This window comes from Pinus tabuliformis, chromosome 7, assembly GCF_031772625.1.
Source record: "Pinus tabuliformis cultivar Carrire ecotype Pingquan chromosome 7, CPIR1, whole genome shotgun sequence".
NCBI classification, from domain to species: domain Eukaryota; kingdom Viridiplantae; phylum Streptophyta; class Pinopsida; order Pinales; family Pinaceae; genus Pinus; species Pinus tabuliformis.
The window spans coordinates 469,984,591-470,056,679 of record NC_142293.1 but is presented as its reverse complement, the minus strand read 5'-3'; the positions used below and the strand labels follow the sequence as shown (position 1 = coordinate 470,056,679).

Below are 72,089 nucleotides of genomic sequence, written 5' to 3'. Positions count from 1 at the left end.
ATATTGCTGAGCCTCCATCAAATGCAACCACTGCTGCCAAGAACAAATGGAAAACCGGAGAAGTCAAAACAAACAAAATCATCCGGGACTCTATTGACAAGCGCTTGGTGGCCTACATCTCCGACCTGAACACCTCCAAGGAAATCTACGATAGACTGGTGAGTTTATTTAAAGTTAATGATGCAAATCAAGTTTTGTTTCTTAGAAATAAGCTGAAGGAAATTAAGAAGGGAAAAGATGAGAGTATGCAAGCATACTTCTTAAGAATCACCGAGATCAGGAATGATCTCCTATCTATTGGGGAGACTATTACTGATAGGGAAATGGCACTCACGACTCTTGGAGGATTACCATCCGAATGGTACGTGTTCAGGACTACTCTTCTGAACAATAATGTAATTCCTGGTTTCGAGGAATTAATGGCTAGATGCATTCAAGAAGAAACAAGGGTTGAAGAGCAAGAAATGCCCATGCCTAAAGGTCCTCCTACTGCTTTTTCTTCTCATGCTAAGAAAAAGAAAAATTCTGGGACTAAATCAAAAAGAAAGGTTGGACCTAAGGGTGGAAGAAAAGGACGATATTACATTTGCAATAAACCAGGTCACTATGCAAGGGAGTGCCCTGATAGAAAGGACTCACACCAGGACGATGATCAAAATCCATCTCATGGTAATCAAAGGAATGGAAAATTCAATAGCAAAGGAAAAAGAAGTGCTGGTAATCAAGGAAGAGGACAACCATTCAAGAAGGCTAGAAATTCCAGGATGTATTATATGTACCTCACCTCAAAAGGAACCTGGTGTCCATCTCGGCAATAGAAGACAAAGGCTACAAGGTGAACTTCAGTGATGGCAAGGTACTTATATGGAAAAACAATGTTAAAGATGCTTTCACTCTTGGGTTTCGAGTTGATTCATTATATCAAGTTGGTGGAAGTCCGCTAGGTGTCATGTCTTGTGACACATCTCTTCAGTCCAAACTTTGGCATCAGAGGTTTGCCCACCTTCATTATAAAGCTCTACCCGATGTAAGACAAATGGTAACAGGGATGCCCAAATTCCGAGTAGAGAAAGAAGGTGTATGTTCGGGATGTGCCAAAGGAAAGCTCAAAAGGGGACCATTCCCCTCAAGCCAAAGCAAGACCTCTGACATATTACAATTGGTTCACTCAGACATATCTGAGGTTGGCATCAAGAGGGAGACTACTACACCATATACTCCTGAACAGAATGGTGTGGCGAAAAGGAAGAACCGTACAATTGTGGAAGCTATCCGTGCCATGCTCCATGATCAAAGACTTCCGAAGTTTCTATGGGCCGAAGCTGCAAACACCGTTGTATATGTACAAAACCGATGCCCTCATCAAGCATTGGGATCCAAGACTCCTGAAGAAATGTTCACCGGTAAGAAACCTGACATATCTCATTTTAGAATCTTTGGGAGCCCTATATATTTTCATGTGCCGAAAGAGAAAATGAATAAATTGGGTGCATCTGGAAAGAAAGGAATCTTCATGGGCTATGGTGAAAATACTAAGGGTTATAGAATCTATGTTGCCGGTCAAAGGGAAGTCGTGATTAGTCATGATGTCACCTTTGACGAAGATATGGCTCTCAACAAGGTGGACAATCTTCCAACTTTGAGGAGCTCTCAAGAAGCCGGCACTAGGGAACCGAAAGAAAAGGATGATGAATCAATGCCTGATGTGGAAGAACCCATGGATTCTATTGATCCACCTGAGCCTTCCTCTTCTAGGAAGAGGCCCTCTTGGCTTAGGGGGCTACTCGATGATGCTGAAGGACACACTGCACCCCGAGGAACCTTCTGTGAAAGTAAGAAACCCAACAGGTATCAGGGATACCTGACCATCATGAGCACGATCATACAAAATGAGCCTTCATCATTCTCAGATGTCGTCAAGCATCAAGTATGGAAGGATGCTATGACTGAAGAATATGAATCTATTATGAAGAATGATGTCTGGGAAGTAGTTCCCAGACCCCAGGACAAGACAGTTGTCACTTCTAAATGGCTTTACAAGATAAAGCATGCAGCAAATGGAAGTACGGAAAAATATAAGGCTCGTTTTGTCGCTCATGGCTTCTCCCAGAAGGAAGGTATAGACTATGACGAGATATTTGCACCTGTTGCCAGATATACCACCATCCGCTCGATCATAGCCCTTGCGGCTTCACAAGGATGGAACCTACATCAAATGGATGTCAAGGCTGCGTTCTTGCATGGTTCGATCAAAGAAGAGGTCTACGTGGAGCAACCCAAAGGATTTTAGATTTATGATCGAGAATCTCATGTATGCAGGTTGAAGAAAGCCCTCTATGGTCTGAAGCAAGCACCCCAAGCATGGTATGAGAGGATCGATAGCTACTTGATGAAGCTGGGATTCACTAGGAGTGAAGCCGATCCTAACCTTTACTTTAAGGTTGAAGATGACAAACCTCTCATATTGGTGTTGTATGTGGATGACCTCTTTCTAATAGGCGCAGACCCTCTCATTCACAAATGTAAGAGGGAGTTGGCTTCTGAATTTGAAATGAAGGACCTAGGATTGATGCACTATTTCCTAGGACTTGAAGTTTGGCAGAAACCAGGGGAAATTTTCCTATCTCAACGAAAATATGTGGTGAAGATTCTGGAAAGATTCGATATGGTGGACTGCAAGCCTGTAACTACCCCAATGGAGCTTGACTTCAAAAAGTTAAGCGGTAGTGCTGCTGAACTTGTTTTACGAAATGCCACCGATTATCGTCAACTCGTCGGAGCATTAATGTTCTTGGTGAACTCCCGTCCAGACATATGTTTTGCAATCAACACATTGAGTCAACATATGGTTGAACCTCATCACATACATTGGATTGGTGCCAAGAATCTGTTGAGATATCTTCGTGGCAAATCACTTATGGGTTAAGATACACTACCGGAGATATGAGACTACTTGGATATACTGATGCTGATTGGGTAGGTAGTGTGGTGGACCTTAAGAGCACTTCCGGGTGCTGTTTCACCTTGGGATCTGCTTCAATATCCTGGATGAGTAGGAAGCAGGAATCGGTGGCTTTGAGCACCGCCGAGGCAGAGTATATTGCTGCTAGCATGGCCTCCTGTGAGGCAATCTGGTTGCGGAAACTCTTCAGTGCACTGTTTGGATTTACACTGTGTTGTCGCGCAGATTGACACGACAACCCTCAGACCGGGGGCTGTCACTCTGATCCCCGATCCCTCCGTTTAAGCCTGTCTCCCGCGGCTAAGGGGGGTAGTCCCTGTGAAATAATGAGACCACCTGTAGACCAGTTGGTTGGGAGACACGAGACACGATATATAAAAAAAAAAGCACTCGATGGATTTGATTAATTTGGCAGACCAGTGCCTTAAGAGATTGTTATTAAAACGATTACTTGTTAGATGATGTAGAAACATAAACCATGAACAGCAATCATATGTCATCAGCTAAATCACAATGCTCTTAGAATGACCAAAACGATATCCAGCAACTGAAAATTTTGAAAAGATGAAAGCCTTAAACCACCACGAGAATCATGAATTGTTAACTAGATATCATATTCGCATCTCGACTTGAAAATTTTAGATCTCAGCATGAAAGATGATAAATCCCGAAAATGACTGGATTTGGCAAAACTAATTTTCGACAAATTTTTTTTTTTATATTTTTCAAGATTTTAAAAGAAAACGAAATTTTAAAACTAAATCTAAACTAAAACCCTAAAATATTATAGAAAAACATAAATCTAAAAAAAAAAAAAAAAACTAAATAAAATCTATTTTAAATAAAAGCTAAAAAAAAAGAAATCTAGACATTAATCTATCACTAAACTATATAAAAAAAAATGAAACTAAGCCTAAACCATTTTTCATAAATAAATCCTTTTTCATTTTTTTTTTTTTATACTATATTTTTTTTTAAAGCTTAAAAAAAAAAACTAAAAACTATAAAAGTCTAAACTTAAATCTAAGGACTAATAAAATAAATCCTAAACTAAACCAAAAAAAAAAAAATTTAAAATCTAAGTTAAAACTGAACTAAATTAAACAAGATTAAATTGTAAATAAAAAGTTAATTTCTAAACCACAACGACTTACCATGTAAAAATTAAAATTAAATCTGAAATAAAAATGGAAACGTAACACCAAAAAAAATCGATGAAGCTCCTGGCTGTAAAAAGATTTCAAGCTGCCAGTTCGGACAAATAACATAACCTTGGCTCAACGAAATTACCGAACGCGATAGCTGCAAATAAGAACACGATTACCTGGCGTGATGGAAAATTTACCTGAGTGTGAGCGTGCTGAAAGATAGACGGAAGTGGAGCGATTTGATTGAGACTGTTTGGATCTCACCTGAGCCGCAGATCAAATCGAAACCAGCGGCCGGCGTGAGTGACATGAATGAGATCTGTGTATACTGGCCCTGGACGCGTTTTCCCCTGCTGCCGGCGTGTTTTTAAGAAAAAAAAATTCGAACTGCCTGTCCGTAACCCTATGCACAAACTCTGGCGTTTGGATCAACTGTCAGCGGACAATACTCAGAATGGCGGTTTTGAATCGATTGCAGATGGCATGTTGACAATGATAAAACTCAATATTACATTAAGACCACGAGCTGAAACACATAACCTTCCTGCTTACGCTAAAAAAGTGAGTCGAATTTCTCCAGGACGGCAGAGATTAAAACAATCACAACGTACATGTTTCCAAATGCGAAAATTACTGAATGTAGATTGGCGTAAGGGGTGAGGCTAGAGCACAGTTATTCGATTTAAACAAAGTCAATTGTTGCGTTGACTTCTTCCAAACACATAGATATATGGAAATTTTGATTCACGCAGGCCTTAACTAGGAATAGATTTGCACGCTGGGGCAGCTGTAATTTCAGGCAAACAAAGCCCTATACCTGCAAACACAAAGACAACCAAACCCTAATGAAAACTGCATAAAATAAATTTGAAACCCTAGAACAGCTAATTGATTAATGTATAGATTTGGCCCCTTAACAGCCAGATTCAGCAATAAGAACGGAAATATTTTAAAGAAACGAAAATTTCAGATTTGTCACTGTGAAGAACTTCAGAAAATTTCTCATGCAAATCAGAAAATAAGCCAAATGATAGACCCAAGATCAAATCCAACTGGGCTCAGCAAAAAATGCTTGCGGGAGTTGGCTGGTTCAGCCGAGAACTTCCCCTAACGTCCACAATATTTCTTCAGAAAATGTTTTCTGCACAGCTCAGAAACAACCATCAGTAAAGAGGGCAAAAATGCTGCTAGATCTTAGGAAGTAATGGAGATACCTGCCATTACTTCAGAAACCCTAACAACACCCAAACCCTAGCAAGTGAACAAGATACCTGTGCTCACAATACTCTACAAAAAAGCTATTATTAACGGCTGAAAATAACATATGCAGAAAATTAAACAATCTCACAGCATTTCAAGAGAGTAACACCAGCAAGATATAGACCCCAAAGTCTTCTTTTATTAACCAGAAACAGATTTACAAGAGAGCTTCTTCAGTATCAGACTCACAGATCCAATGATCTGAAAATGACCCCTAGCACCCTATTTAAAGGAAATGATCCCAACGGCTAGTTCGAATGATCCATGTAGAAATGATCTCGACCGTTGATGAGGATCAAGACATCTCTTGATCTCATCCGTCGATTTATTCACTTAAAATATTATTATTTTATTAGTTAGGGTTTTTGCTTTATTTTTTTAATTTTTTATTTATTTTTTTATTTATTTCATTTTTTAAATTTTTAAATTTCTTAATTTTTATTTATTTTATTATTTTATTTCATTTTTTAAATGGATCATCGAACTAAGCCTTCAGAAACATCACCTAGGACCTAGGACTTAGGACTCACGAGGGGATTTAAAACATTTTCAACCCTCAAGACACATTTCATGATGACTTTTTACAATTTACATCTCAAAGGGACAAACCCACTTAATACAGACCCTCACAAAACACCCAGTTCTGCGACACAACTATAATCTAGCAGATTAACACACTAGGATTCTCCTAAAGTTCTAATGACAAAATCCATCCCAGCTTTGGGGTCAGGTTTGAAGGAAAACTCTGCCGATCCATGGATCGGTGAGACGAAAAACCTTCCGGGACGTAGATTACCACTAGAAAGTTAGGTCCACCTAGCCAATACACATACACGACTCATATCTGCTAAGATTATTTACAATTCATACATGCAGACTGGGTTTACAATCAAAATGATCAAGCTGCTGATGACTGCAGGATGGCACGGAAACGCTGATCAGGTGCTGCCCCTTTTTGCAAAGAAAAGGGGGGTGTACTGCATGGGTAGTTGACCGGTAGAGGTCAACATCTGGCTCTACTTGGGGACACGTTGCTGCTTGCAGGAATGTGAGAATCCAGAATCTGCATCCATACAACACAAAAATAAGTAGCGTCCATCCAAAATCATCATATACATTAAGCACAATAAAGATAAAAGCTCTTCATTTATTAACTATCTAAAGCAGAAACGAAAATGCGGAAAAAACAAGGAGTAGGGTTAGAAATACGATACAAAGGATGCCCTACGGCATCAGATGTGTTCAATATAGTGCATACTGAGCATTTGCCTGCTTTCAGGCAAATCTGTCGGCTGCTTGTCGGATGTGCCATGTCCAATTTTGCATATGGTAGGACTCTTTCCTATCCGAAAATCAAGCTGCTCACGGCCGTCTGATGCATCAAATCTTCTTCTTATTTTCTTTCTCTTACGTTTTTTCTTTCTGGCAGGTTGAATTACTGATGACCTGGAACTTTCTGTTTCAAAACTATCAGATGAAGTATGCGTGATATGTCTTTCTTTAGCCCGCATCTGATCTTTATCATTCTTAAGTCTATCCGGATCACCTTCAATTAACCATCTTTCAATCGAATCAATAACCTCCTCATAATAAGATGGAGCTTGTTGCAGCAAATGAGAAGACTCCTGATCTGTTGATGTTACCTGGTTTCTTTCATCTTCCAATTGCTGAAACCTTTGAACCTGTATTCTAATGGCATCCATCTGTCTAGAGTGTTCAACCTTTATATCACCGATTTGTCTGGCATGATGTTCTTCCATGTCTTTTACCATTTTATTGTTTTTTTCCTTTATGTCCATCAAGTAATGCTGCATGAAATTTATTTCTTCTTTATGATTCGCTTGCATGTCAGCCAACTGATTATTATGATTGAACGTCATGATAGTCATTTCCTCTTCCATAGTTAGTAACTTGTTTTGCATAGAGTCAATTTCCCTATCATGATCAGCTTTCATGGTCACCATATTTTCCTCTAAGACTGACATCTTGCTATGCATGTTTCCAATTTCTGTTTCATATTTAGTTTTCATGGCCTCAATTTCTTTAGCATGCTGATTTTGCGTGACCTCAATCTCCCTATTACGTTTTTCCAGGTGGGTGCATAAAGTTTTCACATCATTGACATAATTAGTTTGATTGATTTCCATATTTCTCACCAGCATCATTAGATCTCGTAAAATTTGTTTTTGCTCTTCCCTTTCATTGTCATTTGTCCCTGATTTTTCACTATCATGAACTTGATCTGCAATATTTCCGGTGGATGACACATTCTGACATGATGAATCGTCTTGGGATCTTTCAGCTGGACCTCTTATCAAATTACTTTCATTCTGTTGCACAATTTTAGAGGTAGAAGGCAAGCTGTTTGGACTATCATATCTATCTTTAAAAGGATTGAGAATGTCTTGTAAAGAAGTGAAAAAATCATTAGGAAAATTATTAAACCAATTCAAGGCATCACCCTCTAAAGAATGGACAAATAAACGCATCTTGAAATCTTCATGATTATATTGAGGAAATCTACAATATAAGATCATTACACAAGTAAACATGTTTAAATGCTGTTTAACAGTGATCGAATCACCACCGGAGAACTTAAATAATTTAGAAATGGCCTCTTTCGGAAGATCATGGAGATTATCAGTAAAATGACATGGTTTACATGAATAATCCATGATGAACAGTAAGGGATCAAATGCATGATAGAAAGAGATTTCTGCTCAAGAAAATTAAGAGATGAAAGAAGTGGAGTCGCCACTTGAACAATGAATTTGATTCTAGGATCCAAAAAGTAATCACAAGCAGATATGAGGGAAGCTTCTTGCCTGGGAAAAATGAGAAAGTGGAGTCGCCACCCAAACAAGAAACACACCGAAGAGATGTTACTGATATGGCGAAAAATAAGGCAATAAAAGATCCAAATGATAACCCAAAAGGTTGAATTTGCCAGCTCAAAATGAGAGATGAGAAAGATGAAAAGGAAGATTGTCGTTGAAACGCCGAGAAAACAATTTCCCCGGCAACGGCGCCAAAAAATGTTGTCGCGCAGATTGACACGACAACCCTCAGACCGGGGGCTGTCACTTTGATCCCCGATCCCTCCGTTTAAGCCTGTCTCCCGCGGCTAAGGGGGGTAGTCCCTGTGAAATAATGAGACCACCTGTAGACCAGTTGGTTGGGAGACACGAGACACGATATATAAAAAAAAAGCACTCGATGGATTTGATTAATTTGGCAGACCAGTGCCTTAAGAGATTGTTATTAAAACGATTACTTGTTAGATGATGTAGAAACATAAACCATGAACAGCAATCATATGTCATCAGCTAAATCACAATGCTCTTAGAATGACCAAAACGATATCCAGCAACTGAAAATTTTGAAAAGATGAAAGCCTTAAACCACCACGAGAATCATGAATTGTTAACTAGATATCATATTCGCATCTCGACTTGAAAATTTTAGATCTCAGCATGAAAGATGATAAATCCCGAAAATGACTGGATCTGGCAAAACTAATTTTCGACAAATTTTTTTTTTTATATTTTTCAAGATTTTAAAAGAAAACGAAATTTAAAACTAAATCTAAACTAAAACCCTAAAATATTATACAAAAACATAAATCTAAAAAAAAAAAAAAAAACTAAATAAAATCTATTTTAAATAAAAGCTAAAAAAAAATGAAATCTAGACATTAATCTATCACTAAACTATATAAAAAAAAATGAAACTAAGCCTAAACCATTTTTCATAAATAAATCCTTTTTCATTTTTTTTTTTTATACTATATTTTTTTTTAAAGCTTAAAAAAAAAAAGAAAAAAAATAAACTAAAAACTATAAAAGTCTAAACTTAAATCTAAGGACTAATAAAATAAATCCTAAACTAAACCAAAAAAAAAAAAATTAAAATCTAAGTTAAAACTGAACTAAATTAAACAAGATTAAATTGTAAATAAAAAGTTAATTTCTAAACTACAACGACTTACCATGTAAAAATTAAAATTAAATCTGAAATAAAAATGGAAACGTAACACCAAAAAAAATCGATGAAGCTCCTGGCCGTAAAAAGATTTCAAGCTGCGAGTTCAGACAAATAACATAACCTTGGCTCAACGAAATTACCGAACGCGATAGCTGCAAATAAGAACACAATTACCTGGCGTGATGGAAAATTTACCTGAGTGTGAGCGTGCTGAAAGATAGACGGAAGCGGAGCGATTTGATTGAGACTGTTTGGATCTCACCTGAGCCGCAGATCAAATCGAAACCAGCTGCCGGCGTGAGTGACGTGAATGAGATCTGTGTATACTAGCCCTGGACGCGTTTTCCCCTGCTGCCAGCGTGTTTCTAAGAAAAAAAATTTCGAACTGCCTGTCCGTAACCCTATGCACAAACTCTGGCGTTTGGATCAACTGTCGGCGGACAATACTCAGAATGGCGGTTTTGAATCGATTGCAGATGGCATGTTGACAATGATAAAACTCAATATTACATTAAGACCACGAGCTAAAACACATAACCTTCCTGTCTACGCTAAAAAAGTGAGTCGAATTTCTCCAGGACGGCAGAGATTAAAACAATCACAGCGTACATGTTTCCAAATGCGAAAATTACTGAATGTAGATTGGCATAAGGGGTGAGGCTAGAGCACAGTTATTCGATTTAAACAAAGTCAATTGTTGCGTTGACTTCTTCCAAACACATAGATATATGGAAATTTTGATTCACGCAGGCCTTAACTAGGAATAGATTTGCACGCTGGGGCAGCTGTAATTTCAGGCAAACAAAGCCCTATACCTGCAAACACAAAGACAACCAAACCCTAATGAAAACTGCATAAAATAAATTTGAAACCCTAGAACAGCTAATTGATTAATGTACAGATTTGGCCCCTTAACAGCCAGATTCAGCAATAAGAACGGAAATATTTTAAAGAAACGAAAATTTCAGATTTGTCACTGTGAAGAACTTCAGAAACTTTCTCATGCAAATCAGAAAATAAGCCGAATGATAGACCCAGGATCAAATCCAACTGGGCTCAGCAAAAAATGCTTGCGGGAGTTGGCTGGTTCAGCCGAGAACTTCCCCTAACGCCCACAATATTTCTTCAGAAAATGTTTTCTGCACAGCTCAGAAACAACTATCAGTAAAGAGGGCAAAAATGCTGCTACATCTCAGGAAGTAATGGAGATACCTGCCATTACTTCAGAAACCCTAACAACACCCAAACCCTAGCAAGTGAACAAGATACCTGTGTTCACAATACTCTACAAAAAAGCTATTATTAACGGCTGAAAATAACATATGCAGAAAATTAAACAATCTCACAGCATTTCAAGAGAGTAACACCAGCAAGATATAGACCCCAAAGTCTTCTTTTATTAACCAGAAACAGATTTACAAGAGAGCTTCTTCAGTATCAGACTCACAGATCCAATGATCTGAAAATGACCCCTAGCACCCTATTTAAAGGAAATGATCCCAACGGCTAGTTCGAATGATCCATGTAGAAATGATCTCGACCGTTGATGAGGATCAAGACATCTCTTGATCTCATCCGTCGATTTATTCACTTAAAATATTATTATTTTATTAGTTAGGGTTTTTGCTTTATTTTTTTAATTTTTAATTTATTTCATTTTTTAAATTTTTAAATTTTTTATTATTTATTATTTTATTTCATTTTTTAAATTTTTTTTTAAATTTTTTATTTTTTTATTATTTATTATTTTATTTCATTTTTTAAATTTTTAAATTTTTTATTATTTTTTATTTATTTCATTTTTTAAATTTTTAAATTTCTTAATTTTTATTTATTTTATTATTTTATTTCATTTTTTAAATGGATCATCGAACTAAGCCTTCGGAAACATCACCTAGGACCTAGGACTTAGGACTCACGAGGGGATTTAAAACATTTTCAACCCTCAAGACACATTTCATGATGACTTTTTACAATTTACATCTCAAGGGGACAAACCCACTTAATACACACCCTCACAAAACACCCAGTTCTGCGACACAACTATAATCTAGCAGATCAACACACTAGGATTCTCCTAAAGTTCTAATGACAAAATCCATCCCGGCTTTGGGGTCAGGTTTGAAGGAAAACTCTGCCGATCCATGGATCGGTGAGACGAAAAACCTTCCGGGACGTAGATTACCACTAGAAAGTTAGGTCCACCTAGGCAATACACATACACGACTCATATCTGCTAAGATTATTTACAATTCATACATGCAGACTGGATTTACAATCAAAATGATCAAGCTGCTGATGACTGCAGGATGGCATGGAAACGCTGATCAGGTGCTGCCCCTTTTTGCAAAGAAAAGGGGGGTGTACTGCATGGGTAGTTGACCGGTAGAGGTCAACATCTGGCTCTACTTGGGGACACATTGCTGCTTGCAGGAATGTGAGAATCCAGAATCTGCATCCATACAACACAAAAATAAGTAGCGTCCATCCAAAATCATCATATACATTAAGCAGAAACGAAAATGCGGAAAAAACAAGGAGTAGGGTTAGAAATACGATACAAAGGATGCCCTACGGCATCAGATGTGTTCAATACAGTGCATACTGAGCATTTGCCTGCTTTCAGGCAAATCTGTCGGCTGCTTGTCGGATGTGCCATGTCCAATTTTGCATATGGTAGGACTCTTTCCTATCCGAAAATCAAGCTGCTCACAGCTGTCTGATGCATCAAATCTTCTTCTTATTTTCTTTCTCTTACATTTTTTCTTTCTGGCAGGTTGAATTACTGATGACCTGGAACTTTCTGTTTCAAAACTATCAGATGAAGTATGCGTGATATGTCTTTCTTTAGCCCGCATCTGATCTTTATCATTCTTAAGTCTATCCGGATCACCTTCAATTAACCATCTTTCAATCGAATCAATAACCTCCTCATAATAAGATGGAGCTTGTTGCAGCAAATGAGAAGACTCTTGATCTGTTGATGTTACCTGGTTTCTTTCATCTTCCAATTGCTGAAACCTTTGAACCTGTATTCTAATGGCATCCATCTGTCTAGAGTGTTCAACCTTTATATCACCGATTTGTCTGGCATGATGTTCTTCCATGTCTTTTATCATTTTATTGTTTTTTTCCTTTATGTCCATCAAGTAATGCTGCATGAAATTTATTTCTTTTTTATGATTCGCTTGCATGTCAGCCAACTGATTATTATGATTGAACGTCATGATATTCATTTCCTCTTCCATAGTTAGTAACTTGTTTTGCATAGAGTCAATTTCCCTATCATGATCAACTTTCATGGTCACCATATTTTCCTCTAAGACTGACATCTTGCTATGCATGTTTCCAATTTCTGTTTCATATTTAGTTTTCATGGCCTCAATTTCTTTAACATGCTGATTTTGCATGACCTCAATCTCCCTATTACGTTTTTCCAGGTGGGTGCATAAAGTTTTCACATCATTGACATAATTAGTTTGATTGATTTCCATATTTCTCACCAGCATCATTAGATCTCGTAAAATTTGTTTTTGCTCTTCCCTTTCATTGTCATTTGTCCCTGATTTTTCACTATCATGAACTTGATCTGCAATATTTCTGGTGGATGACACATTCTGACATGATGAATCGTCTTGGGATCTTTCAGCTGGACCTCTTATCAAATTACTTTCATTCTGTTGCACAATTTTAGAGGTAGAAGGCAAGCTGTTTGGACTATCATATCTATCTTTAAAAGCATTGAGAATGTCTTGTAAAGAAGTGAAAAAATCATTAGGAAAATTATTAAACCAATTCAAGGCATCACCCTCTAAAGAATGGACAAATAGACGCATCTTGAAATCTTCATGATTATATTGAGGAAATCTACAATATAAGATCATTACACAAGTAAACATGTTTAAATGCTGTTTAACAGTGACCGAATCACCACCCGAGAACTTAGATAATTTAGAAATGGCCTCTTTCGGAAGATCATGGAGATTATCAGTAAAATGACATGGTTTACATGAATAATCCATGATGAACAGTAAGGGATCAAATGGATGATAGAAAGAGATTTCTGCTCAAGAAAATTAAGAGATGAAAGAAGTGGAGTCGCCACTTGAACAATGAATCTGATTCTAGGATCCAAAAAGTAATCACAAGCAGATATGAGGGAAGCTTCTTGCCTGGGAAAAATGAGAAAGTGGAGTCGCCACCCAAACAAGAAACACACCGAAGAGATGTTACTGATATGGCGAAAAATAAGGCAATAAAAGATCCAAATGATAACCCAAAAGGTTGAATTTGCCAGCTCAAAATGAGAGATGAGAAAGATGAAAAGGAAGATTGTCGTTGAAACGCCGAGAAAACAATTTCCCCGGCAACGGCGCCAAAAAATGTTGTCGCGCAGATTGACACGACAACCCTCAGACCGGGGGCTGTCACTCTGATCCCCGATCCCTCCGTTTAAGCCTGTCTCCCGCGGCTAAGGGGGGTAGTCCCTGTGAAATAATGAGACCACCTGTAGACCAGTTGGTTGGGAGACACGAGACACGATATATAAAAAAAAAGCACTCGATGGATTTGATTAATTTGGCAGACCCAGTGCCTTAAGAGATTGTTATTAAAACGATTACTTGTTAGATGATGTAGAAACATAAACCATGAACAGCAATCATATGTCATCAGCTAAATCACAATGCTCTTAGAATGACCAAAACGATATCCAGCAACTGAAAATTTTGAAAAGATGAAAGCATTAAACCACCACGAGAATCATGAATTGTTAACTAGATATCATATTCACATCTCGACTTGAAAATTTTAGATCTCAGCATGAAAGATGATAAATCCCGAAAATGACTGGATCTGGCAAAACTAATTTTCGACAAAAATTTTTTTTTATATTTTTCAAGATTTTAAAAGAAAACGAAATTTTAAAACTAAATCTAAACTAAAACCCTAAAATATTATACAAAAACATAAATCTAAAACAAAAAAAAATAAATAAATAAAATCTATTTTAAATAAAAGCTAAAAAAAAATGAAATCTAGACATTAATCTATCACTAAACTATATAAAAAAAAATGAAACTAAGCCTAAACCATTTTTCATAAATAAATCCTTTTTCATTTTATTTTTTTTTATACTATATTTTTTTTTAAAGCTTAAAAAAAAAAAAAAAAAAAAACTAAAAAGTATAAAAGTCTAAACTTAAATCTAAGGACTAATAAAATAAATCCTAAACTAAACCAAAAAAAAATAAATTAAAATCTAAGTTAAAACTGAACTAAATTAAACAAGATTAAATTGTAAATAAAAAGTTAATTTCTAAACTACAACGACTTACCATGTAAAAATTAAAATTAAATCTTAAATAAAAATGGAAACGTAACACCAAAAAAAATCGATGAAGCTCCTGGCCGTAAAAAGATTTCAAGCTGCCAGTTCGGACAAATAACATAACCTTGGCTCAACGAAATTACCGAACGCGATAGCTGCAAATAAGAACACGATTACCTGGCGTGATGGAAAATTTACCTGAGTGTGAGCGTGCTGAAAGATAGACGGAAGCGGAGCGATTTGATTGAGACTGTTTGGATCTCACCTGAGCCGCAGATCAAATCGAAACCAGCTGCCGGCGTGAGTGACGTGAATGAGATCTGTGTATACTGGCCCTGGACGCGTTTTCCCCTGCTGCCGGCGTGTTTTTAAGAAAAAAAATTTCGAACTGCCTGTCCGTAACCCTATGCACAAACTCTGGCGTTTGGATCAACTGTCAGCGGACAATACTCAGAATGGCGGTTTTGAATCGATTGCAGATGGCATGTTGACAATGATAAAACTCAATATTACATTAAGACCACGAGCTGAAACACATAATCTTCCTGCTTACGCTAAAAAAGTGAGTCGAATTTCTCCAGGACGGCAGAGATTAAAACAATCACAGCGTACATGTTTCCAAATGCGAAAATTACTGAATGTAGATTGGCGTAAGGGGTGAGGCTAGAGCACAGTTATTCGATTTAAACAAAGTCAATTGTTGCGTTGACTTCTTCCAAACACATAGATATATGGAAATTTTGATTCACGCAGGCCTTAAATAGGAATAGATTTGCACGCTGGGGCAGCTGTAATTTCAGGCAAACAAAGCCCTATACCTGCAAACACAAAGACAACAAAACCCTAATGAAAACTGCATAAAATAAATTTGAAACCCTAGAACAGCGAATTGATTAATGTACATATTTGGCCCCTTAACAGCCAGATTCAGCAATAAGAACGGAAATATTTTAAAGAAACGAAAATTTCAGATTTGTCACTGTGAAGAACTTCAGAAAATTTCTCATGCAAATCAGAAAATAAGCCGAATGATAGACCCAGGATCAAATCCAACTGGGCTCAGCAAAAAATGCTTGCGGGAGTTGGCTGGTTCAGCCGAGAACTTCCCCTAACGCCCACAATATTTCTTCAGAAAATGTTTTCTGCACAGCTCAGAAACAACCATCAGTAAAGAGGGCAAAAATGCTGCTAGATCTCAGGAAATAATGGAGATACCTGCCATTACTTCAGAAACCCTAACAACACCCAAACCCTAGCAGGTGAACAAGATACCTGTGCTCACAATACTCTACAAAAAAGCTATTATTAACGGCTGAAAATAACATATGCAGAAAATTAAACAATCTCACAGCATTTCAAGAGAGTAACACCAGCAAGATATAGACCCCAAAGTCTTCTTTTATTAACCAGAAACATATTTACAAGAGAGCTTCTTCAGTATCAGACTCACAGATCCAATGATCTGAAAATGACCCCTAGCACCCTATTTAAAGGAAATGATCCCAACGGCTAGTTCGAATGATCCATGTAGAAATGATCTCGACCGTTGATGAGGATCAAGACATCTCTTGATCTCATCCGTCGATTTATTCACTTAAAATATTATTATTTTATTAGTTAGGGTTTTTGCTTTATTTTTTTAATTTTTTATTTATTTTTTTATTTATTTCATTTTTTAAATTTTTAAATTTTTTATTATTTATTATTTTATTTCATTTTTTAATTTTTTTTTAAATTTTTAAATTTTGTATTATTTATTATTTTATTTCATTTTTAAAATTTTTAAATTTTTTATTATTTTTTATTTATTTCATTTTTAAATTCCTCAATTTTTATTTATTTTATTATTTTATTTCATTTTTTAAATGGATCATCGAACTAAGCCTTCGGAAACATCACCTAGGACCTAGGACTTAGGACTCACGAGGGGATTTAAAACATTTTCAACCCTCAAGACACATTTCATGATGACTTTTTACAATTTACATCTCAAGGGGACAAACCCACTTAATAACACCCTCACAAAACACCCAGTTCTGCGACACAACTATAATCTAGCAGATCAACACACTAGGATTCTCCTAAAGTTCTAATGACAAAATCCATCCCAGCTTTGGGGTCAGGTTTGAAGGAAAACTCTGCCGATCCATGGATCGGTGAGACGAAAAACCTTCCGGGACGTAGATTACCACTAGAAAGTTAGGTCCACCTAGGCAATACACATACACGACTCATATCTGCTAAGATTATTTACAATTCATACATGCAGACAGGGTTTACAATCAAAATGATCAAGCTGCTGATGACTGCAGGATGGCACGGAAACGTTGATCAGGTGCTGCCCCTTTTTGCAAAGAAAAGGGGGGTGTACTGCATGGGTAGTTGACCGGTAGAGGTTAACACACTGGATACCACCGTGATCCTATGTGACAACCAGAGTGAGATTCGTTTGTTAGAGAATCCTGTATTTCATGATCACTCCAAGCATATCGATATTAGGTACCACTATATTCGAGATATGGTGCAGCAGGGAGCTATAAGGCTCCAACATATCGGTACAAATGAATAGGTCGCCGACATTCTAACAAAGCCCCTAGGGAAAGTCAAATTCCTAACTTTCCAAGAACAACTTGATGTTGTTCAAAAACCCTCTGATGAGGGTTCTGTATGATGCATTGAGCTCTGGGAGCTCCGAGGGGTGCGGGGTACTTCTTGGAGCAACATATGACCACAAGGTGATTCACTATCCCCTGGTGGTGTACATGTGCACCCCGTGGCGACTATGTAGCAGGATGATTAGTTCTCCTGTGAGGTCTGGATGATGTGTTCTCCATGACGATTATGTAGCAGGATGATTAGTTCTCCTGTGAGGTCTGGATGATGTGTTCTCCATGATGATCATGTAGCAGGATGATTAGTTCTCCTGTGAGGCCTGGATTGTGTAGCAAGATGATTAGTTCTCCTGTGAGGACGGGATTGATTAAGTTCTCCTGTCAAGGCATCCTACCCATGCAGTCTGGGACTCATGGGAAGTACCTCTCATCTGATTAATGAGCAGGGAAATGAATTTAGGGACCATAGCAGTACCGATGGATGCATCGTTGTATCTACCGTACTCCCTATACTAGGATGACCTTCATTGATCTGGGATCAATGATACTGGTCTAGGACCAGTGGTAGGAGTGGTACCTACTATGACACTGACTTCGGGTTGGTTGAGATTGGTCTGGGACCAGTGGTACGCACTCTGAAACCGACTTCGGGTCAGTGAAGGCTGGTCTGGGACTAGTGGTAGGAGTGGTACCTACTATGATGCTGACTTCAGGTCGGTTGAGACTGGTCTGGGACTAGTGGTACGCACTCTGAAACTGACTTCGAGTTAGTGGAGGATAATACTGGTCTGAGACCAGTGGTAGGAGTTGTACTCACTATGACGCTGACTTCGGGTTGGTTGAGACTGGTCTGGGACCAGTGGTACATACTCTGAGACTGACTTTGAGTCAGTATGATGCATCCTCGATCATTTCTTCTTCTTCATAATTCGGACAAAAGGAGAGCAGAATAGAACAAAGCAGAGCAAAGTAGAACAAAGCAGAGCCGTACAAATTAGTACAGGGCAGAAGAAGACAAAACAAAACAGGTAGAATAGAATAGAGCAAGGCAAGGGTCAAGCTGTACAGGACAATGCATTTGATGGATGAATAGTAGCGATCGACAGACAGATTGCATATGGAGTTCTCCCTAGTTGAGAGGGAGTGTTAAAATTGGCAACTAGGGCCAAACTCCATGTGGGTCATCTTATTCATGGTTGATAATATTTTTATTAGACTCCTCTCGTCAAGAGGTGTAGGATTGATCTAAAGATCATCTGATTCCGATAAGTATTTATGGAGATATGAATTTATTTTGATTATGGAATAATTATCAAGCCGACTAGCAACTCATGTAGGCTCAAAAGCCCAACAGTCGCATCTATTCAAACATCAACAGTTGTGTATAAATACAGGAGGTATTTTCCTCATTTGGACTCACTCAACTCATCACATCTCTCTCTCTCTCTCCAGCGCAGAAAAGAGTCTCTTCTCTCCTGCGCAGTTGGTGACTCTTCTCTCACACATGTTGAAGTAAGCTGCTAAACCTGAAGCTGCAATTGCAGATCCAAAGTTTGACCGGCGTTGACCATCAGACCTCCTCTTCTAAACTGCATTGTAGGTCCATCTGGACCTCCTCTGAAGGCCGCATTTTTTGGTGGTGGAATCAAGTCGATCCGACGATCGGTTTGCGAGATATCGACTGCCCTAGTTTTGATGATGAAGCCGCTAATGCTGATGTTGCTGATCTAGGGTTTGCTACTACTGATATAAATCAGATTTATTGTACTATTTTTCTCTATTGAATTATTGAAGATAAAAGAAGATTTGATCAAAGGGTTTCCCCACATTGTGGGGTTTGTCCCTGGCTAGCCGCCACATCTTGTGTCTCTTGTCTTGGCTTGTTTTCTGTTGATTGTTTAATGTTCTATTTGCACTTATGCACATGTGATTGCTAATCTGTGAATAATAATAAGAAAGAGAAGTAAATTTCTCTAAGCATAGAACATACCATAAATTAACAAATAAGCTAACATCAATGGCTGAAAGTAAATCTATGCAAGAAAATAAAACATCTTACAACATTTTTCCGAAGAGTAACACCAGCGGAGATTAACCCCAAAGTCTTTCTTTATTTGCACATGAAAAATGATTACAAGAGAGCTTTCACTCAGCGCACGACTCAAAGATCGAATCATCTCAATTGACAACTAATCTCCTATTTAAAGAAAAATTTCCCAACGGCTAGTTCGAATGATCCTTGTCAAAGCGATCTCGACCGTCGATGAAGATCAAAATAATTTTTAATCTCATTTGTCGAAATTAAAATATTGAAGAAATTCGAAATTATCATTTAAATGCATTTTAATTAATTCAAAAATTTAATCTTTGAATTAATTTCCTCAAAATTTTGACTTTGACTTAACCCCAGGGACCAAGGGCATAAAATTTAGCAAAATAATCATTTAAACCTAGTCCCTGGACCCTTTAAAATTTATTTTTTTTAAGGACCATCGAATTTAGCCTTTGGAAAATTTAAAAATACTTAGGACCTAGAACTTAGGAGGGAATAAATTATTTTTCTAACCTTCAAGACATTTTACATCATGATTTTTACATTTTTACATCTCAAGGGGGAAAACCCATTTGATATAGACCCTCACAGACTACTCAGTTCTACGACACAAATATAATCTAGAAGATCAAGCAATTTGTAATAAAATAACCTAACCAAATAGTTAGGATTATTCCCAAATCAATTTTACATAGACTCGATCTAGCACACTAGAACTCCCCTAAGATTCTAATGACAAAATCCATTCTGGCTTTAGGGTTAGTTTGAAGGAAAACTCTGTCGATCATGGATCGGTGAGACAAAAAACCTTCTGGAACGTAGATCATCACTAGAAAATTAGGTTTACCTAGGCAATTACATACATGACACGGATATGCTAAGATTATTTACAATTTACACATGTAGACTGTGTTTACAAAATAACATGATCGGGCTGATGATGGTAGTCGAATGGCAGAGACACGTTGATCAAGCAATATCCTTTTTGCGAAAAAAGGGGTGTACTGCTATGGGTTGTTGACACATAGTGGTCAACTGGTATTTTTGGCTTTAAGCAAATATGTGGGAAAACCTAGGAAAAGGGGGTCAATGTGCTTTTAGTGGATTGTGGGGGCCACTCACCCACCCAAAAATATGCACGCCATGAATGCAATTCAAATTTCCTAAGTGGGGATCGAAATATTTGATGGGACCCACATGGGGCCCAAGGGAGCAAGCATAAATAGGATGAAGTGAGCAGCATTTGGGGGTTTTGATCATTTGAAGAATTTCATTGTTGCTTTGGCTGTTTAGCTAAGCTACAAAGTGTTGTTCAGCACAAGAGCTTCCCAAGGAGTGAAGCTCATCCCTCTCTTCGGTGGACTTCAAGTGCCACCCTAGGAGGGCTTCCATTGCCCACATCGAATTGTCATCTTGTGGAGGAGAATTTGCAGCAGTATAGTCAGTCATACACCCAGTTCGAACTGCAGATTGGAGGGACTGCGTCATCCTCACTCAGGACTGCGCAGTCACTAGAGAGGGACTCTTGGTTGGAGGTTTAGCCAAAGGATTTGGGAGCTGGGTTGCGGAGAGATTGTTGGGAGCCTGATTTGGGGAGGTTTCCAGTCTTGTGGCAGCAAGTTACAGCAGTTTCAGCTGCAGGCAGTGAGAACCAACGTTGGAGGAGGGCCAATCCCCAAGGGGTCGAAATTGGCAAGTCAAAACCAAGCAAAACCCTTTCTGGGTTTTTTTGGGTTTTTGGAGAGGAGTACATCCCCAAAGTTGCAGAAATTTATGGGTTGTTTTGAGGGGGTAAATCAAAGCGGAAGTCAGCCAGCATAGTAGTTTTGAGGGAACAACGCAGTGTTTTGGAGGCAGCAAAGATTACAGCAGTTGGGCACTATTGTATCATCCACCTGAGGCTTGTAGCTTGCCTTGTGCAAGCCCAGGTGCACTCCTTCCATCTCATATTGTACTCCAACAATTATAATTAATGAAAATTGGCCAATTTGGTGTTCCGGGGAAAATTTATGTTTACATGTGTGTTTACTAAGTAAATTTCTGTGTTGTAATTGTTGCATGTCTTTGTTATCTCTGTAAATTTCTACTTTGGAACATTACAGTGGTATCAGAGCATGTTCTTGGCTAGAGTGGGGAACAAGAGCGGGTGATGCCACCAAGATACCAGGGACTAGTTTTCCAGAGAGGTCGTGGTAGAGGCAGAGGCAGGGGTCGAGGTAGAGAAGAGGGGCCAAACCCATTTTCAGACACCGAAGTGGATAACATCAGAGGCCAGATGGAGAACCAGGAAGAGAATGAGCAACCCAGACAAAGGAACACAGACCAGGTCTTAGAGGAGCTACTAAGGGCCAACCAACAGATGATGAGGCAAGGGCAGTTGATGATGGATATGATGCAGCAGGTGATGGGCTTGCAGATGGGTGGAAGGCCGGAGGGGGAACCTCAAGGTGAAGGGGGTTCCAAAGCGGGAGGAGGCAGTCGTACCTATCAACCTCCACACACCCCACAACATGGGCAAGCTGACTGCCCCACAGTGCCCATTTCATGGAGGATGCTGAGAGAGAGAGAGAGTTGGACCCAGTTGCGGATTTGGTACATTCTATCGCATCAGACATTGATGAGTACGAGGGGCTGCATGGTTGGATCAAGAAAGTGATGTATTTTAGAGAGTACATTCACCTCACAGAGGCGTGCTATTGGGGCTGGAGGCCACTATATAGGAGGAGCATCCAACAAAGATGTGCAGAAGCTATTAGGGAAGATCCCAATCCCAAATTTCGATGGGTCAGCAAAGAGCTTAGCTAGGGCATGGATCCAGAAACTTGATACATACTTTCACCTGAATCCCATGAGGGAAGTTGATGCCATACGCTTTGCCACCCTTCACTTGGAGGGTGATGCCCAGGTGTAATGTTCCTAAGTAGTAATGTGAGTGATATTAAGCAAATAAATAGTGCAGCACATATAAAAATAAAAACACACATTAGACATCCATGAAAATGCTGCCAATTAAGGACTGCTGAGCCATATTATTAAACATCAGAGGGCTAGATACAATATGAAATGGAATGGTGCACCTGGGCTTGTCCTAATGAACAAGCAAGACCAACCCCAGGTGGGAAAATAGCTGAGCTGAAGGTTGCCCAGCTATTGCACCACTCTGCACTGTGCTGCCCTAGTAAACTACTGCCCTGCTGATTTCGACCTAATGGAATGTGTCCAAAAACTTCCCAGAAAATTATACCCTTTTAGCCACGGACTCCTTGGACAAAACCCAAAAAAACCCAGAAGGGAATTTTGCTGGTTTTGAATTTGGATTTTCAGCCTCCTTGGAGCCTCTCCCTAGCTTCTGTAACCAAATATTACTTGCAGGAAACAGCCTACAAATCCCTCTGAAAACACCTCTGAAATGCTAGTTTTACCTGTGCTATCCAACTCCTTGCTCCCAGATGGCTCTTGGCCAAGATTAACTGCTCTCCCAAGCCCCACGAAATTGTGGCTACAGGCCTCTACGCAATCCCTATGCCCATAAATTCGTATAATTGTTGCATTGGCCAAGATGGTTGCAAATCCCAGCGAAAATTTCCTCAACAAGCAGCTTCCTCAACTCCCGAAACTCCCAGCAAGCAATGAACCTCCTTGTTGGCTTCCAACTCCTCCTGCGTGTTTCTGGCTGCCCAGGAAATACGCAGTTCCCTCTCTGCGTTGTTGGCTGAAGTGTGTGACTATGTTGAACTCCCTGAAACTCCTATGGAACGACGTCCCTAGGGCAAGCACGGAAGGTCCCCCAAAGAAGAGGTTGAATCTCCCGCGTGAGAGATTCGTAGCTAAACAACTGGTAGACTCGCTAAGCAGCAGAGCGTACAAAAGAGTGTTTGTTTGCAAATGTTCAAGATGAAAACAAAATGAGAGCTGATCTCTCTTTATAACTCCTTGGGCCCCCTTAGCCTCATGTGGGCCCCTCCATCCACCCATTCAATTTTCCCTCCAAGCATATCGAATGGCTAATTCGAACTCCTATGTGGGTGGCCCCCACATTCCACTAGCAGCTAAAAAAAGTCCATTTGGCCCCTATGTCCCTAAGTCGAAAGTGTGTGGCCCTCTTCCTTAGTAAAAAATGTGCAAAATTTTGTAGCAGCACCCTGTTACTAATGTGTTTGAGAAGGGGCATGACAGTCCTCCCCTCCCAAATGTTGTTTTCCCTCAAGCAACCTCAAAGCTCGGTGCTCCAAAATATGCTCACCCTTCCAGGTGGCATCCTCATCTGGCAAGTTCTTATAATGCGCCAAACATCGTTTGTTCTCAAGCAATGCCTAAACAAACACCCTCTCTGACTGTGGATTCCCACTATCACTGCAAACTTCACCAGGGTCCCAAATGCGCCATTGGATCGTCCCTGATCGTTTTACTATCCTATAGTGAAGGAGTCTGTTGATACCAGGATCCCAAGCCAACCTGATCAACGTGAAGCCCCCCTTGCTCCACTCACTATCCTACCAGATATGGGCATTAGAACCCCTATGTCTATCACCAATAAGTAGAGCATCCTGACGATGTAAAACTCTATCCAAATCCTCATGAAGCTACTCTACCGAATAGTCCACCCCATGCACTCTGATTGTGGGCCCTTGAAGATACAACTCAATCCCTATGTGAATGAAGCCTCTCCTGCATGAGCTCCTCCTGAAATCCTCTTGCTAGCCATCCTGCCATGTTGATGAAGTCTCCCACACCCTTAGCAAATCACTGAAACCCGATGGAGAATCTTGATGACCCTCCCCTATAGAAACCAGCTCACCCCTATGGGTATCTGAACTGCTAAGTACTATGATGCTAGGGTCCCATGCCCAACGCAGCAAGAAATTGTCCTGCTGACCCCGCGACACCCTGGTCATCACTAACTGTCTAACATGCTCGTACCAGAGCCTCCTCTCGCATAGGTCTCGACCACAATCTATGCAATGATCGAGGTTAGGCCCAACCTGCCAAAGCGACCCAATAGTGTCAGTGCCTATCCCTCCATGGCTGGCCCCAATCTTGAGCAACAATCTACCTCGCCCTATGGTGAGGGCTTCAGTGATTCCCCATGTGTCTACCTGTGAATGAATCAATTCGCATGTTATCCTACTCATGCTCATTGAGGAGTGGATTATCCCACCAATCCACTGGATCCCTGGATCCCATAACCATACTAGAGGTCCACAACCCCCAATCCTCTCTACCTGTCGTTGTGATATGCTGCTAGCTGTTGGGACTCCTCCGTGCCTTGTCTTTGACTCCTATAGGTATCCAATAGGTAGGCACCGAGCATCAAGAGCCCGTGTTGCGAATAACCAACTACTCTGCGCTTGCCAAATCACACAGCAAGATCTACTATCCCAACTCTTGATGATGTGCCCTGGTCCTGCTAGAAGCCTAAGCATCATCCTGCCAACAAGGGCTACCATCCCTCGCACCTCATGCTCACCTAATGTCTCAAGTTGTCGAGTTGGAAAAGCACCATACAACTCCCTCTCGGTCACCTCCCCAAGTGTGAGCCTAGGGGTGGAACATATGCTACCTCGACAATCAACCATGCTATCCTTGAGCCTGTATCTATCAACTCGTGAACCTACCAAGTGTCTCAACTGGAGAGTGTCCTCCCAGCCCATGACACGTTGTGTCTCATCCAACTGCCTAGGGTGAGCCTCCCATGCCCTGCTGCCTGAATGGAGAGTGTCAAGGGGCAACAACCAAACACTATGTGATTGTAAGCAACATTGGAGGAGGATGGGTGGGTATGTCCCAAAGGGTATGATCAAGAGTCTGCCAGAATGCTCAAGAGTAATCCTATGGATGTCCCTGTCTCTGCCTTGGATCTGCTGACAACCCCCTCGAGGCCCTATCTCTGCTAAACATGGTGTCACCAAATGCTCAACCATGTCCTCATCGATCCTAGGTGAGATGCATCCAATGGTACACCTACTGCCCCTGTCCATAAGTCTCCTTGGAGGTAACGCTCCAAGCACCCACTGCACTGCATCATCTGCCACTGCATACCACCCAGTATCACCGCACTCATCGACATGCCACTATATACCACAACCTATCTTTGTACACCATGGAATACCCCCGGCTACAACCATACCATCCTGTATCGTCCTGTGTCTTGCCTGTGTCACTGCACCTGTCACTCCCCGCACGTCCTCAATGCGATGCAAGTCACTCCTCCTACCCCACAATGTCAACTGACATGTTGTGGTATACCACCACGTATCTCCATGCTCCTCTATAGGCCACTGCTCCTCGTTGGATAGCCCTGCACAACACTAGGCGTTGTGGCCTAGAATTGGGTCTGTATGCATCAGGCCACATCCCTCTATATAAAACTAGAAGCTATGACCTTATTCTGTGCAGCCTTTTGTATGCCTACTATCATACCACCCTGTAACATATGGTATCCCGCATGTGCCAAAGTATCCACCACTCTGATAGTGACCCCACCATGACACGCATCATGTCCCCTCGTCCATCCTGGTAGACCTAAGCACCCTAACTCCACTCTTGCTAGGGGGGATATCTCTATTGTGCCGATCCTCTATGACCCTTGAGTCCTAAACCTCAATGGGAGAACATTGTCTCCATACAATATCCGGTTTGGTGGCATACCCATGCCACCTCTTCCAACCAGCTCGTGCCAGAGAATGCTAATCATCCTGCGTCCCCATGCGCAACCAACATGCCAAAAAAACCAATGGAGTATGCTCACAAACCACCTGGCCACTAGCATCAACTAGAACTCCCCTAAGGAATGCATGCGCTCAGGCACGGGGTTGACTACCTCATCAATGCCATAGCCATCCCGCATGTTTGATATCGGATAGGAAGCCCCACCTGGATCCCAATGCCAACCTGAGCCTCTAGCACCCTCAATGTCTGAGAGCTCCCACTGAGCTTCACTCCAGACTACGACCATCTCCATGAGTCTAGCCCACTCCACTAGGTACCAACTCAGAATCTCTTGCCATCCAACCCCAAGAGAGGGATCGAATGCACAAACTCTAGCACATAGAACAAGCCCTCCATCTTGTGAGTGTTTCACCCTGCGCAACTCATGTCGCCTCAACTCACCATCCTGGTCAACACATAAAATTTGTCAGGGAGTCTCTACATCTCTCTCTCCGTGGTGCAAAGGTAGTCTAGCAATGTTGCAAGCCCCATCTATATAAGCCCAAAGAGAGCTATTATCTGGAAGTACTGCAACTCTGTTGACGGTCTGTGCATCTAACAGCTCTAAGTCAGTGGTGGGCCCCAAAGAAGATTGCTCATCCTCCTCCACCATGGGCTCAACATGAGTCACGAATTGCCCCTCCATGACTAGCTCACGCCCCTCTATGTGCTCTCCATGTTGTTGTAGGTGGTTGTCATCCCGCAACTCTATCGTAGATCTGGGTATCTTTTACCTATCGGCTCCTCATCAAGGGTGGTGATGTCTCTCGGCACCTCATCATCCTGTCGTGCGCTGCTATCACCTGAAAACTCGGTCACGACCTCGGATATCTCAACAACGGATGTCACCTTCTCAACGATGGACATGTCTGTGTCTCCTAGCACCTCATCAATGGATGGTCCTATGGGTGTATGCTCTACTTTCTCCCCCAAGGTGTCAACTGGTGCTATCAAAGAGGCCTCCAACAATGGTGACTCTTGTGCCACACAAGGTATACCAATGTGATCCTCACACTCCCACGTGTCCTCTACCTCATGTTCAATCTTCCCCTCAGGTCCCTAGTGTCTAAGACTAGGTCTCCACCAGCAAAATCGTCTCCTTGACTCATCCTCTAACTGTCTCTGGCCTGCCTGCTCCTTTTCTGGAGATTTGGTGCCCTGATTCTATCGGCTTTCCCCACAGTGTAGATGTTTGTACTCCAACGGCTTGTGCACCTCTAGTGTCTATGTTGTAAGGACAAGGATGGATCTGGTCTGACACCTTCCTCAACTGAGCCAACCTCTCATTGATCCAACGGATTCCACCCCAAAATTCCTGCATACTGAATCTCCCTTGAGCCATGTGTAGTGTACGGTGTAACTCGTCACTATGCATACATGCCCAAATCTCCCATGATCTTACAGGTTACCCATAGCTGGGCCAAGATCATGCTTTGATACCACTGTAATGTTCCTAAGTAGGAATGTGAGTGATATTAAGCAAATAAATAATGCAGCAGCATATAAAAATAAAAACACACATTAGACATCCATGAAAACGCTGCCAATCAGGGACTGTTGAGCCATATTATTAAAAATCAGAGGGCAAGATACAATATGAAATGGAATGGTGCACCTGAGCTTGCCCTAAGGAACAAGCACTACAAACCCCAGGTGGGAAAATAGCTGAGTTGAAGACGACCCAGCTACTGCACCACTCTGCGCTGCGCTGCCCTAGTAAACTTCTGCCTTGCTGACTTCGACTTGCTAGAATGTGACCAAACACTGCTCAGAAAATTATATCCTTTTATCCACGAACTCCTTGGACAAAACCCAGAAGGGAATTTCACTAGTTTTGACTTTGGATTTTCGGCCTCCTTGGAGCCTCTCCCTAGCTTCTACTGCCAAATTCGACTTGCAGGAAACAGCCTGCAAATCCCTCTGAAAACACACCCAAGATTAACTGCTCTCCCAAGCCCCATGAAATTGCTACTACAGGCCTCTGTGCAATCCCTATGCTTAGAAATTCGTACAATTGTTGCATTGGCCTAGCTGCCTGCAAACCCCAACAAAAATGTCCTCAACAAGCAGCCTCCTCAGCTCCCGGAACTCCCAGCTAGCAGTGAACCTCCTTGCTGGCTTTCAACACCTCCTGCGTGATTTTGGCTTCCCAAGAGATACGCAGTTCCCTGTCTGCGCTGTTGGCTAAGTGTGTGACTGTGTTGAACTCCCTGAAACTCCTGTGGAACAACCTCCCTAGGGCGGGCACGGATGGTCCCCCGAAGAAGAGGTTGAATCTCCCGCGTGAGAGATTCGTGGCTAAACAGCCGGTAGACTCGCTAAGCAACAAAGCGTACAAAAGAGTGTTTGTTTGCAAATGTTCAAGATGAAAACAAAATGAGAGTTGATCTCTCTTTATAACTCCTTGGGCCCCCTTAGCCTCATGTGGGCCCCTCCATCCACCCATTCGATTTTCCCTCCAAGCATATCGAATGGCTAATTCGAACTCCTATGTGGGTGGCCCCCACATTCCACTAGCAGCTAAATAAAGTCCATTTGGCCCCTAAGTCCCTAAGTCAAAAGTGTGGGGCCCTCTTCCCTAGCCAAAAATGTGTAAAATTGTGTAGGAGCACCCTATTACTAATGTGTTTGAGAAGGGACATGACACCAAGAGTGGTGGTATCATGGGTTGATCACGTTGGGGCACATCACCATTTATATGGAGTTCACCAGGAGATTGTTGGAGAGGTTTGAAAGGAAGGACCCGGAGCTACACTTCCGGGAGCTCGCCCACTTGAGACAGACTGGCAGCGTAGAGGTCTACATTACAGAGTTCGAGAGACTTGCAGTGATGGTGATAGATATTTCGGAGGCACGGCTGATCATGCTATTTGTGGAAGGGCTTGTTGAGCTTCTGCGTCGTTGGGTGAGAGGTTACAAGCTCGCATCACTACATGATGCTATTTCTAGGACCCGGGACATGATTGACATAGTGCCCAAGAACTAGGCTTTTGTCCCCACAAGACCCACAGCTCCATCGGGGAACAGAGATGCGAGGCCACCACAGAGAGATGGAGGACGTAGCCAGCTGGACGATGACACTCGGAGGGACCTCGAGAGGAGGAGGTTGTGCTTCACATGCCAGTTGCCTTGGGCACCAGGGCACAATTGTACTGAGGGCAAAGCCCATTTCATCGAGGTGTTCCCGGATAGTGAGCTTGAGGAGGAGGAGGTCAAGGCAGGAGAGGAGTTGGGAGATGAGGGGGGGCCATCGACAGGAGGGCCACCACCACCACTGCCTAGAGGAGGGTCGTTTGCCCCAACCGGGGGAGTCCTCGCTTCACTTCGAGGTGTGCCGAAGTATTTGACACTCCGAATCAGGGGCATTGTGCAAGGGCAACGTGTGTCAGTCGTGGTTGACACTGGGGCCACACACAATTTTATTGATTCCCAGATGGTGGAGCGTAGGGGCATCCAGACAGCCACATATGAGGGGTTCTCAGTTTTGGTACCCGGAGACCGGACCATGCAATGTACCAAGTATGTTCCCGAGTTGACCGTGAAGATGGGGAACTACTCACTCACTGACCATTTCTTTGTGGTTGATGTCCTAGACATCAATGTGGTTTTGGGTGTCCAGTGGTTGTATGCGTTGGGGAAGGTCACCACTGAATGGCAGATGCTCGAGATGGAGTTCCAAGGTCCAGATGGGAAGCCGATAATACTGAGTAATACTGAGGGGCATGCACTCGTATCCCCCTCAAATAGTTTCAGCCCACTGGATGGAGGCAGATCTGCGCCATGGAGATGTGGAGTGGGCAGTTGAGCTATAGATTTCGGAGTTAGGGAAAAAGACGTAGGTCATACATCTAGATATACTAGCCCTGTTGGAGAAGCACCAGGGGGTTTTTGGGGATGTCCCACTAGGTAGACCACCAGACCATGGATTTGCACACATCATTGAGCTAGAGGAGGGGGTGAACACAGTCATCACCACCCCTTATAGGCAATTGAAGGCCTATAAGGATGAGATAGAGTGGGCCATTAAGGAGTTGTTGAGGGTGGGGCACATTAGGCCTAGCTCGAGTCCATTTGCTTCTTCCGTGGTGCTAGTGAAGAAGAAAGATGGGACATTGCGCATGTGCATAGACTACCGAGCTCTCAATAAAAAGACCTTGAAGAACAGGTACCCCATCCCGCGCATAGATGAGCTGATGGACGAGCTTAGGGGAGCTAAATACTTCTCTAAGATAGATTTGCACTCAAGGTACCATCAGATTCGCATGAGGGAGCAGGATATTCCGAAGACTACCTTTCGCTGCCATTACGGACACTTTGAGTTCTTGGTGATGCCCTTTGGGCTAACCAATGCTCCAGCCACATTCCAGTCCTGTATGAATCACATGTTTTATACATAGACAGTTGAGACGTTTTGTTCTAGTCTTCTTTGACGGCATACTCATTTACAACAGAAAATGGGAGGAGCATCTTCAGCATTTAGAGGAGGTGCTCGGCATACTTGAGGAGCAGCAGTTGTATGCAAAGTTGTCCGAGTTCGGGCTAAGAGAGATGTTGTATTCGGGGCATGTGATTGGGAGGATGGAGTGAAGGTGCATCAGAAGAAGATTCGGGCAATTCTAGATTGTCGCAAACCCAGGAACGTGACAAAGCTGAGGGGTTTCCTGGGCATTTGTATGTACTATCGAAGATTTGTGAGAAGGTTATCACGGATTTGACAAAGAGGGGAGCTTTTCTGTGGACGTAGGGGGCAGAGGAGGCCTTCACGCGCCTCAAGAGGGTAATGAGCAGTTGTCTGATCTTAGCCTTCCTAGATTTCACACAGCCATTTGTGCTAGAGTGCGATGCATCCAGTGAAGGGATTGGGGCCGTTTTGACACAGGGGGGGCATCCTATTGCATTTGAGAGCAGGAAATTGCAACCTCACGAGCGGTTGTACTCTGTGTACGACAAGGAGATGTTGGCAGTGATGCATGCACTGGCCAAATTCAGGCAGTATTTAGTGGGCAACCGATTCAAAGTGAAGACGGATCACAACAGTCTTCGCTTCCTCCTTGAGTAGCAGTCCTTAGAGGAGAGGCAGCAGAAATGGGTGAGTAAGTTCCAGGCTTACGACTTTGAGATAGAGTATGTGAAGGGAAAACACAACATGGTAGCTGATGCCCTCTCTAGGAGACCCGCAGCTCTATCTCTGATGGATGTCACACAGGATTGGAAGGCTCAACTATTGGTTGAGTACTCCAAGGATAGACAGGCTTGCGACATTTTGGATGGCATGCACCGAGATGACTGATTCCGGGTGATGGACGATGTGATCTACTACAAGGACCAGATTTATTTAGTGCTAGGATCTCAGCTGAAGGAGAGGATCATGCAGGCAGCCCATGATTCTCCACTAGCAGGGCACCCAGGTTTCCTCAAGACATACCGTACCGTCAGGGAGAGGTTCTCCTGGCAGGGTCTTAAAGGAGATGTGTTGAAACATGTGAGAGAGTGTGTGGATTGCCAGAGGAACAAAGTGGAGCTGAGTCACCCAGCCGGTTTGCTACAGCCGCTCCCCATTCCGGAGAGGAAGTGGGAGAGCATATCCATGGATTTCATCACGAGACTTCCAGCAGCATAGGGGCAGGACTGCATCTATGTGGTGGTCAATAGACTGACCAAGTTCGCCCACTTCTTTGCTATCCCAACAAGATCTTCAGCCTCCCAGGTGGCTGAGTTGTTCTTTCGGGAGGTTTTCCGGTTGCATGGTCTCCCCAAGACCATTGTGAGTGATAGGGACAATAGGTTTATGGGGGCTTTTTGGCAGGAGTTGTTCCGGTTAGTGGGTACAGAACTTACACCCAGCACTAGCTATCATCCCCAAACCGACGGGCAGACAAAGATCGTGAACAAGTGGCTGGAAGGGTACCTGCGCAACTATGTGACTGGACAACAGAGAGCATGGGTTAAGTGGCTACACCTCAAGGAGTTTTGCTACAACACTACTTATCACATGTCCATCAGTATGACCCTTTCCGAGCACTTTATGGGTATGATGCACTTTCCTTTTTTGACATGGTGTTTGGAGATAGCAGGGCCCCAGGGGCAAAGGATTGGGTTCAAGAGAGCCAGGAGATTCTCCGAGCTCTCAAGAACAACTTGCAGGTGGCCCAGAATCAACAAAAGGTCTATGTCGATAAACACAAGTTGGAGAGGCACTTTGAGGTAGGGGGCATCGTCTTCTTATGCCTATAGCCTTACAGGAAATCCACGCTCAACCAGAAAGGGGAAGAGAAGCTTCGCCCATGGTTTTATGGGTCATATAAGGTGGTCCGGAAGGTGGGAGAGGTGGCCTACGAATTAGAGCTACCTAAGGAGAGCTGGATTCACAACGTATTCCATGTTTCATGCCTGAAAAAGGCATTGGGACAACATATCACAACAGCAGTTGAGTTGCCTCCCTTGGATGATGAGGGGCACTTGGTTTTGACACCAGAGATCATATTGGAGACCTGGGAGAAGAAGTTGAGGAACAGGGTGATCTGGGAGTACCTGGTCAAATGGAAGGATTTGCCAGAAGAGGATGCCACGTGGGAAAGTGAACAAATCTTGCAACATCCAATTTTGCAGTTGCTTGGGGACAAGCAACATCTGGAGGGGAGGACTATAATGTCCCTTCCTAATAATTTTCCCAAGGTGAGGAGAAAATCAATTTTGGCAATTTTGGTATTTTTGGCTTTAGGCAAATATGTGGGAGAACTTAGGAAAAGGGGGTCGATGTGCTTTTAGTGGATTGTGGGGGCCACTCACCCACCCAAAAATACGCACCCCATGAAGGCAATTCGAATTTCCTAAGTGGGGATCGAAATATTTGATGGGACCCACGTGGGGCCCAAGGGAGAAAGCATAAATAGGATGAAGTGAGCAACATTTGGGGCTTTTGATCATTGGAGAATTTCATTGTTGCTTTGGTTGTTTAGCTAAGCTACAAAGTGTTGTTCAGCACAAGAGCTTCCCAAGGAGTGAAGCTCATCCCTCTCTTCGGTGGACTTCGAGTGCCACCCTAGGAGGGCTTCCATTGCCCACATCGAATTGTCATCTTGTGGAGGAGAATTTGCAGCAGTATATCCAGTCATACATCTAGTTCGAACTGCAGATTGGAGGGACTACATCATCCTCACTCAGGACTGTGCAGTCACTAGAGAGGGACTCTTGGTTGGAGGTTTAGCCAGAGGATTTGGGATCTGGGTTGCGGAGAGATTGTTGGGAGCCTAATTTGGGGAGGTTTCCAGTCTTGTGGCAGCAAGTTACAGCAGTTTCAGTTGCAAGCAGTGAGAACCAGCGTTGGAGGAGGGACAATCCCCAAGGGGTCAAAATTGGCAAGTCAAAACCAGGCAAAACCCTTTCTGAGTTTTTCTAGGTTTTTGGAGAGGAGTACATCCCCAAAGTTGCAGAAATTTATGGTTTGTTTTGAGGGGTTAATAAGAGCTGAAAGTCATCTAGCATAGCAGTTTTGAGACAATGCAGTGTTTTGGAGGCAACAAAGATTACAGCAGCTGGGCACTATTGTATCATCCACCTGAGGCTTGTAGCTTTCCTTGTGCAAGCCCAAGTGCACTCCTTCCATCTCATATTGTACTCCAGCAATTATAATTAATGAAAATTGGCCAATTTGGTGTTCCGGGCAAAATTTCTGTTTACATGTGTGTTTACTGAGTAAATTTTTGTGTTGTAATTGTTGCATGTCTTTGTTATCTTTGTAAATTTCTATTTTGGAACATTACAGTCATGCAAGCATTATGTCTTACAAGGAGTTCACATGGAGGCTCATAGAGAGATTTTGTTGGACATCTAATCCTCAATGGGTTAGTGTGGAAGCGGAATAGACAAAAGGAAGTCCAAGAGACCTTGGGATGTGCAACCCAACGGTCAAACCATGTACTATAAATGTATATCTCTTGTTAATAAAAATCTATTCTCTCATGTTTTATCTTTCAGATTATGTTGTTGCCCATGTGTGTTTAACATGTTATTAGAGCAGGCATATTCCTGCCCTGCATAATTACTTTGAGCCATTTGTTTTATGGCCTTTCTGTGCAGAAAATAAACTGTTCTGACAGGTCTGTGGATTCTCTGTCTACCTCTCTACGCCTCTGCTTTATTTATGCAATAGAAACGTTGGTAATTTCGTTGCAATTATTCTCTGCGCACTTAAGAAATACCAACACTGACCCTTGCCAGACCTGCACTCCATACATTCTCCAACAGCCAATTTCTGTCCTCACTCTGAACCTGTTGATGTGTGAGCGCGTTTTCATATCGACATCTGGGCAACTGTGCTGCTTCTCCGTTATAAAATTCATCGAACTCGCATTATTTATGTAGGTAACGTTCCTGCGTTGGATGCCTAGTATTGGTCCTGCGAGAGGTTCAAGGAGGAAAATATTAGACGGGCGGTCGCGGCTTTGAGTATGAGCAGAGATTTGTTTCAGAAAAAAATGCACCGATTGTATAAAATGATGAGCAATTCCTCTCTACACGCCGACCTTTACATTGCTCCTTCATATTCCTGATTTCTGTTGAATGATATCCTGCACAATAGAAGCCTGGTGGTATTTATTACATTTGTGGCATCGTTGTTACGTCTCAAACCTGCGTACATGTATACTCTCAGTACTCATTCCGAAGTATAAATGGGCGTCAACTTCCATAGGCTTTTTCTTCTACTAATAGAACGTAGTTTTTCATCATCGTTTTCGTCAATTGAATTAGAATCTACATTTAAGGCCTATAAGTTGGGTACCAAACCATCAGTGGCAATATAGACCACCCTCACTCCTTGATCCAATAAATCCTTGGTGAAAGGATCACTCATTCTAAAGGCATCTTCAATGAAGGCAGCAAGTCCAGCAACTATAATGAGACGGGCAAGTCCTCTTAACTTGGTGATAGGAACTACCTCCTTCCCATTGACCTCTAACTTCGGATTAGCAAGGGTTTCTTCCCTTGAGAGCTTTGCCAGTTGTGCATTCTGAGCCTTTAGTTCCCTTGTGTAGAGAAAGGCAAACAAGGCAACTGCAGTCAAGTCAATACCCAACCCCTTGAGGATCTTTGGAGCTAGATCTGCATTTGGAGCATTTCTCAGTGCAGCAATCAAGCGAGTTATGACAATCAGGCCTCCAAGACCACCACTTGCTATAAATGCAAGATAGAAAAACATCCTGACAATCCGGAATGGAGAAAGGACTTCACTTCTTATCTTTGCTGCAGTACTGATTTCCGCAGTAGATCGATTTCCAAGATTAGCAGAACAACGGACAATAGCATCTCCATGTGTTCCATGGCCTTTACTTTGAAGAGGCAGCAGCTTCAGCAGCCCGAAACGACATGGGCTCGATCCACATAGCTTCATACTTCGCCCAACAAGAGGATTCCGTCTTATTGTTGAAGGAAAATACATGTTAAAATGCAAGCAAGTAGTGGTAATGTAGCAGGAGCTTACGAGATGTCTTATTGTTGAATTGAGAAAATGCGGTGAGTTGGCGTGTGAAATGTGGTGTACTTTTCTTCTTGGTATATCAACACTGGTATTGGCCCTCGCCCAGGACATTGCTGCTCTCATTCCCGAGGTAAATGGAATGATAGGGAGGAGACGGGAGAAATGAAGATCCCTTCACTCTTTAATTGATGATTCTATATGGCGCTCGTTTATGTCTGTGCTTATTGTTAAACACATGCAGTTGATGTTCCTTTCACTACTATTCAACAAAAGGTATATCTATTTCTCGAGGGAGTAAATGAAGAGAAAGTTGTTTCTAATTTCTAGCCTTGGTCATTTGATGTCAAACTTCATGATATCGAGAAAAAAATATATATTATCACTGTTTGGCCTCTTAGATCTCGAGCAAGCTAATTCATTGCTCGCTGCTGAACTGAAGATCAATAGTTTCATTTCGTGGAGAAAAGATGATTATTTTCTGTAAGGGCTGAGAGAGATGTCCTCCTAAATGTGCTAAGTTTTTGCGTGTTTTTTTGAGTGCTGCCATTCACTGCAGTCTTGCTTATTTTATATGAAGAAATTGATGATGTTGTAAGCACTTGTTTTGGAAAAACTTGTAACAAAGTTTCACCCCAGGGTTTCGAGGCTGTTCCACATGCTATCATCAATGGTTACAAGAATGTATTAGCAGTGGCTATTGAACTTGACTATTCTTTTCCACTGGCCGAGAAAGTGAAGGAATATTTGAAGGATCCAAGCAAGTTTGCAGTTGCTGCTACCCAGTTGTGGCATTGCATTTAAAACTCATTATAGTTTTTATCTACATATATATGCATTGATTCCTTGATTCTACTGTTGCATAAGAGTTTGGTGAGTTGTATAAAGACAATGATTGTTTTGACAAATAAAAATAATCTTTTGTGGAGAAAAGTTTAGTCAGTTGTATTGTCAGAACATAATGCTGGTCATGAGTAAACTCTTATTTTTATGTAATAGATTGTAATTGGTGCTTGCTGGTTGCACACTGATCATCTGCTGCACATTTATAAAGGATATTGCTAGTGGGTATTACTTTTCTGCATTAAGTAGTAGTTGTGATCAGTTTTTAAGGTGTAATTCTGACATTGAAGAAAAAATGGCCAGAATCAATGAAGTATTAGAGTTGCTCAAAACTCTGATATTGTCTACTAATCATGATATATTAAAAGTCAACAAAGTTTCTCTCACAGACATTCAGGTTTGTCTACAAAATGCACAAGAGAAATTGATTTTTTGCAGCTCGAAACTCAGCGACAGCAAGACGAATTAAAACAGAGGAGTCATCATTCTGACTCTGTTTCTGTTCAGAAGATTGAAACATACTCCCATAAAGCAGCAGTTGTACATGCAGATGCAGAAGTTCAGTTTGCACTTCCCAAGCCCATCATCAGACCTTGGGAAGAGCTTGTCCATAACAAGCACAGAACCGGTCTTGGATATGACAAGGACTTGTCCTTTCATATTCCAGACTACTCCAAACCAATCCAATTTCAAAGTGTTGGATTTATTCATGACAGTTCACCTCCAGTTGTTCCAGATTCTGCTCCTCTTCCACAACAACAACAGATTGTGAAATGCCAACACTGTGACCGAGTTGGCCATTTGAAAGATCATTGTTTTGATCTTCATCCATGTAAGCACTGTCATAAAACCACCCATTCTTCACGTAGATGCTTCAGAAACAAACGTCCTGCAAGAACAAAGATTCATCTTGGATGGATCGCTTCTTGGAAATGGGCATCAACAGCCAAGAAGATATTTTAGTCACACGTCAGAACTTGTACAAGAGTATTGAACAGTCTTGCAGTTGAATTTTCTCCATCATCTCACCTTGTATCTGACAGGGAGGGAAATGATGGTCATCTACAAGCTTCAAAGCCACATCAAGCAAGCCTGAGCCACAACCTGCCATACCAGATTTAGAGTTGTAGCCAGAAACAAAGATGCCCATGAGCATGCCTTCAGTTGGTAATCTGGGACACTTCCTCTAGCAGAAGACTTCAGCTTCTTACCAGTGTCGGAAGTATTCCAGGAAGGAAATTGAGGACACTTCCTCTAGCAGAAGACTTTATCTTCCTGCCAGACTTGGAAGAGTTCCAGGAATTGCACTAAGCATTCCAGAGTTGTTGGTCATCCTTAAACCATCACAGGTTGACACTTCCCTTTTCAGGTTGAAGTTCTCATTTTTATGCGGGGTGAGACCTCCCTTTATTGGTTGAAGGTTTCCCTCTTCAAAACAATAGGAGCACTTCCTCTAGTAGAAGACTTCAGCTTCTTGCCAGTTTTGGAAGAGTTTTGGGAACTGCACTAAGCATTCCAGTGTTGGTGGTCATCCTTAAACCACCGCCTTTTATACCAACAATTCAGAGAGCACATTCAGCCTAGTGCTGCCATGCATTTTTGCACATTTTGTATTACATCTCTCTTCTTGGACTCATACATAACCCTTCAGATTAAGGGGGGGGGGAATGTTGGACACCTAATCCTCAATTGGTTAGTGTGGAAGCGGAATAAACAAAAGTAAGTCCAAGAGACCTTGGGATGTGGAACCTGTTGTCGCACAGATTGACACAACAACGCTCAGACCGGGGGCTGTCACTCTGATCCCCGATCTCTCCGTTTAAGCCTGTCTCCCGCAGCTAAGGGGGGTAGACCCTATGGGAAAATGATTGACCAACTGTGAATCAGTTGGGTTGGGAGACACGAAGAAACAAGGACTAAAATGATTTTATTAAGTAAATAGATCAGTGCCTTATGGAGTTAATGATTAAACGATTGTTTATCGAAAGCTGCAGAAATATGAACTTTATAATTCCATGATTAACAATCATTTATAAGCAAAAACCTAAGCGATGTAAGATTTTCCACAAATGCACAACGCCTTAACGATGATCCAGCAATTAAACTTCAAGAAAAATTAAATGCTTTAAAAGATCATAAAATTTAAATGCTAGCCGCCACCACTTTCACATAGCCAACTTATAAATAAAAATTCAATGCACATTTAGCCATAGAGAAATGGAACATAAACAACTGCAAAATTTGCCAAAATAAAAATTCCAAGACTTTGTTAAGTCTTCTCAAAAAATTTATTATTTACCTTTAACCTAAATAAAAATAAACCTAGACCATAAGAAAAGAATTTTTTTTTTTTTTAATAAAATTTTGAATGTAAAAATTTAACAAAACTAAAATCCTAAATAAAATAAAATCTAATCTAAAGTTAAAAAAAGAACTTTTAGATGCCTTTATAATTTTTTTTTTTTTTTTTTATTCCCTTTTTTTTGAGTTTTTGGTTTGATTTAAAATAATACAAAATGAAACTTAATTCTAACCCTAGAACTACACCCTAAGTTAAATTCATGAACTAAACAAAAAATAAAAATAAAAATATATACATAATTTCTTTTATTTTTTATTTTTTATTTATTTTTAAATCAAACAAGACTAAAATTTAAATCTAAACTAAAACTAAAGTCTAAAGCTCTAACCAAAAGAAATGAAAATAAATTTATAACTAAATTCAAACTAATCTAATGCGTAAACAGAACCTAAATAAAACTTAAATTTAATACACAATAAAAATACAAAAGTAAACCTAAACTAACGTTACCTTACCATCAACGCAATGAAAGTAAAACACTGGCCCGTATATGGCGGACAGATGCATACAGCAATAGCGTGGAAGGACTCACGCAGTTTTGCAAGGGGCCCGATGCAGGTTTTTTCTTTGATGGCGGACAGATGCATGCAGCAACAGCGTGGAAGGACTCACGCAGTTTTGCAAGCAGCCCGATGTCCTTCACGTGGATAGCAGGACGAAAACTTGAAACACGCGGGAGGAATTAACTTGCAGGTGGTCCGACGGAAGATGCACGCTGATCCAACGCCCCAAAAAACTTTGAATCGTTTGCCTAAGCCTGTGTATGTAAAAAATGTGATCTTCTGCAGTTGGCGTAAGGTGTGTGAGGGAAAGACGGCGATGTATTTTGCAGGTGCATGGAGCAGCGTTTGGATGAGTTGCAGGTTGATCGATGAAGAGCAGATGGGGTTTGATGGAGCTGCGTTGCTGAGACCAGGCTGATGGCAGGACGGCGGTGAAAGGAAAAGACGGCTGAGAAATCAAAAAACGTGTTTGGAGAGGAAGAGAAACATTGGCAGTGTACAGGCAGAGTTGGAATTTGATGGGAACACATAAAAATTAACTTCCTGTAAATAATGAAACCCCAGATTTGAAAACAACTGATATCTGAAACCTCTGGACAGCAAAATAGCAAACCCTGCAAAACTCAATTTTCCACCAGAATTTTATCTCAGACCTGCAGATGGAAAACAAAAAATCCGGAAAGTATATGCAAAGATTTGAAGTGAAATCCTACAAACCGGTCCAAAATTTCAAAATTTATAGCTCTACAACAGCCAGATTTATCAATAATCGCAGTAATATTGTCAGAATTTAATTTTAATGTAAAATGCTTCAGAAAACCCTGCATGCATAAAAAAAATATTTCGAATGATAAGCCCGGGATCAAGAACTGGCTGGGCTCTTTCAGAAAACACAACCCGGGAGTTGGCTGGTTCAGCCGAGAACTTCCCCTAACGCCCGGTAATCTGAAAAAAAAGGATTTCCTGCACAGCTTAAAATCAACCATCAACATAGAAGGAGAAAACAATAGTGAAACCCCGATCAAATGGAGATACCTGCCACTATATTTCAGAATCTAAACTATCATTCAAACCCCAAAGATCAGACAAGATACCTGTGCCTAGATCAATCTTCATTAAGCTATCATTAATGGCTGAAAATAAAATTATGCAGAAAAAATAGAACAATCTTACAGCATTTTCAGAAGAGTAACACCAACAAGATTTTTAACCCCAAAGTCTTCTTTATTGCACAAAAATGACTACAAGAGAGCTTTCTTTAGCACCAGACTCTCAGATCCCATCTCTCAAATGACCCCTAGCACCCTATTTAAAGGAAAAATTCCCAACAGCTAGTTCGAGTGATCCATGTCAAAATGATCTCGACCGTCGATGAGGATCAAGACATCTCTTAATCTCATCCGTCAAATTTTTTAATGCATTAAAAATTGAAATTCTGCATTTATTTACTCAAAATATTATTATTTTATTATTTTTTAAGTTTTTACTTTATTTTATTATTTTATTATTTTTATTATATTTTTTTTTTTTAATTTTTCATTTATTTTTATTTTTGTAATTTATTTTTAAATGGATCCTCGAACTTAGCCTTTGGAAAAATCACCTAGGACCTAGGACTTAGGACTTATGAGGGGATTAAAAACATTTTCTAACCCTCAAGACACTTTACATCATGACTTTTACAACTTTACATCTTAAGGGGAAAAACCCATTTGACATAGACCCTCATAAACCACCTAGTTCTGCGACACAACTATAATCTAGCAAATTAACACACTAGGATTCTCCTAAGATTCTAATGACAAAATCCATTCCGGCTTTGGGGTTAGGCTGAAGGAAAACTCTGCCGATCATGGATCGGTGAGACAAAAAACCTTCCGGAACGTAGATTATCACTAGAAAATTAGGTCCACCTAGGCAATTTACATACATGACTCAACTCTGCTAAGATTATTTACAATTAAATATGCAGACTGGGTTTACAACATAAATTGATCAAGCTGTCGATGATTGTCGAATGGCACGAACATGTCGATCAAGCGCTATCCCTTTTTGCGAAAAAAAGGGGGTGTACTGCTGGGAAGTTGACACGTAGTGGTCAACACAACCCAACGGTCAAACCATGTACTATAAATGTATATCTCTTGTTAATAAAAATGTATTCTCTCATGTTTTATCTTTCAGATTATGTTGTTGTCCATGTGTGTTTAACAGATTTGACCAGGAGGACTCCAGGCCCTCTCATCGAGAGTGGATAGGACAAGAGAAATTCGATGATGGGACCAAGAGGAGATCTTACTTTGGATAATGGGGCCTAGGGTGCTGATATACTGACAATAAGCATGAGGAGGAGGTTGAGCAGGAGGTGAAGGGCACATATGATTGTGAGGAGGACATAGATCGGACTAACATAACTCTAGAGTCACCACCATCGATTAGCCCTGTAATGGCGTAGGTTGAGGCATTGGCAGAGAGAGTAGAGCATGCACCTATTAGGCCATCCATTGATGAGGGATCCAAGGTCGTGTCTAAGATTTAGATGATAGTCGCCCACAACAGATTGATGAGGTGTAAGGAGACAAAGGTATCTAGAGTTGTGATCGAGTTTCCAGATGGTAGACACCCACAACAGTTTCCTTAGCTCTAGGCCGACCTTCAAGCATTGAAAAAGCGGGCCACGATAGTTCGAGAGATCATTCTGCAGCAGAACGAGGAGATGGAGAGCATGAGAGCAGTTTGTGCTGAGTCAACAACTAAGCTGACTCATGTTGGGGAATGGCTGGATTCCCTAATGGTACAACTAGAGGAGTACACGTTGGAGCATTGGAACAACCCTCTTCAGGCATACATAGATGGGGTTTGCAGCATTGATGGGTCACCTCTGCAAATTGGAGAGAGAGGCAAAGTTAAATAGTTAGATCTCATGTGTTGACTAGAACAGTGAGATGAGATGACATGAGTTTGTGAAAATTCCAAAACTGAAATCCTATTGCAACAACTGGAAATTATTATTCTAATTGTTAATTAATTTTAACAATTTATTTGCTACGACAAATACTAAATAAATCACACTGCAACCTTCACAATAAAATATTGCGGATATAATAGCGCTGGAAACTGAGAAAATAGTAGCACACACACAATAAAAATGACATCGTTATTTTTGGACAAATGTCTCCAGAAAAAACCAACTTTGGAAAATCGGTGTAGCGAAGATGGTTTTATTATTATGCAATAGTGAAATCTGAGTACAATCTATGGATGCACAACTGGAAATCCAAACAATAAGAAAATCTGGCCAAAATTATTTAAGAGAATTTCCCTTCTTCCACAAGCAACCCCAGCACAACTTCCCTTCAAAAAATTTGTTCTCCTGGACCCTCTGCATCAGCCTTTGTGCAGTGCTTGCGCAAATCCTTGGACGTCTAAGCCCGGAACTGCCTCTGATGAAATCATTATGCCTGCCTCTGCTGAGGAAACTGATTCTCCGACCCTCAAGAAGAATTTCCCGGCCTCTAGAAGTTGAATCATTTTTTCCTCCAGCCTAAACAAATTGCTTTTTGAAGCGACTGCGCAATCCTCTGCACTGCCTTACTGGGAATAACTCAGCCTCCTTGCTACTGCCTCTTTGGATCTGGAAAACTTGCTCTGAATCACTGTCTCTTCCCCTTACTGTCTCTACTTCCTCACTGAAGCCCGAACTCTCTAACTGACTGTTGCTATTCTAGAAAATCGAATTCTCCAAGTGACTCTGTTGTATTCTCCATCACAACATCGATCCCTTCTTATATCTTTCTATTAGGAATTCAACGGCCAAGACTAAATCTTAATCCATGGCTCAGATCATTTCTAGAATGATAGGTGTGAGTTTCTAGAGAATTCTCGCCTTGACTTAATGAATTATGATTAATTAACTAGTTTTCCTAAGTTTGGACTTAGGAAACATTAAAAAATTGGTTAAGAATCTAATTAAGTCATTTCTAGGGGGAATTTCCAGAAACGATTTATGGGTTTTAGAGATCTCATGTATTCTAGCCCCTCCACCAAATTTTGTGGCTACAACAAATCCAATTTTACATAAACTAACACTCCCTCTTAGCTAGGATTGTGTTCTCTCTAGTGTTGCACATCCTGCCACAACAACCTGTCTCTGTATCACCTCCTGTCACATTGTTGATGTCTGGATGCTACTTCCCACCAACTACTACACAACTCTAATGTTGCATTTGTGCTACTGTTGACACTTCCATACTACTGCAAACACTGTATCTGCACTTCAACTCCCTCTCATTTGTTGCTGCTGCAATTGCAACTGAGAAGCATCCAAAATGGGATTTATGCTTTCCCCCTTCTGCATCTTGATGCATCTCACCTTTTCTTCCAGGGACATCTTTCGCTTCTCGGAAGTACCCTGGTATAGCGTGGAGAGAGCATCCCACATCTCTTTGATCATTCCCTTGGCCACTACATGTAAGACTATATGATCCCAGACTCCATCTAGGATCAACCGCTTCGCCTTCGCTATTTCCTTCTTGTACTCCTTGAGCTGATCTGCATCTTGGAGAACTACCACCACATTATCCATGTAGGCTTTCAGGCCATATTCATCTAGAAGGAAGGACATCCTAGCCTTCCAAATGACATAGCTAGAAGCTTCGTCCAACCTATCCTGATCTCTAAGCCTCATTGTTGCCATCTTTGATCAAGTCGAAAAAACCCTCTTTCCCTCTGCTTGGCTGCGACTCTTCTACTTGCACTCTCTCTTAGAATGCATAGATCTACTAGCTGCTATTGCCAATCTGCCTGGAAAAATTGAACTTTTGAGACTCAAAGTTCCCTGAGAGAAAATTTCCCTCTGTTGTGTGTGCTTTTCTCTTCCACCCAACGTTGATTCTGCTGCTGCAAAACCCTCTACGTCCAACCAAGGAATCTGCTCAGCGAAAATATGAGTTGTTGTTGCTCCCTCTACCTGCTAGAATCATTCAAACTAGAAAGTCGAATTTTTCTGACACTCTGCACTGAAAAATCAAACTTTCCCAAGCAACTCAGCCTGCCTAGCAATGGACTAAACTGCCTCTAGGAATTTTGGCCTACTGCTCCTACTAAACAATGAAATTCCATTCTTTGCTTCTGAACTTCCCAACTAATCACTCACGGTCTTATACCATGTTAAAATTCATAAATTGAAATCCTATTGCAGCAATTGGAAATTATTCTTGTAATTGTTAATTAATTTTAACAATTTATTTGCTACAAGAAATACTGAATAAATCACACTACAACCTTCACAAATAAAATATTGTGGAAATAATAGCGCTTGAAACTAAGAAAATACTAGCACACACACAATAAATATGACACCGTTGTTTTTGGACAAATGTCCTCGGAAAAACCCAACTTGGGAAAACTGGTGCAGCAAATGAGGGTTTTACTATTATGCAGCAGTGAAATTGTTGGAGCATGATGATGCCCAATAGATTGTTGGAGCGTTTCCTCTAGAGGAATCTCCTGAGAGGGACCATCGGCATACCCTTGGGTTTGGCACTCGAAGGTTTGGAGAGCAGGTTGGTCACAGGGCTGACCATGAGATTCCATACAAGTTCTTGGATATACCCATTGGATCGCACACATTTATTGCTCTCCAGCAATGTGCACTAATACAAGGAACTTGGGTATTGTCACTTGATGCTCTAATCACGAGCAATAGGACCCGAGAGGTTCATCTAAAACAATTGGATGAGACACAATGCATAAGGAGAGAGGCTTTCCCACTATGGAATATGGTCAGAGCACGAGTTAGCAGGTGTAGGGTTAGGGATGGTCTGATCTCCTACAAAGGTAGCAGATGCTCCACCCTCGAGCCCACACTTAGAGAGATGCATGACACCATTTGGGCGAGGCTTTCTGAGATATTCCAAGATCATATACAACAGTTGGTGGACCCTTGTTGTAGGCGGATATTTAGACTCCAGGTAGTATTGGGCAGCACCTGCAGGAGACAAGATAGCAAATCTCGTAGTGTGTTATGGCAGGCGCAGGGCAGTCTTGCACGCACCAAATTGATTCGTGATGTATGGATTTCATATACTAATTGCATGCAGGGACCCGAGACGGGGTACGGGTTGGTGCCAATAGTTGTCAATACTATGTTGCAGCCGATATGGCTATGGGATCCAGGGATTCGGACCTCGATTGGTTGATTGGTCACTTTATTTCTTGACAAGCAAGATTAGGGAAAAGAGTGACCCAACTCACTCTTGGTTTGACATATGGGGGAGAGTTGAGGACTGCATCGCATGGCAAGGCCAATATTCTTTCCCACTGCTCTGGATCAAGGTTAGTGGTGGATGGGTAGGCCTTGACATCGTGGAGATGTTGGGCCAAATCTGTTGGAACTCCCTAGATGTTTTTCCGTCAGGTTGCAGGAGAGGAGAATACAACTTGCTTATGATGGGAAGACTATAATGATCAGAGTGGCACAACAACAACATGGTGGCACCCTTCTGAGACTAGCATGGGATCCGGGCATCACAGGATTCAACAGTTCAACTACCCTTTGGAATGAGATGGTTTCTATAGGGAAACATCATTCAGATCTTCCATTAGGTTTTAGTGATTCACTGATGACATGGAAGACTTTACCAATATAGCAGATGTTCTGCAAGAGGAGGTCAAGTTGGTTTGGGACCCTGGTGACACAAGATTTATTCATGTGACGGTGGTGTGACAGGGAAGAGTGGTTTACTTGCACATTTGGGACTCTGGGATTCGCTCAACCAACCTGTGGATAAGCTGTTGATTTGGGGTAGCATCGGATGTGCTCTAGGCCTCAAATTTTGCAGGGAGGCTTTGGCACATGTATTCCAAAGAACGTAGAAAGCGTTTTGGGAAATTCTACCCAGAAACAATTTTATTAAAATAATTAATATTTTTTAATGGGTCTTTAAGTCTAAACTTATGAAATTAAAAATATTAATGGGTATTAATCTAATTGTGGGTGTAACTTCTAGAAGAAGACGAGGATCAAGCTAAAATGATCTTAGCCATTAATTAACTTTGAATCTAGGTTGTTGAATGTCAATGAAAAGATTATTTAAGGAAGCTTGATGGTCATTTGGAAAACACACCAAGAGATCAAGAGATCGAATTTTTGAAGTGAGAAGTTCTCAGGAGCAAATTCTGATCAAGAAGATTTCTTGCAGTTGAGGGGAAGAGATACCATCCGAAGAGAAAGATTTTCTTAGCTAGAGAATCATCAGCAGAGAGAGGCAGAGAGTTATCCATCCACTCTCACGTAGAGGCTGACGCAGGGCCACGTAGAGTCAACGCAAAGGGTGAGGGAGAGTCCGAAATTTTGCAGCAAAGTCAATTTTAGAAGCCAGGAGGAGGGGTGCAAGACCAAGAGGCTGAGAGCAGTGACTCCGGGTAGCAAATCAATCAGCTGGTTGGGTGACACAGTGCCTAGAGGGACTGACGTAGGGTCTACGTGAGGACTGCGCAGAGGCAGCGTAGGGCCTGCCAGAGGCACCTCATCCAGTGACTGGATCAACCATGATTTTTCTCAGACATTGTGTGAGGTAATCTCACAAATATTTTTGCTAGTATTTCTCTCTATATAACTAAATAACCCTTGAGGTATTCAAAGATGTATTCAGAATTCACTACTACTTAATAATAATAAACCCTCAGATCTGCTGCACCGGTTTTCCCACATTGGGTTTGTCCAGGGACATTTGTCAAAAAATAACGGTGTTATTGTGTTGTATTTTCTTTCTTGCTCAATCTCTTGTTTCCGCATATAAATTAATTAAGTAAAGGTTGTAGTATATGTATTTCAATATTTGTCGTAGGAAACTGCAAATAACTTGTTCATGTAAACCTAACAAGTAGGAGAAATATCATCAGTTGCTGCAGTAGGGATTCTGGTTTAAGAATTTTCACATAAGAAACATGTAGTGATTTGCTTGAGGACAAGCAATTTTTGGTGGGTAGGACTGTCATGTTCCCGATTTTGTGCATGCTAAAATCACTAAGGAGTTTTGCTAATTTTTTATAATATTAAAATATGAGAAAATATTTTTTTATGAGAAAAAGCAAAAATTATTATTTTAATGGAATGGTGGAAAAATAACATTTTATTGAAGGGAGGAAAAATATTATTTTAATGGAGATTGGTGGCAAATTATTATTTTATTAAAATGGAGGAAAAAGTCACCTAGTCGAAAATGGCCCCCGCCAATAAAATAATAATTAAAAAGAGAATCTAGAAGCATGGGGAGAAATTTTAGAAGGAGGATGGACTCATTTGTTGATCGTTGTTTGTTTATTACATTTCACCTTTCATCTTCTGCTGGGGTTGTTTAGCACAAGAAAAAAAATGTTGTTTAGCACATGAATTCTAACTGGAAATTCCACCCTTATTTTGGAGAACTTTGAGTGTCTCCCTAGTGAGGCCTTGGGGAGTCTACTTCAGGACTTCCATTGGAGACAATTGCAAAGATTTCCCTTAGCCATTCACACTACCTGGGCACAAAAGGAGAACTACAATGATCATTTGGAGCAACTCTTTGTTTGCAGGTTTTGGGTATTTGTAGGAATTTTTCTCTTAGAATGATGGGGAGATTAGCACCAATTTACAAGGGCTAAGACAAAAGTATATTACTAGGTTGAATTCTTCTTTTCTGAGCCTACGTTGGGTTTATTAGGCAGAATCTGCGCAGGGGTTTGGGGTTGGAAATTTAGCTCGAGTTGGCTAGAAATTGGATCTATTTCTAGAGGATATTTTTACAGGTGATTTTCAGCTATTTCCGGAAGTGGATTTGGATCAATGCTGAGGTACTTTCCTGTTGGATGTAGAACTAGGTAGTCTGGGATTTTCCCACTATTTGGAGCTTTCCGGATCAACCAGAATCCGCACAATATTTTTTTAGGTTTTTATGGGTTTTGTGAGAGGAGTTCGTGGGTAAAATTTTAGAATTTGTGGAGCAGTTTCGAGGGTAGAAATCCCAATTCTTCTCTAGCAGCAACAATAACAGTATTTTCTAGGTAATTCACACTTTTTGGGGCTTTCCAGAATAGTTGGAATTAGCCCAATATTTTTTTTGGTTTGGTAGATATGGCTGAGTGAAGCCTCTAGTTAATTTTGCATAATTTTTAGACCAAATTGGAGGGCATACATCACAGTTCACCTCCAACAGTAGCAACGAAATTTCTAGGCAGTGCAAGTTACCAATTTGAGCCATTTCCGGGTTTTCATGTTTGTAGAAGCAAGCCCAGATTCCATCATTCCACTCTATTTGCACTTAGTTCTAGAATTGATATTAATAAAACGACTCAAGTTTACTGCTCATTTTGTGGTTATTGATTGTACATGCATGTGTGAATTTCTTATTGTTCATCCAAAAATCACAGGTGCAACTTATTGATTTCCAGTTCCATTTTGGAGGCTCGATTCATTATTGCAGCAGATCTTTTGTGGCCATCACTACAGTTATTTCTAACGAGAGATTTGCATGTAATTTCTCCAGTAAATAAATAAAGTTGCGCAATTCTCCATTTCTTGTGTTATTTACAATTGTGGCATTTCTAGGTTTATTTGGAAATGTTATTTTATTTTTTCCGCAATTTCATGGTCCCTGTTCTATGATTGCTTGGAGAAATTTATGGTAAGCATTTTTTTAGCAATTTCCCAGGAAATTTAGTAAAATTATAAATCAAGACATTACAGGGCACTACTTGGGAAACCTCAATTTTGATATTGTGGTTCTGTTTTCCCATTCCGTATTTATCACATCACTCTACACATTACAGGCCCTATTCATCATACCCCTCTCCAGATCCACATGACCATTAGGTGCATAGGGTGCTAGCACACCCTCTCACCTTATCCACATATCTGGGTCGGGCCAATAAACGTTGCCTAGGAGGTTGATTGTAATGTTCCCAATTTTGTGAGTGCAAAAATAACTAAGGAATTTTAACAATTTTTTGGCAATATTAATAAAAAGGGGAAAATATTATTTTATGGGAGAAAGGCAAAAATCATTATTTGTTGAAATTTCTAAGTATTACCCATTAGAAATTTTATCTGTATTCTTCTGGTTTATTTCTCCTACTTGTTAATTACAAACAAGTTATTTAAACATATAAACATCGAAATAAACACAATACAGTCTCAACCATCTATAGATCAACAGCTGAAAGAAATAGCAAACGCACAAGTAACACTGTTATTTTTGGACAACTCGTCCCTAGAAAAACCCAACTTGGGAAAACTGGTGCAACAATTCTGAGGGTTATTTATTATGCAATCTATCCTTGAGTACCACTGGGTGCCAAACTGGCTCACCTGACAAAGAAAATAATCCGGCAGTAATACCTCTCTATTCGGAAGCAGATATTCAGAAAATTTGCTCCACGAAACCCTCTCCAACAACCTCTGAAGCTCAGAGTCAGCCCACCTGGCCTTAGTGTCAACCTAGAACCCTCTGTGTCAGCCCTCTGAGGCACTGCGCAGCCTCTACAACCCTCTATGTCACTCCTGCTACCCTCTGCGTGGATGACACAGGCCCTTCTGGCCTCTGCGCAGTCCCTACTAGCTCTGCATGGCTCCCTCTGGCTCAGCGTCTTCCTCTCTCTGCTTCTACGCTGGTCTCTCGACACTATCTCTGCCTCTCTATCCAGTACTCACTGCCCCTCACTGCAAACTGATCACTAATTCAACTTTTCTTAGCAAAACCCGCTCTAGAAAATCGAATTACTGATCACTTTGGTGTATTTTCCAACTAAACCTCAAGCCTCTTCTCATACTTTTCCTGTTGGTCCTTCAACAACCAAGATTACATCTCTAATCAACGACTAAGATTAGATTTGGCTTGATCCGTGTCATTTGGAACATTCTAACCCAGTTTTATATTAATACCCATTAATATTTTATTTTTCCTAAGTTTATACTTAAGAACTCCAATAAAAATATTAATTATTTTAATATCTCCTTAGAAGGGTAGAATCTACCCAAACCATTTCTGGGTCTTGGATATCTCATGTGCTTTAGCCTCTCCACCAATTTTCATGGCTAGAGCACATCCGGTGCTACCCCAAATGAACACTCTCTCTTAGTGAGGACCGTGCTCTAGTAATACTCCACACTGAGCATCACTCTAATTAGACGACACCAGTACCTGTGCTGATGCTAGGCCTCCCCGCCCAACATCTTCTGCACTGTTGCATCTTGTACTGCTACCCATGGCCCTGCCACTGCCACTGCTGCATCCGTACGGCAGCTCGCTCTACATCCGTGTTGTTGTTGGTCCTTTCTCCCAACACTGCATCTGCACTGCAAACCCCCTCTCATCATGCTGCATCGTGCTACTGCTACTGCACTGCAACTCAATTACTAAGAAGTAAGTAATTGATCAACCCAACTACTGACATCCCTATTAGACTAGAAACACTCCCGATGTTGAAGCTCCCTCTATCGCTATCAAGTGCTCTCTCTACTACCTCTATGCTGCTGCAACAACTCCCTGCCTCTCGCACTGTTGCAAACCTCTTTGTGCCACCCTGCACTATTGCAACCTCCTCTGTGCCTCTCGCACTGCTGCAGCCAGATAGCTCTACACTGCCCGGGACTTTTGCACTATAGCACACTCTACCGCTTCATCCGAATCCATTTCTACCCACATCCGCCAATCCTCCTACTCTTCTCTGTGGGGCTCCTGTAACAAGGTATAATCCAAGAGGTTTGGTACCTCAAGGATCCTGCCCCTCATCGTCTGTAGTCCTCCTGACTACAACTCGATGTCTCCCCACCTCTTCTAGAGGTACATGAGCACTCATGGCATAATCGTCAACCTCTTCTACCACCTTTTCTGCCTTCGCTGGCGCTGCATTGGAGTCATATGCCTCTCCCTTATTCTTCTTCCTCAGACACTGGTTCGCATAATGACCCAGTTCCCCACAGTTGAAGCACTTAATCTTGGAGAGGTCCTTTCTCTTCTTCTTCTCTTGCTTCCCCGCAGATGCCAGAGTCGCATCCTCTTCCTCTTCCTTCTTGATCTAGACTCGTTTGTTTCTACTTCATGTCTTGCTCAGACATCTGATCTCTTCTTGGTGAAGTGCGCCCATAATTCTTCCCAATCTGGAAGATTTGCCCTGCCTAGAATGCTCTAGACAAATGTCTCCCAATCCTCAGAGATTGCATTTAGAGCGGTCCTCACCATCCACCTTTGATCCAATGTGGCCCCTATGGAAGTCAGTTGGTCCCGGATCTCCTTCAATCTCCCAAGGAAGTGATCTATCTACTCCCCATTCTGCATCTCTTATGACTGCAGTTGATTCTCAAGTAACATCTTCCTCTGCACGAAAGTATGTCGGTAGAACTTCTTCTAGGCGTCCCACATTTCCTTTGTCGTCTCCTTCTCAGCAATATGTTGGACCACATGATCCTTGACCCCATGAAGGATGGTGCATTTTGCCTTGGCCATTGCCTCCTCGTACTTCTCATTATCAGTTGAGTCAACTAGGATAGCCACTCTTCTCAAGGCGAAGGCCTTGATGCGATGTCTATCTAGAATGAACATGATCCTGGCCTTCCAGACCACAAAGTTGGACGCCCTGTCCAGCCTGTCCTGATCCCTCAGTCCATTCATGGCCATCTCTCTGCTCCTCTGGTCGACTCCTCCGAGTCTCTACTTCCTTCTGGAATTGCTCTCTTCGACTCCCTCTGAGTCACTACTTCTTGTCTAGAAGTTTTCTGCTAGACTCCCTCTGAATCTCGATTTCCCTCCTAGAAATCCGCCTGCCAACTGTCGAGTCGCACCTCTCTGATTTCCTATGCACCTGCAACACTGAACTAAATTCCTCGGCTAGAAATCCGCCTCGGTAGCGACTCCCTCTACCTTGGTTTTGCCCCATTAGGTACTGTTCTACCCACAACACCCCACTAGCTTCACTCCCCGCAATCTGTCCACAACTTCCTGTGCCCCAACAATTGAAGGATTGAGCCTCTGGGCTCTGCGCAATCTCGGCACTGGCTGAAATGCTCCCCTAGCCAACTGCGTCAACCCTCCTGGTCTTTGCGTGAACCTTTTTTTCTGCCCTCTTCAACCTCTACGTTGGCCTCTCTCTAGCCCGGACTTCATGACGCAGTCCCTCTGCGTCAACCTTTCTTCTGTCGCTTTCTTCAAGGAACAACTTCTGTCACTCGGGACAACTGTCTTTGTTGCAAATGCTCTGCTTCAGCTCTCCTCTGATATGCAACCACGCTATGATACCATGTTGAAATTTCTAAGTATTACCCGTTAGAAATTTTATCTGTATTCTTCTGGTTTATTTATCCTACTTGTTAATTACAAACAAGTTATTTAAACATATAAACATCGAAATAAACACAATACAGTCTCAACCATCTACAGATCAACAGCTGAAAGAAATAGAAAACACACAAGTGGCACCGTTATTTTTGGACAACTTGTCCCTGAAAACCCAACTTGGGAAAATCGGTGCAGCAATTCTGAGGGTTATTTATTATGCAGTCTATCCTTGAGTACAATTGGGTGCCAAACTGGCTCACCCGATAGAGAAAATAATCCAGTAGTAATACCTCTCTATTCGGAAGCAGATATTCAGAAAATTTGCCTCACAAAACTCTCTCCAGCAACCTCTGAAGCTCAGCATCAGCCCATAACCCTTTGTGTCAACCCCTGAGGCACTGTGCAGTGTCTACCGCCCTCTGTGTCACTCCTGTTGCCCTTTGCGTGGATAACGCAGGCCCTTCTAGCCTCTGTGTAGTCCCTGCTAGCTCTGCGTGGCTCCCTCTGGCTCATCGTCTGCCTCTCTTTGCTTCTATGTTGGTCTCTCGGCACTATCTCTACCTCTCTGTCCAGTACTCACCGCCCCTCGCTGCAAACTGATCACTGATTTGACTTTTCTTAGCAAACCCTGCTTTAGAAAATCGAATGATTGATCATTCTGGTGTATTCTCCCACTGACCCTCAAGCCTCTTCTTATACTTTTCCCATTGGTCCTCCAACGGCCGAGATTACATCTCTAATCAACGGCTAAGATTAGATTTGGTTTGATCCATGTCATTTGGAATCTTCTAACCCAGTTTTATATTAATACCCATTAATATTTTATTTTTCCTATGTTGACACTTAGGAACTCCATTAAAAATATTAATTATTTTAATATCTTCTTAATCAGGTAAAATCTGTCCAAACCATTTATGGGCCTTGGAGATCTCATGTGCTTTAGGCTCTCCACCATTTTTCATAGCTAGAACACATCCAATGCTACCCCAAATCAACATTATTTTAATGGAGAATGACAACAAAATAATATTTTATTGGAGAGTGGGGTAAAATTATTATTTTATTAGAGAATGGCAGAAAAATAATATTTTATTGGAGAATGGTGACAAATTATTCTTTTATTTAAAATGACAGCAAAATGTCTCCTAGTGGAAAATGCCCCCGACCAATAAAATAATAGGGAAAAATGAGAATCTAGAAGTGAGAAGGGGGCTCAAGGAAGAATTATAAAAGGAGGATGGACTCAATTGCAAAGCATTCTATTCCTATCTATCTCTTTGTCATAGAAAAGAAACTCAAACGAGTTTTTTAATTTATGATGCCTAGGAGTTAAGGAGCTTCACGGAGATTCAAACCGAATGCAGTTTGTTCGTCATTTCCAGATCTAAGGATGAGTTTAATTTTGTGGATAAGGAGTTTGTTTCAGACTTGATTATGCTATGAATTTTGAGCTGCCAAGGCCGCATTTGATTAAGGAGCTGAAGTGATGATAGTGCAAAGGCAGTAAAGTAGAGTTACCATTATATCCAGGGCTGTTCTATGCTTTTTTAGAGAGCATAGAGGGGTCCGTTCTGTGCATTCTTCATTCTAGGATGCATTCCTTTGCTGGTGTGAACGGGACAGGAGTCAAAAACACTACCCTTGCTGATCGTATCAATTTTCTGGGCAGAATACTCTTGTAATTTCGAAGAATATATATACATGTACCTTTCGTCATTCATGGGCCTGATTTTTGTGTAATTGGTAGCACCATTTCTCTTAGAAATGTACTCCTGTAGCAGAGTTAAAGTTTGAGAAAAGGTCTGATTTCTTGTGGTTGCTATTGCTGATATGTTCAAAGGGTTTGAACATCAAGCTGAAATTCTAGTGCCTTCGCAAACACCAGGTTCTTCTGTTTTTGTTTGCAAAGTAATTCCCCTCTGTGTTGATATGATGAATGAAAATAAGTTCCAGCGTGGCAATAATGCAATGTCCTTTAATAAATCTTGCTATATATGAGTGTTATATGGTTGTCCCATCATTGGTTGGAGTTTGGGTGCAAATTTGTATGAAATTTACACCTACAGCAGTATGCCAACAATGTGTTTGACACAAGTACTCACTGAACAAACTTGTTAAAAGACAGAAAACTCAGTTGCCATTCTCAGAAAACTCAGTTGCCATTCTAGGTAATCTCCATTAAAAATATTACAGTGGTATCAGAGCATGATCTTAGCCAGCTGTTGGGAAGCTAGCAAAATCATGGAGGTGTTAGGTATGCATGCAAAGTGATTGATGGGGCTATGGACATTCTGTGACACAAGGAAGGAGTACATAGGAAATCATGGACGAGATCCTCAAGAACAATGAGAAGATGATAGAAATGTTAGCTCGGTCAAGTACCAGTTAGAGGGTAAACCAGAACCATCCTCATTTTCATGACAAAGACCCTAGAGGTGCACATACCATGGGAGTGAAACCATTTACACCACATAGGGGATGTCAGCTGAATCTGGGCATACAAAAGACAGTGGGAAAAATAATCCTCACCAATTTTGATGGTTCAGCTAGGAGTTTTGTCAGAGAATGGGTGCAGAAACTGGGCACATACATCTCGCTAAACCCCATGAGAGAGGTGGATGCCATTAGGTATGCCACTTTTCATTTGAATGAAGACACCATGGAGTGGTGGTACCGAGAGTTGATCACTTTGGGTCATGCAGGCATCACTCCTACACAGAGTTCACGTGGAGGCTCATAGAGAGATTCAACTGGAAGGACACCAGACCCTCTAAGAGGGAGTGGACAAGACGAGGACCATTAGATGATGAGTCCAGGAGGGACCACCGGAGGGGGAACTTTGGTTTCACATGTCAGGAGCTATGAACCTCAAGGCACATGTACATAACACAAAGGGCAAGGCCCATTACATGGAGGTGCTTCATGAGGGCGAACCTGAGGAGGAGGTTGAGCATGAGGCAGATAACCCTAGTGTTGGTGAGGAGGACTTAGATCGGCCTGGTGTGACTCAGGAGTCACCACTATTGGAGAGTCTATTGATGGCTTAGGCCGAGACATCTGCGGAGAAGGTAGAGCATGCACCCATAGGGCCTTGACGAGGTGCCAGTAGGCATAGAGGCATCCAAAGCCATGATAGAGTTTCGAGATGGCAACCACCTATGACTACATGGTGAGGAAGTTTTGCATGATGGGTTGTCTATGGAGGAGCAGTCGGAAGCTCATGTTGAGCCCATGATGGAGGAGGATGTTCAACCATCTTTTCAGCTAGCCATTGATGAGGGGCAGCAAAGAGAGCACATGTTGGGACTTCAACACAGTTCACTTCAAAGGCACGTTGACGGGGCTTTCAACATTATTATCCCACCTCTATGCACTGTACAGAGAGAGGTGGAGTTATCTAGACAGACCATAGAGGATGACCAAGTCAGCAAGATTGAGCGACATGAGCTAGGTATGGCACAACATCAACATGGAGGGCTTGTTCCGTACACAAGAGATTGTGCATTCGATCCCTCCTTTGGGATTGGCTGGCGAGAGGTATTGAGTTGGTACCTGGTGGAGCGGGCTAGGTTTCTAGATATATTCATGGCCAAGGGCATAGTTTAGTAGGGGCAACGAGTAACCAGAGGAGCTTGGAGGCCAGACTGTTGTTGGGATCCAGGTGGGATTCCCCATCACATCATGGAGTCAGTGAGGAATGGTAGTAGCTATGTGGTGGATCCAATGACTGAACACGCACATGCTCTTAGACTTCCATCAGAGTTCTGAGCAACGCTAGTGACCGACTGGATCGACAAGGCAGTAGACTGACCTTGTGAGATGTCTTGGCATCTTGGTTGTGCGTGGGATCACAAGATGATTAACATACTATAGTAGGAGCTTGTAGGAGGAGGGGGCATCGACAGGCCACCAGACAGGGCATTGTATGGAGACGATGCTCTCCCATTCATGTGTTGGGCACAGGAGCTACTGAGGATCGACACAGAGTTGATCACTTTGGGTCATGCAGGCATCACTTCCTACACAGAGTTCACATGGAGGCTCATAGAGAGATTCAACTGGAAGGACACCAGACCCTCTAAGAGGGAGTGGACAAGGCGAGGACCATTAGATGATGAGTCCAGGAGGGACCTCCGGAGGGGGAACTTTGGTTTCACATGTCAGGAGCTATGAACCCCAAGGCACATGTACATAACACAAAGGGCAAGGCCCATTACATGGAGGTGCTTCATGAGGGCGAACCTGAGGAGGAGGTTGAGCATGAGGCAGATAACCCTAGTGTTGGTGAGGAGGACTTAGATCGGCCTGGTGTGACTCAGGAGTCACAACTATTGGAGAGTCTATTTATGGCTTAGGCCGAGACATCTGCGGAGAAGGTAGAGCATGCACCCATAGGGCCTTGACGAGGTGCCAGTAGGCATAGAGGCATCCAAAGCCATGATAGAGTTTCGAGATGGCAACCACCTATGACTACATGGTGAGGAAGTTTTGCATGATGGGTTGTCTATGGAGGAGCAGTTGGAGGCTCATGTTGAGCCCATGATGGAGGAGGATGTACAACCATCTTTTGAGCTAGCCATTGATGAGGGGCAGCAAAGAGAGCACATGTTGGGACTTCAACACAGTTCACTTCAAAGGCACGTTGACGGGGCTTTCAACATTATTAGCCCACCTCTATGCATTGTACAGAGAGAGGTGGAGTTATCTAGACAGACCATAGGGGATGACCAAGTCAGCAAGATTGAGCGACATGAGCTAAGTATGGCACAACATCAACATGGAGGGCTTGTTCCGTACACAAGAGATTGTGCATTCGATCCCTCCTTTGGGATTGGATGGCGAGAGGTATTGAGTTGGTACCTGGTGGAGCGGGCTAGGTTTCTAGATATATTCATGGCCAAGGGCATAGTTTAGTAGGGGCAATGAGTAACCAGAGGAGCTCGAAGGCCAGACTGTTGTTGGGATCTAGGTGGGATTCCCCATCACATCATGGAGTCAGTCAGGAATGGTAGTAGCTATGTGGTGGATCCAATGACTGAACACGCACATGCTCTTAGACTTCCATCAGAGTTCTGAGCAACGCTAGTGACCAACTGGATCGGCAAGGCAGTAGACTGACCTTGTGAGATGTCTTGGCATCTTGGTTGTGCGTGGGATCACAAGATGATTAACATACTATAGTAGGAGCTTGTAGGAGGAGGGGGCATCGACAAGCCACCAGACAGGGCATTGTATGGAGACGATGCTCTCCCATTCATGTGTTGGGCACAGGAGCTACTGAGGATCGACACAGTAGTGTTATTTCAATTAGCATGTGAGGAGTTAGGCCACTCAGGTCTACCAGGACAAGTGGGGAGATGTTACTCACATCATGGTGGGTACATTGGCAGAGTGGTGGATGCATTGGCACATGTGGGATATCAAATGATATAGGGTGGTACAGTAGTGGACTTTGGTGTCTAGTGGTGTGCAGAGTTGTGTCATGGAGTTCATTATTATGTAGAGGAGTGTGGGAGTACATGTCTGTGTGCAACAGTGAATGAGGTTGCGTAAAAGGTTGTTGGAGTGTTGCCTCCAGAGAGATCTCCTAACAAGGATGTCAAACACACCATTGGGTTTGGCTTACCTAGGATCAATGAGGGCACAGATGAGCACCTCTTGGTCATAGTCCTTGGGACTCACATGCTTATTTCTCATTCATATTATTTACAATCACAAAGGGTTTGGCTATTGTCTCTTGACACTCTCAGCACGAGCAGCAGGACTCGAAAGGCTCACCTGAGATAGTTGGATGGAACTCAGTGTACAAGGAGAGAGACTTCCCAACTGTGGGGTAAGGTCAGTGCGCAAGTTGTCAGTTGCAGGCTTGGATTTGGCCCGGTCTGCTACAGAGGTAGCATGCACTCCACCCTTGAGCTCACACTTAGGGATATGAATGACACATTTTGGGCAAGACATCCTGAGGTGTCACAGGGGCATATATAGCGGGTGGTGGAACTTTCTTACAGGCGGATGTTTAGTCTCTAGACAGTGTTGGGATGAACCATCAAGAGATAAGATAGCATATCTCATTGTGTGGTATCGTAGTCGTAGGGTAGTTTTTCATGCACCAGATTGATTCATGATATGTCAAGTCTATCAATTGATTTCATGCAGGGACTAGAGACGTGGCATGGGTCGATTCCAACAATTGTTAGGACTATGCCGCAGTCCATTTAGCTTCGAGATATAGGGATTCAATTGGTTGATAGATCACTCTATCTTGTGATGAGCGGAATCATCACAGAGGGTGATCTAGTTCTCTTGGGATGACACATGGGGGTTCGCAGAGGCCTTCAACGTATGGTGAGGCAGGCTTTCCCTGTTACAACTCAAGTTCAAGGTTAGCTTTGGATGGGTAGGTGTAATATTCCAAATGCGAAAATTTGGAGTTTTCTTGAAATTTTTAACTCATAAATATTTCAAATAAAATTTCCATTCATAAACAGAAGATTGTCATGTAAAATTTAACAACATAGAACTGCAAATAACAATAATGAGCAGAAGGAAATCTCGGCTTTTATTATAATAAGCAACTGGGGTTTACATGTTGATACAACAAAATAGATGAGATGGAAACTAACCTCAAAAATCTGCTCTGATGTTGTGTTGACCCTCCAAAACTAAACTGAAATGTCACTGTTGAGCTCTCCTGTGAATTTTAGATGGAATATACCAAGCAAATGCCATCAAACCTCATAAAAACTCCTCAAAACCCCTCCAAAAGCCTTTGGGCCTACCGATGACGCCAACCTGCACCTATGACCTGTCTGCCCCCAACTATGAAAGCTAATCCGAACCATGCCATAAGGAACACTAGAGAAAGGAACATCATAGTAGGCTTTGACATTGTGGAGATGCCTGGGCAGAATGTATTTGGCCTTTATAGATATTTCACCATTAGGTTCCATGAGAGGAGGATACAGTATGCGCACAATGGGCAGTCAGTCATAGTCAGAGTCACGCTACGTCAGCATGGTAGCACCCTTTTGAGACTAGCATGGGATCCTGGCATCATAGGACTTGGAAATTTAGCTACCCTTAGTTAGGGATGAGCTGGTTGCTAAAGGGGGAGATCATTCAGATCATCCATTGGGTGTTAGTGATTTTTTTATGACATAGGGGACTTCATCGGTATGGCAGGTGGTTCAACAAGAGGAGATCAAGGGGAAAACTTGCGAGCAAGGATTCATCTCCACAGGGGTTGGACTGTATCTTCAGGAGTCTACTCTTGAAGTGCATGAGATCGATTACTCAGTAGGGCAGCTTCTCGAGGATTTGATCAAGATTTTACATTACCAAGGTGCTCTACTTATTGGCAATATGCAAAGGGCTTCTGGTGACTATATCTTGTTGGACAGTGAGTGGAGTGAAGGGGGCTTCACATGGATCAGGATGGTTTGGGACCCTGGTGTCATAGGATTTGTTCATGTGGTGGTGGTGCAGCAGCAAGCAGTGGTTCATTGGCACATTTGGGATCCTAGCATTTGCCAGACCACCTTGTGGAGCGACAACTTATGGTGATATTGCTTGAGGAAAATAAATTTTTGGCGGGGAAGACTATAATGTTCCCAATTTTGTGTGTAAAAATCACTAACTTTTGCCAATTTTTGGTAATATTAATAAAAAGGGGAAAATATTATTTTATGGAAGAAGTGAAAATTATTATTTTAATGCAGAATGGTGGCAAAATAATATTTTATTGAAGAATGGGGACAAATTATTATTTTATTGGAGAATGGCAGCGACACAATATTTTATTGGATATAGGAGACAAACTATTATTTTATTGGAGAATGGAGGCAAACTGTTATTTTATTTAAAATGGTGGCAAAAATTCTACTAGTAGAAAATGGCCCACACCAATAAAATTACAGGGAAAAAGGAGAAACTAGAATCTAGAGGGAGGCTTAAGGAAGAATTATAAAAAGATGGACTCAATTGCAAAGCATTCTATTCGTATCTATCTCTTTGTCATAGAAAAGAAACTCAAGCAAGTTTCAGATTTCAGACTTTCAAGCGAAACTCTAAGCTGATTTCGATGGACTTCATGTGCCACCCTAGTTAGCCCTTGGGGAAGATCATTTCAAAGCATCCATTGTGTTCATTGTTGAGATCTAATTACTATTGTATGTAGGAGATCCTAGCATTGTGTTGTTTACAAGGATTCGTGAATCCTCCCAAGAAGGTCGACTTTTCCATCTCAAGAAGAAGGTCAATTTATTCATCAATAAATGGGATGAATCTAGAGGCCGAGTTCCTAGAATAATTGCATTAGACTTAAGGAGGAGATCCTACACTACAATTTTCAGATCCAATTCCTCTTGTGACAGTGTCAAGGGAGGATTTCCAATCAACTTGTAGGAGGGTTGAGTATATTCTTGCACCAGCAATAGGAGGGTCGAGCTACTTGTCACCAGGGGTCGATACCCAAGAATATTTCGCCACCACCATGCCAATAAATCCACTGAGATCGAACTTATTATGCCACGGACTTGAGGAGCTTTGCAGAGATTCAGAACAAATGCATTTTTCTAGTCATTCCAGGTCCAAGGATGACTTTACTTATGTGGATAAGGAGTCTGTTTCAGACTTGATTATGCTCTGAATTTTGAGGTGCAAGGGCGCATTTGATTAAGGAGTCCAAGTGATGATAGTGCCAAGGCAGTAAAGGCCAAGTTACCATTATATCTAGGGTTGTTCTACATCGTTTTTAGAGAGCAGAGGGGGGTTTTTTTGTGCATTTTCAAGCTAGGACACATTCCTTTGCTGGTGGGAACAGAGAAAGAGTAAAAAACACTACCCTTGTTGATCATATCAAGTTTCTAGGAAGTATACTCTTGTAAATTAGAGGAATATATGTGCTTGTACCTTTCATCATTCATGGGCCTTCAGAAGCTGTTAGTAGGCTTTTTTGGTGGAGATGGCAGTGATACACTACGATAATCAGAGTTGCATTAGGCTATTTGAGAATCTGGTGTTTCATGACAGGTCTAAGCACATCGACATCATATATCATTTCATCAGGGATTGTGTACAACACAAGACAATTCAGCTACAGTATGTACCTACAGATCAGTAGGTAGCAGACATCCTAATGAAGGCCTTCGGGAAGGCGAGATTCATATTTTTCAGAGATAAGTTGGTTGTTGTGAGAATTTCTGAATCTAAACATCAGAAACCCCTACTGCAATCATTGGTTTATCATCTCCTACTTGTTCTTTGCATTTAACAAGTTATTTAATTACATAAACATCGATGAAAAACACTATTGCGTCCTACACATGAACTTAAATAAACTGAGACAATCACACAAGGGACACCGTTATTTTTGGACAACCATCCCTGGAAAAACCCAATTCGGGAAAATCGGTGCAGCATATAGAGGGTTTCTATTATTAAGAAAATTCTTGAATACAACCAGGGTGCCAAATGCGGCTCACCCAACCAAGACTAACCTTGGCAGAAGTACCTCTATCTGGAGACAGATATTTCGGCAAATCTAGCAACTAGATGATCAAACCCCATAGATGACACTACTATCCCTAGTGCTGGTCAGTGATGGCTGCTCCAAGCTCTGCGTTGGGACTGCGTCACCTCCTCTAGGAGATGCGTCACCTGCTCAGTGAGCCTCCCTTGCTCAGAAAGTCAATATGTTGAACTGCTCTTTCTCTACCCCACAGAAAAACCCCAGCGCTGCCTCTTAGGACCTGTGTCAGCCCCTCCAGCTTTTGCATCACCTGTGTCAGCTACTTTGGCCTCTACGTCACCCTCTCTGGAGCTGCACCATCTCTCCTGGTGTTTCTCTGCCTCTCTGCTATGTATTCTTTGGCCTTGGACTGAAGTCCCTCAGCCAAACTGCACCTCACTGTCACTCAGATCACTAGCTCAATTTTCTCAGCAAACCACGCCCCAGAAAAATCGAACTCTTTGATCTCTTCATGTGTCTCCAACTGACCCTCAAGCCTCCTCTTATACTTTTCCTCTTGATGAATCAACGACCGTGATCTAATCTCTAATCAATGGCTAAGATTAGAGCTGGCTTGGTCCTCGTCACTTAGAACCTTCTCACCCATATTTTTATTAATACACATTAATATTATTATTTTCGTAAGTATAGACTTAGGAACTCATTAAAAATATTAATTATTTTAATAACTCCTCATCTGGGTGGAATTTCCCCAAATAATTTATGGGTTTTAAAGATCTCATGTGTTCTAGCGCCTCCACAAAACTTCGGAGCTAGAGCACATCTGATGCTACCAAAGATCAACACTCCCTCTTAGTGAGGAATGTGCTCTAGCAATACTTCCCCATAGAAGGATTACACTAATCCACTGCATCGGTCCTCTGTGATGCTAATGCTTGGCATGCTGCCTTTCATCCACTGCACGGCTACTTCCTCTATTGTTGCCCATGACTCTGCCACTGCCACTGCTACATCTGTACTACATCTCCCTCTCAAAAAATGTTGCCTCATGCTGTCCATAGCACTGCCACTGCTAACTGCTAACTGCTGCACTGCAACTTAGTTACTAAGAAGTAAGTAACTGAAACCTCACCTAAGCACTGACATGTTGGTCAGTCTGGATGCCTCGTGATGCTGAAGCTACCTTTGTTGCTAATCTGTGTTGAACCTCTGCTGCTACTATGCTACTGCAAAATGCTCTGTTCCTCTCGCACTACTACAACATCTACTGCGCTGCCTCAGCTTTGGCACTCTAGCAATGCCACTATCACTCCATCACACCTCGCTTCAACCAACACCTGTCATATTGCTACTGTTGTTAAGGGCTCCCATAGCCATATGTGATCCAAGAGTTTGGGCACCTCAAGGATCCTGTGCTCACATGTAGTGCTCTCAACTACAACTCCATGTCGCCCCACCTCTTCTCCAAAGGAGCATGAGCACTCATGGCACAATCGTCATCCTCACCTTCCTTGTCTGCTTTCGCTAGAGAAGCCTTTCTATTCAAAAGCTTCCCCCTTGCCTTTCTTCCGGAGGCACTGAGTGGCATAATGTCACAGTTCCCCACATTTGAAGCATCTGACCTTGGTGATGTCCTTCTTCTTCCTCTTCTGTTGCACTTGTTGTCCCGACGATGCGAGAGTTGCATCCTCCTCCTCCTCCTTAACTCGGGCTCCCTCGCAGCTACTCCCTGTCTTGGTCATCCTGCTGAGCTCTTCTTGTCGAAAAGCTACCCACATCTCCTCCCAACTGGGGAGAGTCACTCTGCCCAAAATACTTTGGACAAATGTCTCCCAATCCTCAGTGACTGCATTCAAGGCAGTCCTAACCATGAACTCAGGATCTGGTGCAGACCCCACGGAAGTCAACTAGTCGTGAATCCCTTGCAACTTGAGAAGGAAGGGATCTATCTCCTCTCCCTTCTGCATCTGGTATTGTCTCAGCTGATTTTCTAAGAGAATCTTTCGTCAGACGGAAGAGCACTAATACAAGGTGGTCAGCGCCTCCCACATCTCCCTTGCCGTGTCCTTCTAAGCAATGTATCGTACTACATGATCTGTGAAACCATCTAGGATCATGCACTTTGCCTTCTCCTAGGCCTCCTCGTACTTCTTTGCGCATCAATGTCAACCGAAACAACAACCACTTTCAAGGCATAGTCCTTGATGCGATGTTTATCTAGGATTGTCAGGATCCTAGCCTTCTAGATGAAAAAATTGGATGCTCCGTCCAATCTGTCCTAATCCCTCAACCCATTCATTGCCATCTCTGCTAAAAAATAAGACTGGTTCTCTTCTCCCTCTCCTATCGTCAATCTAGCAAGACTTGGATTTGGATTCCTTGGGTGCAAGAAACCCTCTAAGGAACAAGCTCCTCTCTAGACTCCCTTTGAGTCCTGATTTCCCTCTCGGAAATCCTCTGGCCAATTGTCGAATCGCTCCTCTCCAATCCTCCTTTGCTGCTGCAACCCGGATCTAGATTTCTTGGCTAGAAATTTGTCAAGGCAGTGATTCCCTCTACCTAGGCTTTGTCTCCACAAACACTGTTATGCACCAACAGAAACAGCGTCCCACCAGCTCCTCAAATCGAATTTGCTCTGCTCCGCACCTGCCAAATCACACAACAAGATCTACTATCCCAACTCTTGATGATGTGTCTTGGTCCTGCTGGAAGCCTAGGCATCATGCTGCCAACAAGGGCTACCATCGCTCGCACCTCAGGCTCAACTAATGTCTCAAGTTGTTGAGTTGGAAAAGCACCATACAAGTCCCTCTCGGTCACCTCCCCAAGTGTGAGCCTAGGGGTGAAAAATATGCTACCTCAACAATTAACCATGCTATCCCTGAGCCTGTATCTCCCAACTTGTACACCTACCAAGTGTCTGAACTGGAGAGTCTCCTCCCAGCCCATGACATGTTGTGTCTCATCCAACTACCTAGGGTGAGCCTCCCATGCCCTGCTACCTGAATGGAGAGTGTCAAGGGGCAACAACCAAACACTATGTGACTGTAAGCAACACCGGAGGAGGATGGGTGGGTATGTCCCGAAGGGTATGATCAAGAGTCTACCAGAATGCTCAAGAGTAATCCTACGGACGTCCCTGTCTCTGCCTTGGATCTGCTGACAACCCCCTCGAGGCCCTATCTCTACTAAACATGGTCTCACCAGATGCTCAACCATGTCCTCATCGATCCTAGGTCAGATGCATCCAATGGTACACATACTGCCCCTGTCCATAAGTCTCCTTGGAGTTAACGCTCTAAGTGCCCACTGCACTGCATACCACCCAGTATCACCGCACTCATCAACATGCCATTGTATACCGCAACCTGTCTTTGTACACCATGGAATACCCCCAACTACAACCATACCATCATGTATCGTCCTGTGTCCTCCCTATATCTCTACACCTGTCACTTCCCGCACGTCCTCAATGCGATGCAAGTCACTCCTCCTACCCCATAGTGTCAACTGGCATGATGTGGTATACCACCATGTATCTCCATGCTCCTCTGCAGGCCACTGCTCCTCGCTGCATAGCCCTACACACCACTAGGCAATATGGCCTAGAGTTGGGTCTATATGCATCAAGCCACATCCCTCTATATAAAACTAGACGCTACAACCTGATTATGTGTAGTCTTGTGTACCACTGCCTACTATCATACCACCCTGTAACATATGGTATCCCGCATGTGACAAAGTGTCTGCCATTTTGATAATGACCCCACCATGACACGCTTCATGTCCCCTTGTCCATCCTGGTAGACCTAAGCACCCTAACTCCACTCCTGCTAAGGGGGATATCTCTGTTGTGCCGATCCTCTGTGACCCCTGAGTCCTAAACCTTAATGGGAGAACATCGTCTCCATACAATATCCGATCTGGTGGCATACCCATGCCACCTCCTCCAACCAGCTCGTGCCAGAGAATGCTAATCATCCTATGTCCCCATGCGCAACCAACATGCCAAAACAACCAATGGAGTATGCTCACAAACCACCTGGCCACTAGCATCAACTAGAACTCCCCTAAAGAATCAATGCGCTTAGGAACGAGGTTAACTACTTCATCAATGCCAAAGCCATCCCGCATGATTGATATTGGATAGGAAGCCCCACCTGGATCCCAATGCCAACCTGAGCCTCCAGCACCCTTAATGTCTGAGAACTCCCACTGAGCTTCACTTCGGACTACGACCATCTCCATGAGTCTAGCCCACTCCATTGGGTACCATCTCAGAATCTCTTGCCATCCAACCCCAAGAGAGGGATCGAATGCACAAACACTAGCACATAGAACAAGCCCTCCATCCTGTGAGTGTTTCACCCTGCGCAACGCATGTCGCTTCAACTCACCATCTTGGTCAACACATCAAATTTGTCAGGGAGTCTCTGCATCTCTCTCTCCGTGGTGCAAAGGTAGTCTAGCAATGTTGCAAGCCCCATCTATATAAGCCCAAAGAGAGCTATTATCTGGAAGTACTGCAACTATGTTGACGGTCTGTGCATCTAACAGCTCTAAGTCAGTGGTGGGCCCCAAGGAAGATTGCTCATCCTCCTCCACCATGGGCTAAACATGAGTCACGAACTGCACCTCCATGACTAGCTCACACCCCTATATGCGCTATCCATGTTGTTGTAGGTGGTTGTCATCCTGCAACTCTATCGTAGATCTGGGTGTCTCTATACCTATCGGCTCCTCATCAAGGGTGGTGATGTCTCTTGGCACCTCATCATCCTGTTGTGCGTTGCTATCACTTGAAAACTCGGTCACGACCCCGAATATCTCAACAACGGATGTCACCTTCTCAACGGTGGACATGTCTGTGTCTCCTGACACCTCATCAATGGATGGTCCTATGGGTGTATGCTCTACTTTCTCCCCCAAGGTGTCAATTGGTGCTATCAAAGAGGCCTCCAACAATGGTGACTCTTATGCCACACAAGGTATACCAATGTGATCCTCACACTCCCGCGTGTCCTCTACCTCATGTTCAATCTTCTCCTCAGGCCCCTAGTGTCTAAGACTAGGTCTACACCAGCGAAATGTTGGCATTATGATTCAAGTGTTGTCCTTGATGGCAACTCACTCAGAGGTTGGTACAGATGCTCAGAAGTTGGTACAGGAGATGGCAACTTAATCAGAAGACAGATCCTAGTACAGCTTGCCAAGGAAGTTCATACACGCAGGTTTGTTAAGACCAAGTCGCGTGTACACGCAGGTTGGCTTCAGAAAAAGCGCGTGTATGTGGAAAAGTACCTTTGGTCCATGGCGGTTAGTCCTTGGAAGTTGTGCCTATGGTTTCGGACCATTATGTCTCGACGGACGTGTTGATCCCTAGTTTCGAGGTTGATGGTATTGTGTTTCTATGGTTTTGGCTCTTGGTATTGAACAAGGCCTAAGGCTATATAAGGAGAAGATCACTAGGCAAAGGAGCATGGATTGTGGGTGTCTGACGCAGTGAGAAGATCTGGTATTGCTGGTTATCTGTTCGGGACGCTTGGCAAGGGTCGGATCTGACAGCAAAGGCAGAAGTAATCATTTCTAGATCTGCACGCGGGTTGCCTTTGGAGAAAGCGCGTATACACGCGGTTTTGGTACAGTGAAGTAGCGTATGCATGATAAGTGTTAATATTTCAGGTTGCTGCTGATTCTGGTGGTTGTTGCAGAGTTCTAGATTCTGGTTTGGGTTCTGTGTTCTTGATGACAGGGTTTCAGTGATTCGGTATTGAGTTGTTTAATGAATTATGATGCAAGTATAAGTTGATGATTGTATTGCGGTAATGTTTGCTTTGTACTCTTGGATCCAGTATGAAAATGTATGAAACGTGGTCCCTGAAGGTTGTAGGGTCAGCACCTACGTACTAGTAAATGGATCAGCTAGTACAAGAGCTGAGGGGGTTGTAGCTCCCTTCCAAAAGTAGTTGGAAAACGAGAGAGGGTTGTAGCCCTCTGCAGGTTGTAGCCTGCGTGCTGGTAAAGGACTGCACCAGTACATTGTAAAAGAAGTTTCTCATTAAAGAAGAAAGAGACAAATTGCAGCAGGTGGTTTTCACCCACATTGGGTTTCCACCTTATATCATGGTGTTCATGTGTGTGGCTTTTGTGTGATGATCTATTCTGTTATACTGCATCTGTTTACTGTTAATATGCTTAATAATATCCTGATGCATTTACTGAAGATAAGATTAACTGAATCATAAGATCTCTGAATATACGCTAGTTGCTTTAGACACAGTCGCGTGTACACGCGGGTTCACTTAACTGAAGTCGCGTATATGTTTCTGAGTATGAAATTGAAAAGTTTTATCTGATCTGATAATACTGATTCACCCCCCCCTCTCAGTATTATTTCCAACAATTGGTATCAGAGCAGGTCCTTCAAAGAAAGCTTGATCGCTTGAAGGAAAAGATCCATCAAATGGCTAATCCAGAAAGAGAGGCACACATCAGGCCACCAGTCTTTGACGGGAACAATTTTACTCACTGGAAGATAAGAACCACTGCATATCTACAGTCGCTTGGAGCAGAAGTTTGGGGAATCGTAGAAGGAGGATACAAATTCCCATCAGCAACTCCTACAGATCCAGCAGAGAAAAAGCAATATGAGCTCAATGCCAAAGTAGTTACTGTCCTATTGAGTACTTTGACTCAATCAGAATTTATGAAGATCATGCATCTCAAATCAGCTAAGGAAATATGGGACAAAATCGTTACAAGCTACGAAGGAGATGATCAGGTAAAAATAGCAAAGCTTCAAACTCTCAGAATCCGATATGAAACTCTTAAGATGCGAAGTAATGAAAGCGTAGCTAATTATTTCCTGCGTATGGATGAGATTGTGAATTGTATGAGGGATCTGGGTGAAGAATTTGAGGAAGTTGTCTTAGTTCAAAAGGTTTTGAGATCTCTGTCTACTAAATTTGATTCTAAAGTATCTGCCATAGAAGAAAAGGAGAATGTGCGGAAAATTACCATGTCACAGCTTCACGGGATCTTAACTGCTTTTGAAATGCGACAAGAGGTACCACCAGAGGCCGCATTCGAAGTGTCAGAGGAAGAAGATGAGGTAAATTTTGTCAAGAATCTTGAACGGGGATCTGGACGGTTCAAAGATAAGCTACCTTTCAAATGTTTTCTATGTGGTAGAGTTGGTCACTATGCTGCTAGATGTCCTCATAACAAAGAAAAGATATATGAAGAAGATGGTAGAAGCTATTATACCCATATTAAAAGTTCATTAAATGATAGTGAGGATATTAGAAGTCTCATGGCACATAAGAAGAAGAATGCTTCATCCAATAATAGCGAGGATATTAAAAGTCTCATGGCACATGAAGAGACGAATGCAGAAACTGAAGAAGTTGCCAAACTAAAAGAACTATTGGAGACAGAAACCAGGGTAAGGGAGAAATCGCAGGATATAGCAAAAGATCAGAGCACAACTATTCAGAGACTTGAATCAAAGATCCTCTCTCTAAAAGAAGATCTTGAAGATCAAGAACATGAAGTGATCAAACTAAAGCGACAAGTGGAAGAAGGGAGAAAAGTTGAAGAAGACCTAAGGAAGAAGTATCTGAAAAAGGAAGAACAACATCAAGTTGAGGTAAATATCTTGAAAGGTAAACTAGAAGAAAAGGATAAGCTTTTACGATTTCAAGATAGTTCTAAAGTCTTGGATGATATTCTTAATAGTCAAAGATCTCCTGCTATCAAGACTGGTCTTGGTTTTCATGAATATGTTGAAGGTGAATCTAGTTCACAAGGTGAGACAAGAAACTCTAATGAGAAATCTGAAATGCTCAAGGAACAACCAAGGAAAGAAATTCCTCAAGGAAGATCCTTTACTCCTAACTATGGACGTGATAGACGATTATTTCCTCCGCTGAATAATGTTGAATGTTATGTATGTCATAATCTTGGACATGTTGCAGCCAGATGCAGAAGTAGAATGGTTCAAGAAAGATCATCGCATCCCAGGTACTTCAGAGGGTATTGCTTTGCCTGCAATGCATATGGACACAAAGCAATTGATTGTGATAGAAGGAACATGAAAAATATAAGGTGCTATACATGCAACAACTATGGGCATAAAGCAAGGGAATGCAGGAGCAGATTTCAAAATTCAAGACAAAAGGACCATACATCATCACAGTTGCAGGAATTGAAGAAGACAGAGACAGAAAGGTGTGGGATAACTCAGTCAGCTGACATAACAGACACAGGGGAATCTGAAAGTGAAATTCAGTATTCCATCCTGCATACGCTTATATAATGAAGACAAGTCGCGTATATACGCGAGTTACAGGCTGCAAAGTCGCGTATATGGAGAAAGGGCAGCAGAACAGACCCAGGTTCAGTCATGGTTGGCTCAGGCTCAGGGGGAGCAGAACAGACTCAGGAAATGGTTCAGACATGGTTGGCTTACACTCAGGGGGAGAATATTCTTCAAATAATGCATTGTTGGCATTATGGTTAGAAGGTGTTGATAAAGTCTATGAAGCTAAATGATACATCTTACTGTTTAGGAATGGTATTGCAGGCTGATGCTTATGGTACAGATCATGATGCTGTTGGTGGCTTTCATAAGTCTTGGTCTAGATATTTCATCACTATGTCATGTATCTCTTTTATGATGTCAAGGTCATGTAACGGCCTATGTTGGTTTCCCCACTATGCCTGGGATGAATGATGAAATGTTCATGTATTATCATGTATCTTCACATGGTTAGGTGGATGAGTCAATATTGGTATATCCCCACTAGGTTGGGTGATGAATGTATGTTGAGTCTTTTGGTGATAGGAAGGTCTTCTATGATGTATAAGTCTTTGTTCTTCTTGAAGAACATCTTTTGCAGATCTTGCCTACAGTCAAGGGGAGCATGAACAGCACAATTCAGCAAGAGCAGGATGGATAGATTGGTACACTTTGGCATACACAAAGGGGGAGCACATTTGGAGATTTCAGCATGTACTCAAGGGGAGTATGGACAGCAGTATGGACAGGAGAGGGTATACCAAAGAAGAGAATATCTTGGTCCACCCTTTGCCCTTGATGTCAAAGGGGGAGAGTGACTTGGTGTGGTTGTTGCCATCAAGTCCAAAGGGGGAGATTGTTGGCATTATGATTCAAGTGTTGTCCTTGATGGCAACTCACTCAGAGGTTGGTACAGATGCTCAGAAGTTGGTACAGGAGATGGCAACTTAATCAGAAGACAGATCCTAGTACAGCTTGCCAAGGAAGTTCATACACGCAGGTTTGTTAAGACCAAGTCGCGTGTACACGCAGGTTGGCTTCAGAAAAAGCGCGTGTATGTGGAAAAGTACCTTTGGTCCATGGCGGTTAGTCCTTGGAAGTTGTGCCTATGGTTTCGGACCATTATGTCTCGACGGACGTGTTGATCCCTAGTTTCGAGGTTGATGGTATTGTGTTTCTATGGTTTTGGCTCTTGGTATTGAACAAGGCCTAAGGCTATATAAGGAGAAGATCACTAGGCAAAGGAGCATGGATTGTGGGTGTCTGACGCAGTGAGAAGATCTGGTATTGCTGGTTATCTGTTCGGGACGCTTGGCAAGGGTCGGATCTGACAGCAAAGGCAGAAGTAATCATTTCTAGATCTGCACGCGGGTTGCCTTTGGAGAAAGCGCGTATACACGCGGTTTTGGTACAGTGAAGTAGCGTATGCATGATAAGTGTTAATATTTCAGGTTGCTGCTGATTCTGGTGGTTGTTGCAGAGTTCTAGATTCTGGTTTGGGTTCTGTGTTCTTGATGACAGGGTTTCAGTGATTCGGTATTGAGTTGTTTAATGAATTATGATGCAAGTATAAGTTGATGATTGTATTGCGGTAATGTTTGCTTTGTACTCTTGGATCCAGTATGAAAATGTATGAAACGTGGTCCCTGAAGGTTGTAGGGTCAGCACCTACGTACTAGTAAATGGATCAGCTAGTACAAGAGCTGAGGGGGTTGTAGCTCCCTTCCAAAAGTAGTTGGAAAACGAGAGAGGGTTGTAGCCCTCTGCAG

At 42.2% G+C, this 72,089-nt stretch overlaps 1 protein-coding gene across 1 annotated transcript; it reads right to left on the bottom strand.

Moving 5' to 3' along the window:
• Positions 1-34,823: 34,823 nt before the first annotated feature.
• LOC149247979 (protein LOW PSII ACCUMULATION 1, chloroplastic-like) lies at positions 34,824-35,495 on the bottom strand. Its single transcript, XM_089446677.1, has one exon. The coding sequence runs from the start codon at positions 35,493-35,495 to the stop codon at positions 34,824-34,826; it is 672 nt and encodes a 223-aa protein (XP_089302803.1).
• Positions 35,496-72,089: the final 36,594 nt, after the last annotated feature.

Bases quoted from the DNA above. Each gene is read 5' to 3' on its own strand.
- LOC149247979 (XM_089446677.1), bottom strand. From the start codon at position 35,495: ATGTATTTTCCTTCAACAATAAGACGGAATCCTCTTGTTGGGCGAAGT.